This window comes from Macaca mulatta, chromosome 12, assembly GCF_049350105.2.
Source record: "Macaca mulatta isolate MMU2019108-1 chromosome 12, T2T-MMU8v2.0, whole genome shotgun sequence".
NCBI lineage: Eukaryota > Metazoa > Chordata > Mammalia > Primates > Cercopithecidae > Macaca > Macaca mulatta.
In genome coordinates, this window is record NC_133417.1 from 17,766,877 (window position 1) to 17,837,937 (window position 71,061).

At 47.0% G+C, this 71,061-nt stretch overlaps 2 protein-coding genes and 1 pseudogene across 5 annotated transcripts; all 3 read right to left on the reverse strand.

Annotated features, from left to right (window-relative positions):
• Positions 1 to 243: 243 nt before the first annotated feature.
• Positions 244 to 27,406, reverse strand: LOC100428376 (uncharacterized). The gene is made up of 4 exons (XM_077956860.1): positions 27,150 to 27,406; positions 25,594 to 26,019; positions 25,384 to 25,509; positions 244 to 671 (listed from the first exon to the last, which is right to left on the reverse strand). Exons 1-2 carry the CDS (start codon positions 27,273 to 27,275, stop codon positions 25,795 to 25,797), a joined length of 351 nt encoding a protein of 116 aa, XP_077812986.1. The 5' UTR covers positions 27,276 to 27,406; the 3' UTR covers positions 244 to 671; positions 25,384 to 25,509; positions 25,594 to 25,794.
• Positions 27,407 to 29,405: 1,999 nt separating this feature from the next.
• Positions 29,406 to 30,614, reverse strand: LOC144333364 (large ribosomal subunit protein uL22-like; annotated as a pseudogene).
• A 17,976-nt stretch (positions 30,615 to 48,590) lies between these two features.
• TMEM177 (transmembrane protein 177) lies at positions 48,591 to 51,559 on the reverse strand. 4 transcript variants are annotated; one of them, XM_077956129.1, is made up of 3 exons: positions 51,493 to 51,559; positions 50,496 to 50,667; positions 48,591 to 49,878 (listed from the first exon to the last, which is right to left on the reverse strand). In XM_077956129.1, exons 2-3 carry the CDS (start codon positions 50,558 to 50,560, stop codon positions 48,921 to 48,923), a joined length of 1,023 nt encoding a protein of 340 aa, XP_077812255.1. In that variant the 5' UTR covers positions 50,561 to 50,667; positions 51,493 to 51,559; the 3' UTR covers positions 48,591 to 48,920.
• Between the last annotated feature and the right edge of the window lie 19,502 nt (positions 51,560 to 71,061).

Genomic DNA, 71,061 nt, shown 5'->3' on the forward strand with positions numbered 1-71,061 from the left:
TAGCATTCGTTTGTGTCCCCAGCTCATGGCATGTGTAGTAGATGCTCAGTAAATGTCTGACTGTGTGTGTGTTGTTTTTGTTTTTGTTTTTGTTTTTGAGACAGGGTCTCAGTTGCCCAGGCTGGAGTGCAGTGGTGTGATCATAGCCCACTGCAGCCTCAAACTCTTGGAGTCATGTGATCCCTCCTGCCTCACCCTCCCGAGTAGCTGGGACTACAGGTGCATACCACCATGCCTGGCTAATTTTTATTTTTTTCTTTGTACAGACAAAAAGGAAGAAAACTGGGTCTTGTTACGTTGCCCAGGCTGGTCTCCAACTCCTGGTCTCAAGTGATCCTCCCAGCTTGTTCTTCCAAAGTGTTGGGATTATAGGTGTGAGCCACTGTGCCTGGCCATGTCTGAATGTTGAATGTTGACGTCTTCAGTGAATTGACCCCTCTTTCATCTATGGGACTTATGAAGAGAGAATCTTTCTGGCATTGCATAATCCTTCCCCAGGGTACTTTAGCTGTGGTCACCCTTCTTGTTATAAAACATGGCAGGTATGATGAAGGAGATCAGCTGAGCTGGACTTAGACTCTTCTCTAAGAACATCGTCAGGCACTCAGCGTTCACAGCAGGGCAGATGTAGGTTTCTAGGTACCTGAGGCTTATAGGAACTGGGGTTCATTCTAAGAAAAAGAGTATCAAATTATGAAGACAAAATTAGGCATCAATGTGAATATTAATTTAGGAGAAATCACAACAAATCGCACATCCTAACAAGCTAACAAATACTGCATACATCACAACATCTAGAAGCATAACGATATTTGTATTAGTTAACTTGGACATATGACTATAGTATGCTTTTTTCCTACATTTTTGGGCTATATTTTTTTCATATTCTTTTTGGTTGATGTCCTTGTAGGTAGTGGCTACATGTTAGTAGCCACTAACCCTAGGAGTAGGTAGGGTTCATGTTGTTGTTGTCGATGTCTGTATTTTGTGATCAAATCACCAAGACTGCAAATCCTTTTTTCAACATATTCATATGATTCACTCCCCTTCATTAAATTGGGTTATTCAAACAATTATGCTCCAAATTTATTTCTTCCTCGTAATGAAGTACTACTTTGGCATGATCTGATTTTTATAATTATTCTCTCTTCTCATCTTCATTATTTATATTTTCTTAGCTATTATGATTCTTCTCAATTTCAGGCTTTTGTCTATCAGACTTTTTAGCTTCTGTTGTGATAGAACAAGAGAGTTTTTGACATTTTGTAACTTCTTCCAGTCTTTTGTCTTTCAGTTTTTGTCTGAGACTTCTACTAGGATGTTTTCTTCTCAACACACTTGATTTTTGTAGAGTTAATAATTTTGAAATAAAGGCATTCTCAAGAGCAGTTCAAATGCATTTGAAAATTGCTGAAATGTATTGAGTTACATATTGCATAATCAAATTACTTTTTCGCCACATAGACTGATCTATTGGTGAGTATGTGTAGGGGTTTCATTACTCTGGAGTCTTTTTTCTTTGCTTTCTTTGCCCCTTTCTTTCCATTTCTGTGACAATTTGGTGCACAGTTTCATCAGGAAGTCTGAGACTTCAGAAGGGCAGGAGGATCAGATACTGTAAGGGTGATCCGCTCAGTTGGCACAAGAAATCTGGGGAAGACATTACATGAACAGTGGAATCTTCTTTCTTTGCAGAGAAAAGTGGACAAGCATCCAATTTCCAAATCAATTCTTGGGATAAACTGGTATAACTTGTTGGAAGGCAGTTTGTCAATATGTATTGCAAGCCCTAAAAATATTTATGTCCCCCTCAAATACATGCACATTCCTATAGTTTGACTGAATAATTTAATTTAGGTATATTAATTTTAAGAAAATGTTCCTGAAAATGAAAAAAGTATTAGACACCAAGGTGGTGTTAACAAAATATTCCTTAAAACAGTTTTTTTTGTTTTTTTTTTTTTTGTTTTTTTGAGACAGAGTCTTGCTCTGTTGCCCAGGCTAGAGTGCAGTGGCGTGATCTCAGCTCACTGCAACCTCCACCTTCAAGGTTCAAGCGATTCTTCTGGCTCAGCCTCCCGAGTAGCTGGGATTACAGGCGCCACCATGCCCAGCTAATTTTTTTGTATTTTTAGTAGAGACAGGGTTTCACCATGTTGGCCATGCTGGTTTCGAACTCCTGACCTCAAGTGATCCTCTCACCTTGGCCTCCCAAAGTGCTAGAATCATGGGTGAGACACCGCACCCTGCCTCTTAAAACACTTTTGGAGCCAGGTGCGGTGGCTCATGCCTGTAATCCCAGCACTTTGGGAGGCTGAGGCGGGCAGATCACGAGGTCAGGACATCGAGACCATCCTGGCTAACATGGTGAAACCCCATCTCTACTGAAAATACAAAAAATTAGCCGGGCGTGGTGGTGGACACCTGTAGTCCCAGCTACTCGGGAGACTGAGGCAGGAGAATGGCGTGAACCTGGGAGGTGGAGCTTGCAGTGAGCCGAGATGGCGCCACTGCACTCCAGTCTGGGTGACGGAGTGAGACTCTGTCTCAAAAAGAAAAACAAAACAAAACACATTTTTGGAATAAGTTGCTCCAACAATAAATGATTGGTTATTTAAATTGGGAAACATCAACTTGATGGATATTATTACTATTGAAGTTTATAGAAGGTTTGTTATATGGCACAAAATGACTCTTACATAACATTAAGCAAAACAAAAGCAAAATACAGTATTGTATATATGTTTTGATCTCAGCCAAACTAATACTAAATCCCATGCTCAGAAAAAATCCTGGAATATACATGATTTTAAAATGTACACTGTCTATATAAGTATACTATATATTTCATAAACACCCTCCCATGTCAACAAATATAGATTGTGACATAATTTTTAATAGTTGCATAGTATTTCACTGGATGCATGAACAAAAATGTTTCTGCTCTTTTAAGACATTCAGACAGCTTCAGATATTTTTCTGTTTTAAGTACACTGCAAGGAACCATCTTGCGCATTCATCTTTAGCCAGTTTTCCAATTATTTCCTCAGGATAAATTCCTAGAAGTGGAATTGCTGGGTCAAAAGCATTTTTAGGGCTTTCGAAACCGATCGCCAAATGACCTTCCAGAGCGACTATAAATTTAAGCTCCCACCAGCAGCACATGAGTGTATGGCCTTTCTCTGGTGCCTTGGCCAACAATGACTCTTCAATTTGTTTTAAAATGAAGAAAATAACTGAAGAAAATATGCCTGCAGTAGATTTGAAACTTATTAAATGTATTCAAGTTTTTATTATACAATCCTGGCTTGCTATAAAAATGTTGCTAGGAGTTAACATCTATTCCACAGTTACCATGTCCCAGGCAATGTGTGACATGAGTTAATTCTCTTAGTGCTGCAGATAACTCTATGAGGTAGGGGCCATTACCCATCAATTTCATATGTGAGGAAATGAGACACAGGGGTGCTAAAGGTAACACAGTCCAAGGTAATGAGGGGCTGAACTAAGATTTCAACCCAGGCCACAGCCTACACCATACTGTACAGCGTCTCAGTCCCTGCTGAGATGTCCCTAAGCAAGCAGTGAACCTTGTAGTTCAGGATTCACCGTGGCACCGGAAATCCCTCTAGTCCATATTCGAGGATGAGTCTCAGTTTAGGCAGAGGCCCCAGAGACCACCATTTAGAAGATTCTGAGAATCTACTACTAGCATGAGGTAGGCTGCCTGTGCAGGACCTGCCAGGACGGAGTTAAACCTAGCCTGCCAGCTCTAGCCCACCGGTCACTTGGGCTGAAGAGTCATGAGAAAAGGGTTATTTGGGACAGAGCTGAGTGTCATGATGTGCCCGCCGCTCTTGTGTTGGGTGACTGTTTCCTCCTGGTCTGCCTGGGACTGTCCTGGCCTTAGCAATGGAAGTCTTGCCTCCTGGGAAACCCCTTAGTCCTGGGCAAACTGGGTCAGCTGAGCACCATATTTCTGGGGGAAGGTTCTGGCACTTCCTTCCCACCTCAAGACAGGTGTGGGGGGCTTTGAGGGGCTCTGGAGCCGTGGCCCTGGGGACAGAGCTAACACCCATGCATCAGACACCCAGAGGACTCATGCCAGATCACACTGCTGTGCTCAACTCCGTCCCTTCTCCCTCTGGGCCTGGCCTCAGATGGTCTGAAACCCAGCTAGTGAGGATGGGGGCTGGGAGTAGAGCCAGGAGAGAGAAGAGACTAGCAACACAGACCCCTGCTCCTCCTCAGGCTGCTTTTAAGCCCGGAGCAAGCCTCAGATTGTGGGAGGAGACTGAACTTAACAGAATTTAAAGTTTGATGTTACACTGGCTTGGACATTTTAAGTCACTGAAATGAGACTTGAAAGGGCGAGGAGCACGGTGGGAGCTGCCAGGGACGTCCCCGGGGGATGGGGAGGAATGATGGCAGAGGGCAGGGGAAGGCTGAAGCTGCTTATGAGCCAGCACTGCCAAAGGCGACCCTCTCAACACTGGGCTGCTTGGAGTGGCCACTGTGGGCCGCACCCGGGCCTTGCCGCCTCCTCCCAGCAGGGGTGGAACCACAGCTGCTGCCACTTCTACTGCCTAAGGGGCAGCGGTTCGGAGTAAGAACCCAGGGTCCCCTCACTGCCCTCTGCCCATCAGGCTATGGCAAGAGCCTTTCCTCACCCCAGACGCTGCCTCCTCAAATGGAGCATCCCAGCTCTCCAAACCGCCAGAGCCCGTCCTTCTCCTCCCAAGCAACCACGATGGCTTGTTGATACATGCGAGACACCGAAATAGGTTCTGAATAGACATTGTCTTCTTTTGTCCTTATAATTTACCAGTGAGGTGTTGTTACCATCCTCATTTTTCAGAGGATCAGAGAGGTTAAGGAACTTACCCAGCTATTAAGTAGTGGAGTGGACTGGAAACCTGTTCTGCCTCCATCCAAAGCGCATGTCCAGTTCACAATTCTGCACGGCTTCCTAGCTCTTACCTCGCCTAACCTCCCAGCTCCCCACCAGGCACCTGGGAGGGGCAGCTTTGCACTGGGACCTTGGTGGGGTAGCTGCGTTTCCACTATTCCTACTTGAAACCTGGAATGTGTTTTTTCATGGGAACAATATGATGAATGGTTCCTTCCACTCCACGGTGGTTACTTATTGGTTCAGTCGCCGTGTGTGACCTGGCCTGGGGTTCTGACCACACTCGGTCATGTGATTTCCCAGGAAGAAAACACATCCTGGGTTCTAAATAGCAAATTCCAAACACACTGTTAGGACACAGCTTATTTGTGAGTTAGGGAACGTCTGCCTGTAAATGATTTTAATTTATGTGACAAGAAAAATAAACTGGGCTCTTTCATTATGCTATTTGGGTTGTTGGTTTACACAGAAGGGAGGCCACCCCGCAGTTTGTCCTTCTACAAGGGCGTCATCTGTTTGAATTATTCAATCTCTTCAAAGAGTTTGTGGCTAAGTCTATGGTACTGGAGAAGCATGTGGTTTAGTGAGTGAATTAAAAGTCAGGAGATGTGGGTCTAGCCCTCTCCTTGCCCTTAACCAGCTGTGTGACTTTGGGTGAGTCACTGTACCTCTCAGGGCATCTGCTTCTCAATCTGTACAATAAGGAGGTGACTCTTGAGAATCCCCAAGTTCCCTTCCAGTCCTCAGATCCCACGAAGAACAAGGAGCCTCAGGTGCAGAACTGCCAATGACAGGTCTGCTCAGAAATCATGTTTCCTTCTTTTGCTTCCCTTTGTAATTTTTCAAGAAAAATTCTTTAGTAATGGTGTTCTTGAGCTCTGGCAGATGAAAAAAAGAGAAAGTCAGGTTCTTTGGGGTTAAATGGAGCATTTAATAAGGGCTAAGCAAAAAGATGTGTGCTGGCCCTTTTTCTCACGTTGGATGTTTGGTTAATCGATCAGCAGATCCTGGCACCCAAGTGACAACCTGCATTGAAAAGGCGGAACTTGGCTCTCCTGCCCTTCCAGCTGTAAGAGCCTGAAACCGAAGCTATGGGGGGAATGTCTTTCATTTCCCCCTGGAAGCTGGGAGGACGTTCAGCTTAGCATTGCCAACTGTGTAATGTGGGCTTGCCTCTAAAAGAAGCCTTTTTCCTTGGACGTCTTTCAGGCCACAGTATTCCCTTTGGCACCTCTACCCACTTGGGACAAAGCCTGATGTAAAGTCTGGGTGCAACTCAGACCGGCCTGGGAAAGAATTTATTTAATAAATGGTGGAAAGTGGCTTCCTTAATGTGTCTTCAGTGGCTTTTTTATAAAGCATTTGGTTTGTCTACTTGTGTGTTTTTGCTCCATCTCTTTCCACAAAGATGGCTTATAGCAGGGATACTTACAACAAAATGATGCTGGGAAAATAAAAACAAAGAAGTAGAGAATTAGGCCTGAGAGAACTAGGAGTAGAGGGTCAAGATTAGATGCAGAGGAGCATAGATGTGTAGTCTAGGAAGGCCAAGTAGTTGTTACAGCTGAAACTCAAATTCAATGAGCTAAAATGTTCCTAGTGTCAAAGGAAGAATGGGCTACACAGTTGCATAATCCTTAGTATTAGGGAGAAGGAAAAGGTTCCAGTTATTCAGAGGAATGTTCTCTTGCCCTATTCCTTTAATAAGTATCGATTAAAGGCCCACCATGTGCCAAGCACCATGCCAGGCAAGCACTGCACTCACCCCCCAGGAACTCGGTGTCTAAAGGAGACTGGGTGAAAGAACTATATTTGTGTGCCTCCCATGTGCCAAATACTATGCATTTAGTTATGCAGTTACTGTATGTTTGACACTATGCATTTAATTATGCACCTGCTGTATATCAGACACCATGCATTTTCATTTAACCCTCATAAGTACTTATGTCAAGTAGACACTGTTACCTCTGTTTTACAGATGAGAAAACAGAGTGTCTCCTTGCAATTAAGTATCGAAGTTAGGATTCACATCAAGGCCATTCTGTCTTCTTTATGGTGCTATTGGTGGTCTAACTTCCACTATTTATTTTCCCTTCCCTTTCTTTTCTTCTTTTCCTTTTCCTTTTTTTTTTTTTTTTGAAACAGGATCTTGCTCTGTTGCCCAGGCTGGAGTGCAGTGGCATGATCATAGCTCACTACAGCCTTTACCTCCTGTTTTCAAGCGATACGTCCACCTATCCCCTCCTAAGTAACTGGGACTACTGGTGTGTGCCACTGTACTGGCTTATTTTTAAAAAATTTTTGTAGAAATGGGGTCTTGCTATGTTGCCCAGGCTGGTCTCAACTCCCAGCCTGAAATGATTCTCCCAATATGGCCTCTCGAAGTGTTGGGATTACAGGCTTGAGCCACCACAGCTGGCCCCCTGTTCCCTTTCTAACAGAACTTCAGCTTTGTTTAATTATTTACCACTTCTCAAAATAGCTACCATGGGCCAAGGGTCAATGACCCCATTTCTAATTCTTGTGGGCAGGATGGGAAGATTGATTAGCCAATCACAATAATCCCCTGTGCCTGGTTTAAGAATCTGGGCTTAAGCCAATCATTATGTGACATTCTCCTGGTGATTGTCTTAGGTCTAGGATGACAGAAGCAGGCACAGTAAGACTGAAGGAATGGCCATCAATTCCATATTTTGGGGAAAGGCTCTTCTATCTGTCTTGCTGGAAATAAACTAGTAGGTATGTTGCTGCTGGCAGCCCTTCTGTGACTCTGGAGGAAGCTGACTCTTCTGATACCAACTGTTCTGACACCAACTGGTGTACTGTAATATGATTCCCCAGATGCAAATACAAATACCCAGAGTTAGTGGAGACTCCACACTATAGGGCACAGTCCCCTACAAGACTGTTTCACTTCAAATGCCAGCCACAAGGTGGGGTCTCAGACCACCAGCATTTCTGACCAGCTGGCTACAAATCTGAGTGTTCCCACAATCCCTCTCAGGTTCAATAATTTGCTAGAATGACTCACAGAACTCAGGAAAGCCTACATTATGATTATAGTTTTATAATAAAGAATATCAATCAAGAGCATAGGGTAAGGCCTAAGAGCTTCTAGAATGCAGAGCTTCTGGGCCCTGTCCCCATGGAATTGGCCCATATCACTCTCCCAGTGCATCAGTGTGTTCATTAACCAGGAGCTCCACTGAGCTTCAACATCCAGAGTTTTTATTAGAGTGCCATTCCATTGGCATGACTGAACATTGGCCACGTGGTTGAACTCAATCTCCAGCTCTTCCTCCCTCCTTGGAGGTAGCGCTGGTTCAAAACCCCAACCCTCTAATTACGTGGTTGGTCTTTCTAGTGACCAGTCTTAATCCTGAACCATCTCAGCATAAACTCAGGTGTAATCCATGGAGCTCATGAATAACAAAGACACTCCTATCCCTTGGGAAATTCCACAGAGTTTAAGAAGCTCTGTGCCAGGAACCTGAGACAGGACCAGACAAATTCTTCATTATACAAACCTGACCTTCAGACAAACCTGAAGGTTATGGAGAAAATACCGATAGAACAGAAGAGAGACAAAGCCAGAGCCCACACTACTCTGCATTCTCTGAAATATGAGCTAGTACTTTCCTCATCATTTAAGCCAGTTTGAATTGGGTTTCTGTCACTTATAGCTAATTGATCTTACACTGACTATTATACTTTGAAGTGCAAGAAACAGAAACCCCAACAAAAAATAACTTAAACAATAAGAACTTCTGTTATTCCACAAAATGAAAATCTGGAGGTAAAACAGTTCTAGAGTTTTTGTTTTTTAACTCAGGGCTGGGACAAGGCTGGCACAAAATTTCAGGAGTCCAAAAAAATTCAATCAGCAAGATAAATAGTATTTATGACAATATTTTAAAAATGAAAATTAATGCAAAAAATTGAGAATAAAATATCACAATTTTAAGTAAAGATAATCAGCATTACTGATTTTTTTTTTTTTTTTGCTCTGGGCTTCAACATCACTCAGCACAGCACTGTTACCAACCCTGTGTTTATCTAAAATTTTGGTATTTTTTCAAAATTTTGGATATTTGCATTATTTTTATTTTTAAAACTGTTAATTCTAGGCTGGGCACGGTGATTCACACCTATAATCCCAGCACTTTGGTGGGAGGATTGCTTGAGGTCAGGAGTATGACACTGGCCTGGGCATCATAGGGAGACCCCTGTCTCTACAAAAAAGATAAAAATTAGCCAGGTGTGGTAGTGCATGCCTGTAGTCCCAGCTACTCAGAAGGCCAAGGTGGGAAGATTTCTGGAGCCCTGGAGTTCGAATCTGCTACGATTGCACCACTGTACACCAGCCTGGGAGACACAGTGAGACACTGTCTCATATATATATATATATATATATATATATAATCTTTATTACTGAGATTGAGATTTTGGGCACCCCTTAAACTTTGTGCCCTAGGTGAGTGCCTTCCTGACCTGGGCCCATTCCCACTCCATTACACCTTCCCATCCTCAGATGTTGACTGGAGACCTCAGCTGGTTTCCCTCCATGGTTGTAAGCGGACTGCCACTATTCTGGGAACAACAACATCAAACAAAAACCAGAGTGTTTTGTTCTGTGCATCTTTTTCATCAACAAGGAAAACTTTCCCAAAAGCTCCAGCAGACTTTCCTCACTGGCCAGAATTGCACCACATGCCATGTCTAAACCAGTCACTGACAAGGCCGAGGGAGCACCCACGCTTGGCTGACAGCAATCACACTGAGCCTGGGGAGGACGTTGCTTTCCTTGAGCACCTGGCCTTGTGGAGGCTGGACACCTGATCAAGTTCAAGACTTTACCCCAAAGAACACATACTATGTGAAGTTTAGAAAGAAGCCACACAACTCACTTCTCGGCCTTTTGGCTAAGATTAAGTGCAAAAAGAAGCCACACTAGTCTGTGGCATAGAACTCAAGAGTGTTGTCACCTTTGGGGAGGTGGATGAAGGTACTGATTGGAAGGCAGCATGAGGGCAGCTTGTGGGATACAAGTAATGTTCTCTATTTCTTCATCTGAGTCATGGGTACTTGGGTGTGTTGACCATTAAGCTGTAGGCATGATTTGTGTACTCTTCTGTATGTATATTTGAGGCTCAAAGTGTGGTCCATGGCCCAGCAGCATTAACATCACCCAGGAGCTTGTTTATAAATGCAGAATCGAGGTCCCAGCACCTACTGAATCAGAAGCTGCACTTTAACTACATTGCCAGGCAATACACTCACACGTTCAAGTTCGAGAAACACAGTATTATACTTCAATTTTTAAAAACTGCTTTCATAGGAAATATTGGGGCTTTCCCAGCAACGAAGGTGGGGAGATTGGGTTTGGGTAGAGCAGGAACAGTGCTGACTCGAAAGCCTGTTACAGGGTTTACAAAGTAGCTACTCACCAGTCCCTACTCAGTGGCAGCTGCTTCTGCCGCTCTTCCTCTCTTCAACTGTTCTTCACTTTCTCTGCTTTCAACAATTTGTTTTTCATCAAACAGGGGCTCAGGCAGCACCTGGGGGCTCAAAACACACTGGATGCGGACATGGTCACATGGTAAGGACAGCCACATGAAGTAAGCGTGAGATGGCGATCTCCTCTGAAATATGAGCCTCATTCCTTTGAAAGTAGCAAAGAATTATCCAGAGGCGTTGGGAAAATGGTAAGAAAATCTTACCTCTATTGAGAAAGAGTGAATGCCAAAGGCCTCCCTTCACCTGCTCCATTGCCTGTAACCAAGCACTCACCCACCTCAGCTGGAGACATTAGATTGAAAACAAACTCCCAGTCCCCATTTAAAGAGGTCAGCCGTGGGCAGTGAGGATGGGATGCTCATGGAGGTGAGGTGTGTGGTGCCCCACAGTGGGGGAAATGACTTAAAATATACATCAGCGTAATGGTGATCTCAGCCTAACACAGCTTGGTAAGGAACAGTGGTTCTGCAAGAATCCTTTGTATATGGTTTGCCAGAAGGAACATAAACTGAGATTCTAAACTCCAGAAACACAGGCATTTTAGGAACTGTCCGCTTTATTCCTTTTGCTCTTATTTAAGATACAAATTCTGCCTCTGATTCCTGCCTGCAATTTCAGGTCACCCAGACCCCTATTTGTGCCCCCATCCCTTGGTGCTGAAGACCCCCTAGGGACAGCAGAACGAACTAGCTCAGAGAGGGGACCGGGAGATAGGACCGGGAAGAGGTATCTTCTAATACGTATCAGGTACATTCTCCTTTTAAAGACTCAAGTTGGCCAGGTGTGGTGGCTCACGCCTATAATCCCAGCACTTTGGGAGGCTAAGGTGGGTGGATCACCTGAGGTCAGGAATTCGAGACCAGGCTGGCCAACATAGCAAAACTCCGTCTCGAATAAAAATACAAAAAAAAAAAAAAAAAAAAAATTAGCTGAGTATGGTGGTGCATGCCTGTAATCCCAGCTACTTGTGAGGCTGAGGCAGGAGAATTGCTTGAACCCGGGAGGTGGAGGTTACAGTGAGCCAAGATCGCGCCACTGCACTCCAGCCTGGGCGACAGAGCAAGACTCTGTCTGGAAAAAAAAAAAAAAAAAAAAAAAAAAGACTCAAGTCCATGGCAAAGTCAGCCATGGGGGAACTGAGAAAGGTTCCAGGAAGCTGTGGCCTAGTAATCAGACAAAAGCTGTATCCACCACCCAGGGGCCCACATAAAAGCTCCTGGGTAACCCACATGTACACTCATAACTATGGGCAGGGCCAGCTTCCTGGGGGTGCAACCAGTGCAGGCTTATGGGGCCCCACACTCACAACAGCCCTGTCATTGTCTGAGACTTTCTTTTTCTTTTCTTTCTCTCTTTTTTTTTTTTTTTTTTTTTGAGACGGAGTCATACTCTGTTGCCCAGGCTGCAGTGCAGTGGTGCAATCTTGGCTCACTGTAACCTCCGCCTCCCAGGTTCAAGCGATCCTCCCATTTAATAACTTTACACAAGGGGCCCTGCATTTTCATTTTGTACTGGGCTCCCCAAATTATGTAGCTGGTCCTGAATGCTAGAATGGCCAGCAAGGGGAGATGTCTTTTGCCTCTACCCCACCCCGAGGCCCAGGGTGCCCCATGAAGAATCAGATCCAACTTGTCCTGAGTCTTTCTGCCTCCAGAATGGCCTTTTGCTCCAGCTCACTGCTTTAGGCCTTCTCTGTCTTGTTTTCAATCCTTTCCTCTCTATCAGTACATATTAGTTTTCTACTGCAGACATAACAAACTACCATAACCTTGGTGACTTAAACAAGATGAATGTATCATCTGACAGTTCTGTGGTTAGGAGTCCCACCTGGGTCTCGCTGGGCTAAAATCAAAGTATTTCCTCGAGGCTCTGAGGTGAGAATTTGTCTCCCTGTGTATTCCAGCTTCTGGAGGCACCTGCCTCATAGCATTCCCTGGCCTCCTCTTCTGCCTCCCTCTCCAGCTTGCAAGGACCCTGCGTGATCTCCTTATTTGAAGGTCTGCTGATTAATCCCATCTTCAACCTTAATTCCCCTTTGCAATGTAAACTAACATACTCACAGATTCTGGGCATTAAAGTGGGGACATCTTTTGAGAGGGCCACTTTTTTGCCTACAGCACCTTATCTTTTTCCATCTTTCCCGAATCTGGAGTCCCAGCTTATCTTCTCCCTTGGCATGTTTTATTTAAAGCTCTTTCATGTTAACCATAAAGAGAAACTGATGGAAAAAAGAAGAGAAAACGGTGGGGGGAGAGAGGTGAAGGAAGAACTAAACATGTTCATCACCTTGCGATTTATGTTTTTATGTTCAAAACTCCCTTCACTACTTCCACCTCTGTTTAGCACTACTACGCCTTACATACTTGAAGATCTACAAAAATTTTAAACTTTGAAGGAAACTATACTTATGAAAAAGTGGTAGGAATCATACCCATTGAGGAGGTATAGGAATTGAGGTCTTAGAAAAGCGCTTTTCAGAAGGAGACTAGAAGAGAGAGATCCCCAAAAAACTGCATTTCCCTCTTCTGCTTCTGAATATGGAATCTATACTCTGGATCTGACTAATTGCCTGAGACTCTTAAATTTCCCTGGAAAGTCTTCAGTCCCTTCCTCCCTCCAAGGTTCTCCCCTCCTTTGAAGGGGCATGCGGAGCTCCGAGTCAACACAAATGTTCCCCTGTGGGTCCCTTACACCTGTGTCTCCCCTGGCTGGGACTCGAGCATTGCAAACACGAGCTCTTGGGCATATTGCTGAGAGAGGATCCTGGCGTGGCAAGTGCAGCCAGCTGGTCTCGTACCCACATCTTTTCAGTAAATTTCTCTCAAGCATATGTACACACACAAATACGCCTTCTGTTGAAGGCAATGAAATAATCTTTCACCACAGAGGCTGGAGAAAATGTGCAGAACCATGAAATGAAAGCAGTGCTTTCGGGTCTGTGGATGGTTTTTCATGGAGTAGAGACCCTGTTGTCACCATTGCTGAGCACTCGCAGGCCGCGTGAAAGTCTGGTGGGACACACTAGTCTCCAGTGCAGGCTCCTGGGAGAGCATCCCTGTCCAGCCCGGCTAAGGAGGCTTCACAGTCAGCCCTGTCGCAGGACCCTGTCTTCCTTTTTTGGCGGCACAGATCACTCTCAGAGATCACTTTATGGATCTGCTCGTGTGTTGTCCAACTCCCCACCGGAATGTAAGCCCAACCATCTGTTCTGTTTCCTGCTGTTTCCCCCGGTGGACTTAGATGCCCAGTCCACTCTGTCACATGCCTGGGTGTGGGTAAAGTGTGTCTTTGTTCTGGGCCCATGGGTCACTGCACTTGTGGGTTGGGCCACCCTCCCCTCTGCCACAGGGTTGCCTACCTGACCCAGCTTCTGGCCCGTCTGCTTCTCCCTCTGGAGAATCTGACCTACAACACAGGGACAGGCTTTGCCAGCTAGCGGTCACCCTGCAGGAGACATGGGGTGCACCAGGTCCTGGGGAGCTGAAACGACAAGAAAGCAGAGGAAGCTGGTTCCTGCCAGGACTGGGGCAACAGCAAGGGAAGCCAAGGTTCCACCGGTCCTTCTCAGGGCACTGTGCAGTGGGAGTGAAGCAATGAGCCCTTACAGCTCAGCACCATGGTTCTCTCACAGGGCCAACTCTGCGCTGCTGGGCACAGAAAAGCAAACTGCTCTTTCCCTCTGAGGGCAGCCTGGGAAGGTTTCCAGGGGAGGGGATCTTGAGTCAAAACTTGAAGAATGAGTGGGGGCATGCCAGGGGTGAGGAGATGAATGCAAATCCCATTACTCCTGCTGTGCGAGATGCTCTCCTTAAAAGAACTCGTTCGTCTGTCTCTGTCTCTCTCTCTCTCTCTCTCTCTCTCTTTTTCTCTCTCTCTTTGAGACAGGGTCTTGCTCTGCTGCTCAGGCTGGAGTGCAGTGGTGAGATCATAGCTTAATGCAGCCTTGACCTCTTGGGCAAGCAATTCTCCTACCTCACCCTCCAGAGGCGCTAAGACGACATGTGCAAGCCCCACGCCGGTCCACCCCTCCAGAGGCACTAAGATGACATGTGGAAGCCCCCACGCTGGTCTAACCCTCCAGAGGTGCTAAGATGACATGTGCGTGGCCCCACGCCGGTCTAACCCTCCAGAGGTGCTAAGATGACACGTGCAAGCCCCCATGCCGGTCTAACCCTCCAGAGGCGCTAAGACGACATGTGCATGCCCCCACGCCGGTCTAACCCTCCAGAGGCGCTAAGATGACATATGCGAGCCCCCACGCGGGCCTAATTTTTATTTTTTATTTTTTGTAGATGTAGGGTCTCACTTTGTTGCCCAGACTGGTCTTAAACACTTGGCCTCAAGTGATCCTCCTGCCTTGGCCTCCCAAAGTGTTGGGATTACAGGTGTGAGTCACCACACCTGGCCTTCCCAGTTTCTTTCTCTGTGAAAGAGTGATAAGAGCCCCTCCATGCTTTGGGCTTTTGGGGGTCACAACAATGGGAGCTCAAGCGCCTGGCACTTGTAGCAGGTAGCTCTTATTCCAGGTGACAAGGTGGCACACACTTCCTGTCTGCTCTCTGCCCTTCATTCCCTCCCTATTGCCTTGTCTGGGTTCAAACCCTCTTCCTTGCCCAAGCTTGCATTGCAGCTGTTGTCTGTACCAATTTCACCATTAAGTCCCATGTGCCTCAGTCAGGGATGTGGGGTCAGTGTGACCCCTGACCAGTAGCCCAGGCTGCCCCCTGGCCATTTTCTTGCCTTCATCACTAGGATCTAAGCAGCCCCCTGGGGCTGGCAGTGACCCCCAGCACAGTTGCTGTCATGGCCTGCCAACTCCGCCTGCCTCACCCTTTGCTGTTTCATAGCCAAGCCCCTAACCAGGCTGAGTCTGAGGAACAGAGTAGGGGCAGATCGAAGGAGTGGTCATTTGAGGGGCATCCCATGATAACATCTCCAGCAGCCAGATTCTGCTGCTTTGGGGAAGTCACCCATGCTTTGTCCCACCCCTGCCACCTTCTTTTTCTGTATTTTTCTCAGGGCCATGGAGAAAGGATTCATGAGCTCATGTCTCGGAAATGCTTTGAAGATGAGAAACACTGAGCATTTTCCCAACAGCCCTCAATTTACTTTTTCAGCATTCTCTCTGGGCTGTCAAGCCTTTGTAGTTATTTTTATAAATAGCAATTGCTGGCTGCTTCCATTTTTACCCAGGAAAACTCCACCTCCAGCTGGAACTGGCTGCCATCCTACAGCAGACCAGCCATGGGGCTAGATCTGTCCCCATTTCTCTTGACCAACTCCCTTTGCACATCCCTCCCTTTGTTGCAGACCCCACCTCACTGTCTCTTGTACGCCTCCAGTGCCACCCTGTCTCCCTGTCACCAAGACACTGATCTGTCCCAATGACTCTTCATACACAGCCCAAGTTCTCCAACATGGCACACAAGACCGTCTGTGCCTTGGCCACCACTCACCTGTTCAGCCACATCCCTGGTCTTGTCCCCTACCACTTCTGGGCTCAGTCATCCTGAACTACCTCTTGTTCCCTGAAGCAGGCCAGGTCATGGCTCTAGGCCAGGAGGGAAGACAGTCCATAGAAAATGGAGATGGAGCCTGGTGGTAGGTCTGCCCTGGTATGGAGGGTAGAGCAGGCTCCTTGACTGATGCACAGTTATGTTTTGTTTTACTTTTTGGAGTCATGGCCTCACTCTGTCACCCAGGCTGGAGTGCAGGGGCTCAAACACGGCTCACTGCAGATTCAAGCTCCTGGGCTCAAGTGATCCTCTTACCTCTGCCTTTCAAGTAGCTGGGACTACAAGTGCCAGCCATCCCACTTGGCTAATTTTGTTTTAAGAGATGGGGTCTCTCTATGCTGCCCAGGCTAGTCTGGAACTCCCGGCCTTGAGTGATCCTCCTGCCTTGGGCTTCCAAAGTTTGAGCCATCATTTAAATATTTAAATGAAATATTTAAATAATATAAAAACTCATGGGGAATAATGTAATGAATATTTATGATACAATGAATACAATGAACAACACAATGGCCTAATAAATGACAAATCACCTTTATTATCTATGGACCTCTTTTTACCCTCCAGCTCTCCCCACCAATGAAAACCATTATCAGGCTGGGCGCAGTGGCTCACACCTATAATCCCAGCACTTTGAGAGGCTGAGGCAGGCAGATCACCTGAGGTCGGGAGTTCAAGGCCAGCCTGACCAACATGGAGAAACCCTGTCTCTACTAAAAATATGAAATTAGTCGGGCATGGTGGTGCATGCCTGTAATCCCAGCTACTCAGGATGCTGAGGCAGGAGAATCACTTGAACCCAGGAGCCGGAGGTTGCGGTGAGCCGAGATCGTGCCATCGCACTCCAGCCTGGCAACAAGAGTGAAACTCGGTCTCAAGAAAAGGAAAACCATTATCATAAGTTTGGTGTCTAATATTTCTAGGCAAGTCTTCATGCTTTATGTGTATACGTACCTAAATAATATATAGCAGTGTTTTGTGTGTTCTTAGACTATGTAAATGCTGACTTGCTGTACATATCCTTATGAGATTTACCCTCTGCTCAATAAGCTAACCCTTGCTTTCTTGCTGATACCAATAATAATCTTTTTATTACAGTCTTAACAAGAGTCATGCCAATCAGTGAGGTTCTAAGGGTGGGAGTGGTAGGAGCAGTCTAGGCTGCAGGAAGGAACATTTTGTCACAGGCATTGTTTAGAATTGCTGGTGCATGCATGCTGGTAATAAAAAGCAGACCAACTTTCAGTGTCAGGCTGTCCTAACAAATACCACGTACTGGGTGGCTTAAGCAATAGACATTTCTTTCTCACAGTTGTGGAGGTTGGAAGTGGAAGGTCAAGGTGTTGGCAGGGTTGGTTTCTCCTGAGGCCCTTCTTCTTGGCTTGTGGATGCCGCCTTCTTGCCGTGTCTTCATGTGGCCTTTTCTCTGAGCCCATGCATCCCTGGTGTCTCCGTGTACCCAAATTTCCTCTTATAAGGACACCAGTCACATTGGATTAGGGTCCAGCCAAATGGCCTCATTTTTACTTAATCATCCTTAAAGTTCTTACCTGCAAATACAGCCCCATTTTGAGCTACTGGGGGTTCAGGCTTCAACATATGAATTAGAGAGGACACAAGTCAACCCATCACAATCACCAAGCCCCAGTGTCCAGGGGGTGAAATATACTCTGCTGCTGTGGGGCACCATAGAACCAAGTGGTAGGAGAGAGTAAAGAATTGAGAGCAACAATCTACCTATCAAACTGAGGTGCTATCTCCATTTTACAGATAAAGAAACAGGCCCAAAGACCAGCCCCGAGCCACATCACATATCTAGGAAGTGGCATCAAGGGGTGCCTCAATGGCAACGCCTCAGACAAATCCAGGTCTCTTTGCCGCCCTGCAGCACGGCTGCTCCACCTTCTTCTTGTTCTCAACCCCCAGGCTCTGGACCTGTCTCCGTCCTCAGGACCACGTACATGGAAATTCTGCTGCCGGGGATGCCAGCCCATAACTTTTGGGAGAAACTCTCCCATCAGGTATCCAGTGACAGCTGCCAGTGGGTGCCAGGGTAACAGGGTATTTGTGTTCCAGGTCATCTGGCATACCTTGCTCCTTCCCCACCCCAGGACCCTCATCTCAGGGAGCCTCTTCTGCTGACTTCTGGAAAGGCCTGGACTCCTTTGTTCCATGGAGTTATCAGGTAACTGCCAAGAGTCCTCAGTTTGCTATTCCCCAGCGCCTTGTCGAGCTTCCTTGGGTGTCCCAGGTCTTGCTGTGTTCAGCGCGGCTTGAGTCATACTTGGTCTTCTTGAGCAATGATAAAGGTGGCTGTTAGTTAGGGAACGAAGACAGCCTCAGAGGGGAGAAGGCTATCAGTATTTCAAGCCCCAGATGATGTGAAAAACTGAGCCTTTGTTTGGGAGTGTCACCCCCCAGGACTTGTGTGTTTCTGCCCGGAAGCATTTTCCGCTTTCTGAAGGCGGAAGCTCTATTTTTCGTTTTATTGACTGCCTATGTGCCAGGGGCTTTGTGAATATCACTGCACTGAAATTCCCAATACCCAGCAAGAAGGCATTATTATCCTCATTTTACAGATGACAAAATAGAGATTAAACAACTTACTTAACTCTTTGAACTCCATGGGGCACAAACATGAAACGATTCTATTTTTTCTCCAGATCTTTTTAGAGATTTATACCAAATCTTCTTTTCATAATTCCATAGCTTTTTGGTTGTTTTTAGGTATTAAAAAACCTCTACGATCCAGTCCACTTCCTTTTCAAAGCCTCAAATCTTGAATCTGATGTCATATCCACTGCCTGCGCTTCCTCCAGACCAGCCTGCCTCAAGTCAGGCACCCGTCGTGAGGGTGGGATGGTCGGTCTTCATCCCTCTCCTCCCTCTTTTGGTCCCTGTCTCTTCCCCTTCTTGGGGACTTGGGGAAGAGGAGGGAGTGAGATGGGTAAGATAATCTTTTTGCTTCATGGGGCATTTGATTGTAGCCTCTTCTTTGCGGGTTTTGTGGGTTCTCTACTGCTGTTCTCAAGATGGCAGGTGTCCAAGTGCCATTTCCCAAGGGGAATTACTTTGGGTCCCTCCCTCAGCCTCTCCCTCTGACAGCTGGAGTCCCTCTGTCTGCGGTGGGCTCTTGGGGGCAGTGCTGGTAGACACGCCAGGAAACCTGCTGCCCCACAAAACTCGTGAGTAGGGCTTGGGCATGTGAGCTGCTCCACTGCAGACTCCTCCATCCTGCCCTGTGGATGCCTGAATGTGCTTCTTACAGGCATCCACGATCTGGAAGCGCAATTCTCTTGCAGTGCCTCCCTTGACTGAGGAGGGGAGAGCCAAAATACTGCCCAATACACTGCTCCTATAAACTCCAGGGAATTTCCCCCTGGAATCTCATCTTCTGCTTACACAGTCTGAGGAGATGGCAAGGCTGCGGTGTGGTTGGGTCTAACAGAGTTGAGTTGGGACATTCTAACCAGTTAAGTGTAATGTATTTATTTTTATTGGGGTGAAATCCACATCACATAAAATTAATCATCTTAAAGTGAAAATCCAGTGGCATTTAGCGTCTTCACAATGTTTCGCAATCACCACTTCTATCTAGTTCCAAAACATTTTAATCACCCGCAAAGAAAACTCTGCACCGATTAATCAGTTACTCCCCGTTTCCCCTTTCCTCAGCCCCTGGCGACCACCAATGTGCTCTCCATCTCTATGGGTTTACAAGTGCGTGCATTTTGACATCTTTCTTTTGGGTCTGCTTTCCCCAAGATTAGCTGGATGACTCTATCACTCTATCAACCATCACCAAATACTCCTTTTTAATTTTTTTTTTTTTTTTTTGAGAGGGAGTCTCGCTCAGTCATCTAGGCTGGAGTGCAGTGGTGTGATCTCAGCTCACTGCCAGCTCTGCCTCCTGGGTTCACGCCATTCTCCTGCCTCAGCTTCCTGAGTAGCTGGGACTACAGGCGCCCGCCACCACGCCCGGCTAAGTTTTTTGTATTTTAGTAGAGATGGGGTTTCACCGTGTTAGCTAGGATGGTCTCGATCTCCTGACTTTGTGATCCGTCTGTCTCGGCCTCCCAAAGTGCTGGGATTACAGGCATGAGCCACTGTGCCTGGCCTGATATTTTTATTTCATTTTATTTTTTGTAGATATAGGGTCTCACTATGTTTCCCAGGCTGGTCTTGGACTCCTGGGCTCCTTCCATCTTGGCCTCCCAAAGTGTTGGGATTACAGGAATGAGCCACCATATCTGGCTCACCAAAGGCTTCTGATATCCTTAATGGATCAAATATTTCTTGAAAATTCAAAGGGATTGTAGTATGTGGTGGGATTTTTAGGCAGGAATCACCAATTATTAACTTTCAGTAACCATCTCTAAATGGCCACAACTGCACTGACCTCAGAGCCATAATCTGTCAGGCAACAGGCACTTAGTGAGGACCCTTGTCTGCATTTCATAACACAGTGGTGGGTGCCACAGAAAAATGGAAAGAGACGTGCATAGTACAGTGGAAAATCCACCCAAAGTGGATGCCTGTTCTGATGCCAACTTGCTATGCATTCTTAGACAGATTACTTAGCTTCCCTGGGCCTCAGTTTTTTTATCCATGAGTAGTGATGTGTTATTTATGCAAATTGTAAAACAATAAAAAGAAAAATCAAGTCTCAGAATAGGTAACCTTTAAGTTTTCTTTGCTGTTAAGGTCATTATGAGACTTAGTTCTTGCCTCTGTGTGACTTTACCTACTATGAGGCAAACAAAACAAAGAAATGTAGGAAAAAATAAAAGAGTCAGTACCAAGCTGGGGCTCAGTGACTTGGAGTCTCTAGGGGTACAGAGAAGAGAGGACAGGGTGAAGGGCTGTGGACCAAAATTGACAGGATAGTTTTTACAAAGGGTGCTGTGAGAAGTGGGCATGAGCAGGGTGTGCCAGTGCGACTCTGTGTATGTGTGTGTGTGTGTGTGTGTCTGCGTGTGATTGTCTAGTGGGGAGGACTGCTTAAGATTAAAAGACGCTCAGGAAACATATCTACCAAATGCAATGTGTGAACCTTGTTTAAATCTTGATTTGAACAAACCAACTGTAAAATAGACATCTCTGGAACAATTGGGGGAATTTGAATATGGATTGCGTATTCGATGGCCATAAGGAAGTTTTGCTCATGTTGTTAGGTGTGTTAATTTGTGAACACGGGTGTGAACAACTAAATATGCCTGTTATGTAAGAAAATGTCCTTATTTTTCAGAGATACATGCTGAAATCATTTAGCAACATTATGATGCCTGAGATTTTTTTTTCCACAAAAATAAAAATAGATGAAACAAATGTGGCAGAATGGTAATCATTGTTAAAGCTAAGAGATGGGTGTTTGGGTGTTTCTTGTATGGTTTGTATGAGTCAGGATCTAACCAGGAGACAAAGACCACTGGAGTCGTGAAAACAGAAGGACTTTGAGGCAGAGTACTGGTTACACAGTGGGTGGGAGACTGAGCAGCCAAACACACAACCCTGAGATTAGTATCAGATGTGACAACCCTGAGCTGGGGGCAAGGCCAGGAAAGTGCTGTCGATGGAGAGCAGGGGGCTGTAGCACAGGGGCAAAGCAGAAAGCACAGCAGGCCTTTTGGGAGAGGTGCTAGAGCCACGGCGGAACCACAGCTGCAGCAGGGACACTACCCGAGGTAGAAAGAGAGGGAAAACCTTGGCGTGTCCCATCCTCCCACCTCCCTGTCTCTTGCTAGTGCTCCCTGTTGGCCAAGCCCCATCTCCAACCAAAATGGAGTCATCAGGGGCGGCTCCATGCAACACGGAGCGGAAGAGGGGAGGGGTGAGTGGCACAGATGTGAAGCCTGACAGGTCCAGGACCTGCGCACTGTTCTCTCTGTGCATTTTTGTTTGTTTGTCTGATCTCTACCCGGAAGCATAGTTTGCACATTAGCATCTCATCCTATCAGGCTTGCGGTGGAGGCTTCTTGCCACCTTCCAGAGAGCTCTGGACAGCAGGGCCCTCGGGGCAGAAGAGCCATTATTTCCATTTTACAGCAGCTGCTGGAAGCTCAGTTAACACCTTTCTGGCAAAGAAACCAAGAATGTTTCTGTGTCAGCTTCGCCTGCTGACAAGGACCCAGAAAGAATCCACTGCTGTCACTGCAGAACCTTCGGCTTTGAGGAACCACGGAGATTTGGCCTAATTCTCCACAGTGGTCCCAGTGGTGACCTAACCCAAATCCATTTCCTTGTCTTCCTGCCACCAGAACCTTGATTTTGTTCAGGCTGATAATGTGCCCAGCTAAACAAATTTGCTTTCCCAGTGCTCTTGGAGTTACTGATGACCATGTGATCAAGTTCTGACCAATGAGATGTAGATGGAAGACCTTGGGATGGGTGAGCCTTCCAGAATAAAAACGCAAGTCTCAGGCCGGGCGCAGTGGCTCACACCTGTAATCCCAACACTTTGGGAGGCCGAGGCGGGCAAATCACGAGGTCAAGAGTTCGAAAGCATCCTGGCTCACACGGTGAAACCCTGTCTCTACTAAAAATACAAACAATTAGCTGGGCATTGTGGTGTGTGCCTATAGTCCCAGCTACTCGGGAGGCTGAGGCAGGAGAATCGCTTGAACCCGGGACGCAGAGGTTGCAGTGAGCCGAGATCACGCCACTGTACTCCAGCCTGGGCGACAGTGCGAGACTCCTTCTCAAAAATAAAATAAAATAAATAAATAAATAAATGAAATAGAAAGGCAAGTCTCTTTCCTCTCCCACGTCTTCCTGTGTGAAACATGGGTGCGATGCCTGGTGATGCAGCAGCAGCCTTGTGACTATGAGGGCTAATGTTAGATGCTGGGAGAAGAAGGCTGGGACGATGATGACATTTTTGAGCAGCTTCACCAGTCCTGGAGTGCCTAACCCTGGACCTCTGGTAAGGTAATTAAAATAAATCTCTTACTTATTTAACCCACTGTTTCTTGGGTTTTGTATTATTTGCAGGTGAACACATACTTGACTTAAACCAAAAAATATGTTTTTTACTCAACAAAAGAAAAAAAAGGAAGCTGGTTTTTCAAGGAAGTAACACAAAAGAAGTAAAGTTGGTTACCAAGGAAGAGACTAGCAGCATTACCTCTATGGCACAGTGCTAGCCACTCAGCCAAGGAAATATATGCTGACAAATGGGTGAACAGACATGAACAAGTGAGTGGCCATCTGAGCAGTGAATCTGAAAAGCATGAAGACTCCTAGTGGTGAGGCCACCTCTTCCATTTCCCCACAGGAAGCCAGCAACAAATATTGCCAGAATTCAGCCGGGTGCTGGGGCTCACGCCTGTAATCCCAGCACTTTGGGAGGCTGAGGTGGGTGGATCACCTGAGGCCAGGAGTTCAAGACCAGCCTGGCCAACATGGCAAAACCCCGTCTCTACTAAAAAAACACAAAAAGTAGCTGGGCATGGTGGTGAGCGACTGTAATTCCAGCTACTTGGGAGGCTGAGGCAGGAGAATTGCTTGAACCTGGGAGGTGGAGGTTGCAGTGAGCGAGATCGCACCACTGCACTCCAGCCTGGGTGACAGAGTGAGACTCTGCCTTAAAAATTAAAAAAAGTATATATATATATATATATATATATATACTCCCAAAGTGTATGTGTATATATATACACACACACACATACACACACACACATATAGCCAGAATTCCTGGCATTGTCACAATTACCAGGGGTTAAGGAATTATTTCCTGAATGTCATGGTAAAAATGCAAGTAGATTACATGGAAGGAAAATACATAAGTTTGTTCATCACCCAACAGGACTCTAAGGGGATAGGTGTAGTGGACACAACCTAAAATGGCCCCCAATGAGCCACACCCTGTATAACCCCCACCATCTCTTCTTGAGTATGGGAGGAAACTGGGACTTGCTTCTCATCGACAGAATATAGCCTGGCCAATGTGATGGACTGTCACTCCTTTTATTAAGTTACATTATATGGCAAAGGGGGTTTTATACACACACACACACACACACACACACACACAAACACACACGGATCTGAATGGGCTGAAGGGAGAGAGAAACTTGTATGTGCTGACTTTGTGGATGTAAGCTGCCATGTTGTGAGAATGCCACATAACAAGGAACTATGGACAACCTTTAGAAGCTGAGGGGGGCTCCTGCTGACAGCTAGCAAGAAAATAGGGACTTCAGTCCTACAACCATATGGTGATAAATTCTGCCAACAACCTGAATGAGTCTGTGAGACTTGGGAGACTTTGAGGCTAGTCAACAGTGTGTGCCCAGGCTCTGAGACCAGCCCCAGTCCAGCCTCCAGATGAGAATGCAGCCTAGCTGATCCTTTGATTGCTGCCTTATGAGTCCCTGAGCAGAGGACCCAGCGAGGCTGTGCCCAGGAACTGTAAGATAATAAAGGTGTGCTGGAATAAGCCACTAGGTTCGTGGAAACCTCATACACAGCAATGGAATAGAGAATAAAGATGCTTTGGTGCAAGAAGGCTTTGAAAAGTCAGCCTGGGACCTGGCCAGGGGAGGGGAGATCTGGGCAGAACATTCATTTGTTCATTCATTGATTTGTCAGCTGCTTAAAAAGGGCCCCTAATACGTGTCAGGCACTAGGTCACCAAATGAGGCTTTTGTCTCACACTCCTATTTCAGTTTTAGCCAGAGCCGCAACTTTCCTTTCCAGATGTGGCTGAAGGGATAGGAAGGGGAATTCAAATTTTACTGAGTTCCCACAGGACCTGGGCATGGAACCAGATGCTTTCCATATGTTGACTCTATCAGTCATCACAATGACCCATAAGGCATCGATTAATATAACCATTTTACAGATTTAAAACACTGAGGTCACATAGTGGTAGAGTTGAGATTCTGAGAAATTAAGTCAGCTCTTCCCATTCTAAGCTGGGTTTTTGGCTTAGGGAAAAACCAGGTCATCTGAGCTCATGTGGCCTACTTTATTTTCTTATGTTTGCACAATGATGAAAATGTGTCCTACTTTATCAAGCCACCTTCCTCCTCCTCCTTTCCTTCCCTTCTCCTTTATCAGAAGCACATTCTTTTTTTTTTTGAGACGGAGTCTGGAGTGCAATAGCACAATCTTGGCTCACAGCAACCTCCGCCTCCCAGGTTCAAGCGATTCTCCTGCCTCAGCCTCCCGAGTAGCTGGGATTACAGCCATGCGCCACCATGCCCAGCTAATTTTTGTATTTTTAGTAGAGATGGGGTTTCACCATGTTGGCCAGGATGGTCTCAATCTCCTGACTTCGTGGTCCACCCACTTCAGCCTCCCAAAGTGCTGGGATGACAGGCATGAGACACCACACCCAGCCCAGAAGCACATTCTTAAGAGTTAAAATATTATGCATTAAAAAATACCATCTGGTAGTAACTTATGGAAGCTTCTAAACGGAATAAATGTCTAGAGTACCTTCGTCACTTCCTTTGTCAGCACGTTCTTCCTCTTCCATGGAGACATTATTAGACCATGCTTTCAAATGCTTTCTAAATTTGAATCTGGTGTCAACACTCCTTTCAGTTGCATTCCACTGCATTGCTGTGAGGGTTTAGTGAAAGAACACAGATAAAGTATCTGCCTTTTATAAAATACAAAGTTCTGTATTTTTCTCTTTTCACTTACCATGTGCACTGGTCAAAGTCCTGGCAGGAACGGCATTCATACTGACGCTTCAGATGAAGGGCTATTTAGTAAAGGATGATTTACAGAGATGCGGACAAGTTTAAGGAAACCAACAAAGGATGTTGAGGCACCCAGCAGTTGGCAATAGCAGGAAGCTGTTACCACCCTTAGGATCAAGGGGGTAGTGGCAAAAAATGGTGGTCACAGAGTCCAAGGGGAGGCTGCCCAGTGGAAGCTGCAGTCCTGGAGGCCCCGAGACAGGCAGGGAGTGGAGGAGACAGATCCCAGCCTCTCCTCCCAGCCTTCCATCTTCTGCTGGTGTCTCCCGTTGGCTGAATCCAGCTTGAAGCCAGAGGGGAAGGGAGTCGGGGTAATGCAGAGCATGGGGCCAACCTCCTGGGGTGCGGGGCAGGGCAGAGCAAGATTCTGCAAGAACGAATGGAGAAAAACATCCACATTATATGTGAGCAGTATCCCATGTCATTAAATATCCCTGGACGCCAGGGTTTTTAACTGCTAAATAACATGTCATCATACGGTGGGACTACAGGTTATTATCAGTAGTAGCATGAAGGGACATTTGGCATGGCCCCTGTTCAATGAGTGTGATGGGCAGCTTTGCCCATAATTATTTGTCACCATCTGCCATTTTACATGACTCAGTGGATGGGGCCTCTCCACAGGCCACAGGCTTGGAGAGTTCAGGTGAGAAACCCCAGAGGCCCAGCCCCGTTCCCAGCTGTCCCAAGACGTCCCTAGAAACCATGATGTGCCATCAACTCCTACTTTCTTTGCCCAGTTACTAGTCAGGAGTAGTACCCAAAAGAATTGTTCTAGAGGAAAATGCAGGGCTGGGCCCAGGGCTGAGGGCTAAAAGTCCAATGGTGACAAAGGTGCCACTCCCTAGCAGGCTAGTAAAGCGACGAGGTGTTCCTAGCTCTCTGGGCTTCCACCGGCCCTTCCCCCGGGGGCTCCTGCTAAGCCGGCCACGCCCTGGGCCACGGTGAGCTTGCTCCCCCTGCTGGCCAGACAGGGCATCTGCGGGAAACAGTGCCCAGAGGGCTTCTGCGGGTCACAGGAATTGGCCACTCTGAGGATAGTCAATAGTATGCACCCACGCTCTGGAACCAGCCCCCTGAGAAGTTCCCACAGGGCTTTGAGCATGCAAGGGATGACATCCCTGGGATAGAGGGCTGTTTTGGTTAGAGCAGGAGCTCTGACACTATTGGAAATTTAAATTGGCATACATATCAACAACCTTAAATATGTTCAATTCAGCCTCACCTCCTCCAGGAAGCCTTCTGCAATCACACTCCCCACCCACCCAGTGCAATCTTTATGCCCTTTTCCCCTGCTCCCATGGCATTTTTGCTTGTGTCTGACTCAGGTGAATAAGAAAAGTAACTTTATTTTGCATTAATTTTTACATTTTTATTTTGATCTCCAATTCCAGCAAAAAGTGGTAGTAACTTAATTGTAGTCATTTCAGGGTTCTCTCCTGCCCTTTCCCTGGGATTATGTCCTAGAGCAAGGTGGGTGAACAAAGGAACTCTTACGTAGTGCCAAGACAGGAGCCACCAATCCTCTTTGTCATCTGTCTTCACAAGCACCATCTCACTCACTGCTGAGATGTTCCTGGGCAGCAGCCAGTAGCCAAGGAGTTCCCATGAGAGGCCCCACATTCCTGATGGTAGGACCCCTTCACTTGTTACATTGCTGAAACCGTCTTTGCAATATTATGACTGAGGAAATGATGACAGTGAAAGAAATCAGACCTAACTGACTCCACCTTGCTTCTAACGTTTAAGCTGTCCTTGTTCATTCCCGGGCACAGGCTGAACTAACTTTGGGAGGGAATTCAGTTCATGGTTTGACTGTGAAACAAAATTGATAATAACCCTTTCCCGAAAAGACCCGCTTCTTGCCTGGGAACCAGCGTGGCTTTGCAGGACTAACAAATTAGCTCCAAGATGAGAAATTACATTTTGGGGGTCATGCAGCCTCCGGCTCCAAGAGTCTGAACCTCCCCAAATTGCTCCCGGGGATAACATCACTAGTGTAAAACCTAAGACCAGTGCTTGGGATATTTTGCAGACCCTGCATTCAGTGGATCAGCTGAGAAACTAGACCAGTAACCTGACTCAACCAGTTCTGCCATCCCATCCAGGAACAGAAGACAGCAAGAAAAACTCACTTCGATCCTCTCTGATTCCATCTCCAACCTGACCAGTCAGCACTCTCCACTTCCCAAGCCTCCCTATCCGCCAAATTATCTTTAAAAACTCTGATTTTGGTAATAATAGAGACTGATTTGAGTAATAATAAAACTCCCGGTCTCCTGCCCAGCTGGCTCTGCATGAATTACTCTTTCTCCATTGCATTTCCCCCGTCTTGATAAATCGGCTCTGTCTAGGCAGCCAGCAAGGAGAATCCCTTGGGCAGTTACATTGGGATTGACAGGAACCCCTCTATGGCCTTGTCACTTCACTGGGACACTGGACTTTCTGAAAGAACAGGTAAGGAGAGCTCTATTCAGCTCTCCCCACCCCACCCCCAACCTGGCTCCCCCGACCCCCTAGGGAAATGAAGGCCAAGCTCCTCTGCTCTCAATCCCCTCAACTCACCCACAGTCTTGCTACTTCCCAGGGCCTCAGTTAGGAGGCAGTACCTAGAACCCACTTTTCACCGTTTTCCCTTCATTCAGCCCGAGGAACCTTAGTCTGGGCGGGCTCAACTTCCTCTCTTATGCTCCTGTTGTTTTCTTCTAGATCTTTTGTCCAAGCCCAAGTAACTTTCTGTTCCCCTATGGCTCTAGGAAGGCTTAGAAAACAAAAGTCAGGAAGCAACTGCTTTTTTTCTGCTCTCTGCTCTCATACCTCTTCCCTGGGGCAAAAGACACAGCAGCTTAAATAGGGGGGAAAAAAGGAATAAAGGGAAAAGGAGGTTGAAGGGATGGGGGAGGAATCACCTGCTGTTTCAGAACTACGAGGTCATCACACACTCCTGCCCTCCTGCCTCCACCTCTGTCCTTGGCTCTCCTGTCCCTGGGATCAGTCAGGCCTGTGGCGAGTCAGAGAAGGGAAGGCTGTGAGCCTTGCAGAGACAGTGTCCTCCCTGGGCTCCCTGTATCCAGCACAGGCCTGGCCTGAGGGAATTGCAAATGCAAGCATGTAAAGATCTCAAAACAGTCAGAAAAAGCAAGGTTACCTATTCATGAGAGAGGCCGAGATAGCTGCAGAGAAAAACAAAGCCACGTGGATCTCCTAGGACAGAAGTCTGCAGGAAAAACTGCCTTCAGTGAAGTGAGCACTTGCTTAGGAACCAGGAGACCTACAAAATCATGTTTCCATTTTACCATAGGCCAAGTCTTGTCATTGAATCTAGGAGGCAGAAGGAAAGAGAAAAGATCATGGTCTTTGCAGTTGATGCTGCCCTTTGGAACATGGCCTGATGGTGGGTGCCACTGTGGGTAAGTTCTTAACACTTACCCTTTCCGTAAGTCTCATTTCTTCTCATCTGCAAAGCAGAGAATCTCCCCATTGCAGTGTTGTGAGGATGAAAGGAGAATAGATATGAGAAGGCCTAACATAGTACCTGCCTGGCGTATGGAGATGGAGCATTCTCTCCATGTGGACAAGCTCGAGTTGACCATTGCTTTAAATGTCCCAGAAAGCCAAGGACAACGCCACGGGAACTCTCAGGCTCCCAACAAGAGTAAACCAAAAGAAACAATGATACTGGCCTCACCTTGGCTGAGGTGGCCTCACTGGCCTGCAGATTCCCATGGCACCCAGCTTCCTGCTTGTCCCCTCCCACGATCCGTGCCCCACGTACACCCACCTCTTGTTCACACTCCTGTTTCTTCTTTCTTTTTTCCTTTCAATTGCATTTATTTTATGCTGAATTTATTCCAGAGCCATACGTTTTTCTTTCTTCAGTGTCTTCTGCGATAACTTTTTCTTCCGGGCAACCTCCTCTTCTGGTTTAGGAACAATTTGTTCCATTCCAGTAAGGATGATCTCAATGTGGCAGGGAGAGCTCATGTGTGGGTTAATCAACCATGAGCTTTGTAAATCTGGAGGGGCATTTTAGGTGCTTTATTCACCTGGATGTGCCCAATGACCAAAGAATCTACATCTAAACCCTTAAGTTCAGCATTGCTCTCTGCATTTTTAAGCGAGTGCAGCAAAAACTCAGCACTCTTTTTGGACCACTGACTTTGTGTCCAGCCTCACTTCTTGGCCTCGGCACTACCAACTCCCCCATTGTAACGTCAGAATGGCACTGATATGGTCTGGCACCGTGTCACCATCCAAATCTCATCTTGAATTGCAATCTGAATTGTAATCCCCGCGTGTTGGGCCAGTGACCTCGTGGTGAGACGCCAGGTGGGAGGGGGTCCCTGGGAAAACTCCAACTGGCTTGCACCCTGGGGTGGAGCCTTGGGAGGTTCATTCCGTGTGCAGTGGGGAGGAGCCTGGCCCCTCCTCTTACTGTGTGGAACCTGGGATTCTAGCTGCTGGTGGGAAGCACTAACCCTGTCTTCCTCACCATTCCAACTGTCTGCGAGCCTGAAGTTTTGTAGCTGTGGGACAAAGAGCCCTGTCTTGAACTGAACTAAGGAAAAGTCCTGCAACAGTGGGAGGTGACTGGGTCATGGGGGCGGTTCCCCCATGCTGTTCTTGTGATCGTGAGGGAATTCTCACGAGATCTGATGGTTTTATAAGGGGCTCTTCCTCCTTCGCTTGGCACTTCTCCTTCCTGCCATCTTGTGAATAAGTCCTTGCTTCCCCTTCACCTTCTGCCATGAACGTGTTTCCTGAGGCCTCCCCAGCCGTGCTGAACTGTGTGAATCAATTAAACCTCTTTCCTTTATAAATCACCGAGTCTGGGGCAGTTTTTATGGCAGTGTGAGAATGAACGAATACAGGTACACACTGTCTCTGTAAAGTAACATCGTTCAGATACTTCTTGGCGTTTTGTATATGCATACCCTTGAGGACCTGGGCAGTTTCACAAGTGTCCTTTTTTTTTTTTTGTTTTGAGACACAGTCTCACTCTGTCGCCAAGGCTGGAGTGCAGTGGCACCGTGTTGGCTCACTGCAACCTCCATCTCCTGGGTTCAAGCAATTCTCCTGCCTCAGGTGCCCACCACCACACCCGGCTAGTTTTTATATTTTTAGTAGAGACGGGGTTTCACCATGTTGGCCAGGCTGGTATCGAACTCCTGACCTCAGATGATCCACCCACCTCGGCCTCCCAAAGTGCTGGGATTACAGGCATAAGCCACCGCACCCGGCCTCACGAGTGTTCTTAAAGTGAACGCAAAGATGGAAACATCTTGATTTGCAAGATTTAGTAGGGTTTTCTGGGTCAAATGAATAGCGAACCATTTTCACAGATCATCTCAAGCCACTTAGGAGAAGACCCCCATCTGCTGTTTCACTTCCATCCTAGGTTCCTCTTCACCCTGAAGTTTGGTCATTAGAACCAGTGAGCCAATAACTTGCTTCCTTACCTCCTGTTGTTCAGCCGGAATATCTTGGCACCTGTGTGCAAGCTGCTGGGGTTCAGAAAATTATACCTCAAAGTATGGTGCTTTGGGGTGCTGAGCACTTTTAAATGAAAGGAAGTTGGAAGGCCTTAGAAGCTGTCTCAGAACCAAAGACTTTGCAGCCTTCTCTTGTTTCTTCCCCCACCTGTGCAGGGAGGGGATCTCTCTGAAGTTCCCTCCAGAAGGAACACTTTGACCCCCTTCCTAGGAATCTCATCAAATAACCGGAAAGATTAACCACAGGAGAAGAGAAAAGAATAAAAGTTGCTACCACACCCAGGCAGACTATTCATCTGTCCTTCTGAGGGCTGCTCCAAGAGGTTACCGGGCAGACTTTGCCTTCATCATAAGGCAACCTTTGTTGGCAGTGAAGTTCCGCCCCTCACCTTCCTGCTAGTTGGCATTGCCTCCCCTGGAGCTCAGAGGAACTTCATCCCAGGCTATTGTCTGTTTTTTAGGCTCATTCATTTCCCCTAAAAATAATTTATTATGCTTCAAAATTGCCTATGTTCCCCCACCTCCCTCTCCCCTATGAAGAGGGTGTTATTTAAGCTCCAGCCATCTGGCCCTTCTCTGAGCCTCATATTTTGTATGGCTCCTGTGCATACTTGCACATTCATACATTTGCATGCCTTTAATCTGTCTAGTACCAGTTCATTTCAGTGAACCTTCGGAGGGTGGAGGGGAAGCCCTCAGGGAGGCTGCTGTGAAGAGGAAGGAGACAGAAAGCAACGAATCCAGAGTGAGAGAGAGAGAGGAAGCAGAGGGAGCCACAGCAGCGCAGACAGAGGGGAGGGGTGAGGAATCAAGCAGTTTTCTGGGAAGGGGGCCTGCAGTGCTTTAGGCAGAGGGAACAGCATGTGCAAATGTCTGGAGGTAAGAAAGAATAGCCTGGACTTATTTTATTTTTTTGAGATAGAGTCTCTGTCTGTTGCCCAGGCTGGAGTGCCGTGGCTCCATCTCAGTTCACTGTGACCTCTGCCTCCTAGGTTCACGCTATTCTCCTGCCTCAGCCTCCTGAGTAGCTGGGACTACAGGCGCCCGCCACCATGCCCGGGGTAATTTTTATATTTTTAGTAGAGACGAGGTTTCACCATGTTGCCTGGGCTGGTCTCAAATTCCTAGGCTCAAGTGACCACAAGCCTTGGCCTCCCAAAGTGTTGGGATTACAGGCGTGAGCCACAGCACCTGACCAAATAGCCTGTACTTCTAGAGTTGGATCACTAAAGCAGGCCCATGTGGAGACCGGAAGCGGAGGCAGACCCTGACCCTGCAGTCCTGTTGAGGAGTTTGGTTCCGTGTTTTGTTGTGGTTCAATTCAAGGCAAGCTGAGTGTGACCAGCACTTCTAGGGACTGTACCTTTGGACCTCCTGAGGAAGCCAAGGTGTGCCGGAACTGTCAGCACCCGCCTGCAGCTGGTCAGCCAGGCCTGTGTCTGGCCATGTGAGAACTTCCCCAGGGCAGGGTGCTTCTGTCAGAGACGGGGGTAGCTGGAGAGACAATGGATTTCAACAGCTGAATGAAGCTAGAAAAACAGCTTCCAGATAAAGGCAGGGGGGAAACCCCTGTCCATCCTTCACAAGACTCTATACAATCTGCCCCTTCCCCCACCTCCTTAACATCATTTCCCCTTCTCCCCCCACCTCCCTGCTCCAACTTCAAATGTGCCAGGCCCGCTCCTGCCTCAGGGCCTCTGGCCTTGTCTCCCCTCTGCCTGGAAAGCTCTTTCCCCAGATTTCCATTTGCTTCACTTCCTCTTTGCTCCATCATCACCTTCTCAGTGTAGGCTGTCCTCGGCCGGTCTGCTGAGAAATGCATCTGTCCCCCATACCCAGCCCTTCCCATCCCTTGTCCCACTGCTGCCCGGTCCATCTTCCTGGACACTCTATAATGACTTATTCCTTGTTTATCGGCTGCGCCTCTCACTAGAATAGAAGAGCAGGGATTTTTATCCATGGCGATTTCTCCAGGGCCTAGAACAGAGCCTGGCACATAGTAGATGTTCAACAAACGTGTGCTAATAAATGAAGGGTTGGTGGTAGAGATGTGGCAGGTCTGCGTGAAGCACTGCCCCCACACTGTGGTCACCATGAGGTCAGTGGCAAATGATAATACCAGCAATAGACCTTCTCCCCACGTCCAGTCTTACAGCACCCTCAATAATGACCCCAACAGCTGCCACCCAGCTACCCTCTTCCCTTGATTCTGGTTTAATCCCTGAGGACTGAACTCTGCCTTCATGCTTTTGAACAGCTGGGATTCCTGAACACCGTCTCCATTCAGGCTGCCTATACCTCACTCATGCATTTATTCACTGCATGCCCCGTGGGCCAGGCCCTGTAGGATGGTCTGCAGACACAGAGAGGAGGTGGTCACAGCCCCTGGCCCCTCTCCCTGGTCTGGCTCGCCCCTGAGGTCTGAGCTTGCCCACAGACTCAGGGCAGCTGCACACCTTTCGTTGGGTAAATCAAACAGTCCTAGGTTCTAGGCCAGGCCGGGCCATGCTTGCAGTGGGCCCCTGGAGAGCCAGTCCCCTTCTTAAGCTGCTGAGGCTTCCCAAGGCCACACAGCTGGATGGGGTCAATGCCAGGACTCAAAACAACATGCATGGTCAAGGCCACCGCCATTTTTGTTACACACCACATCAACTCTGTAAATCCACTCTCAAAAGAGGATCAACTGTGTATAACTTACTACCCCAGGGTGCTGTGAAGTTCACAAAAATAACATACATGAGAGTGGTTTATCAACTGATACATATGTCTTACAAATCTGGACTCTTACCCAGAGCTAGAGCCCTGTGCTGTGACTTGTACACAGCGGGTGCTCAGGAAATGCTTTTGGATTGGATTCTCAGCCTGCAGGCCTCCCCGCATGTTGGATTCTCAGCCCGCAGGCCTCCCCGCATGGTGCTTCCTCCCCACCTCTCTGCCCTTGTTCCATCTCCCATACCCCCCACCCACTCATCAATCACTGAGCACTCCGGTGGACCAGGTGCCCAGGATGCAAGAAGGAAGGCCAGGCCCTGCCTGCAAAACATTCACAGCCCAGTTGGGAGAGACAGACAAGGAACCAGACAAAATGCAGTGTGAAAAGTGCATGGCAGAGTGTGCCAGGCTGCCATGGGAACAGAGGGGAGGGCTTGTAACCACAAGAATGAAAACAGCTCCTTACATCTGTGCATTGCTTTCTGCTTTTCAAAGGGCTGGGTGTGAAAGGTGGGGGGAGGGATAGAGAATGAAGACATGGCGTTTTCCCAGTCTCATTTGTCCACATTCCGGGGCTGTCACCTTCGTTGAGCTTATGCTCTTTCAATGGAAAAAAATGAAGGACACAAAGAGACTCTTTCCTACTCATAAATGAAGCATTTTTAGCAGCTCTGTGTTGCACAATCATTGTCTGATGTTTGTTTTTCAGAAGGGCTTTGCTGTATCAACTGCCACTGAGCTGTGATGTGTGATGTGATGTGTATGTGGTATGTGGAGCATTACAGCATTACAGATTTGCAGCACTGCCTCCTAGGAGCAGAATTCTCACCTCTGCTTAATGAGCCACTCCACATGTCCTTCTAGCTTAGTGCCCAAATGACATGAACTGTCCAAACAGAGTGAGTGAGCCCTTGGTGGTTTGGCTCCTAAGTGTGGTATAGGAGCAGGCTGGGGTAGGTCATGCTGTGGTAACAACCCCCAAATCTGGGCCTTCAAAGTACAGAGGCTTATTTATTGCCCTGCCACAGGCCCATAGTGCAGTGGGTTCTGCTCCCCGCCATCCTCACCGGGGGCCCAAGGTCTGGGGCCCCATCAGGGGCACGTAAGACAGAGAAGGCCACCTTGGCTCTCAAATGCTTTTGCGGGGAAGTGGCCCTGAGCATACCAAATCCACTGGCCAGAGCAGCCATGTGGCCACACCTGCCTTCAAAGGGGACAGGAGGAGGACGGGGACAGTGCCCGGCCAACAGCACTGCTGCACGCACAGGGTCCAGGGCAGACCCCACTCCTGCACTAAACTCCAGCCCTGCTGTCTCTGAGGGGCCCTAAGGCCTTGCTAAGAGCTGACCCGCTCTCCCTGACCTCTGCTTCAGATATGCCGAGAATCTGGTGGGGGCGCGAGTTAACATCACCCTTAACTTACGTAGACTGGACTTCTAAATGCTGCCTGGGGGGTGTGTGTGTGTGTGTGTGTGTGAGGTGAGGTGTGAGGTGAGTGGTATGCGTGTGGAGGTATGGTGTGTGTGTATGGCAAACTGCACAGGTGTAGTATGTTGCACATGTGTGCTATGTGTGATGTGTATGTGGTATGTGTTTGTGTTATGTGTGCATGGTATGTTGTGCACGGTGTGTGTTGTGTGTGACGTGTGTGTGGTATGTGTGATGTGTGTGGCATGTGGTGTATGTGGTATGTGTTTGTGTGTGGCATGTGTGTGGTGTGTACGTTGTGTGTGTGGTATGTGTGGTATGTGTGATGTGTGTGCTATGTGGTTTGTGTATGTGGTATGTGCGTGCTGTATGTGTGTGTGGTATGTTGCATGTGTCGTGTGTGTGGTGTGTGTGATATGTGTGATGTGTATGTGGTACGTGGTGTGTGATGTGTATGTGGTGTGTGGTGTATGTGGTATATGTTTGTGTGTGGTATGTTGCATGTGTATGGTGTATTTGTGTGTTGTATCTGGTATGTGATGTGTGTGGTGTGTTTGTGTGTTGTGTGTGAGGCATGTTGTGTGGTGTTTGTGTTGTGTGTACAGTATGTTGCATGTGTGGCATGTGTTTTATGTGTGTATGGCATGTTGCATATATATGGTATGTTTGTGTTATATGGTATGTGTGGTATGTGTGATGCATATGTGATATATGATGTGCATATGTGGCTATGTGGTGTGTGTATGCAGTACGTGTTTGTGTGCTGGTTTGTGTGCTGTGTGTGGTATGTTGTGTGTCGTGTATTTGTGTGTCGTGGTATGTGTGATGTTTGTGGTATGTGTGATGTGTGTGGCATGTGTGATGTGTATGTGGTATGTGGTGTACGCAGTATGTGTTTGCGTGTGGTATGTGTGATGTGTGTGGTATGTGTTGTACGCAGTATGTGTTTGCGTGTGGTATGTGTGATGTGTGTGGTATGTGTGATGTGTGTGGTATGTGGTGTATGTGGTATGTGTTTGTGTGTGTGTGGTGTGTGTGGTATGTGTGATGTGTGTGGTATGTGTGATGTGTGTGGTATGTGGTGTATGTGGTATGTGTTTGTGAGTGTGGTGTGTGTGTGTGGTATGTGTGGTGTGTGTGGTATGTGTGAAGTGTATGTGATGTGTTTGTGTGCGGTATGTGTGATGTGTGTGGTATGTGTGATGTGTGTGGTATGTGGTGTATGTGGTATGTGTTTGTGAGTGTGGTGTGTGTGTGTGGTGTGTGTGGTGTGTGTGGTATGTGTGATGTGTATGTGATGTGTTTGTGTGTGGTATGTGTGATGTGTGTGGTATGTGTGATGTGTGTGGTATGTGGTGTATGTGGTATGTGTTTGTGTGTGTGGTGTGTGTGTGTGGTGTGTGTGGTATGTGTGATGTGTGTGCTATGTGGTGTATGTGGTATGTGTTTGTGTGTGTGGTGTGTGTGGTATGTGTGGTGTGTGTGGTATGTGTGGTATGTGTGGTATGTGTGATGTGTGTGCTATGTGGTGTATATGGTATGTGTTTGTGTGTGTGGTGTGTGTGTGTGGTGTGTGTGGTATGTGTGATGTGTATGTGATGTGTGGTGTATGTGGTATGTTTGTGTGTTGTATTTTTTGTGGCATGTGATGTGTGTGGCATGTGTGATGTGTATGTGGTATGTGGTATGTTTGTGTGTGATATGTGTGATGTGTATGTGGTATGTGGTATGTTTGCGTGTGATATGTGTGATGTGTATGTGGTATGTGGTATGTTTGCGTGTGATATGTGTGATGTGTATGTGGTATGTGGTATGTTTGCGTGTGATATGTGTGATGTGTATGTGGTATGTGGTATGTTTGCGTGTGATATGTGTGATGTGTCTGTGTGTCTTCTGTGACTCCAACTGGTGGGCAGCGGTCATGTGGGCGGGTCATGTGGCACCCGCAGGAGCCCTTTGCTTCAGGTGTGGCTGAGGACTTTTCTCTCGGAAGGGGCTGCACGGGCTTGAGAGGCTCTGCCCGCGGGTACATAGAGAACGTTAGCCTCAGTGTTGGCTTCCCTAGAAGTAGTGAATCTTGACCTCTAGGGCACACACGGGCCAGCTCAGAGAGAAGCTTGTGCAGACAGCAGCCTCTGGGTCTTGCCTGTGGACGGTCTGACTGAGTGGCTCCCAGGCCAGTCTGAGATTGCATTTCACAAGGGCCAGCTGGCACAGACGCTCCTTCTCCAAAAGCTGACCCAACTTCACTCTGCATTTTCCTCTCCTCGGAGGAAGGTTTAGGAGAGACCGATCTTTAGCAGTGAGGCCTCTGGCCAGCTCTGTCATATGAGGACAGAGCAGTGACCACATGACTGAGATGCCCATTCAGGGCTCCTGGGTGCCCTGTGTGCTACTGCGTCAAACCCACTCCCCAAAAGCACCCTACTAAAGGGTGGGGTGCCCCAGGGTCTCCAGGGGGCTTTGCTGCTCCACAAAAGGGTGCTGCTGTGGCTCCTGTCTCCCTGCTGTGGCCACGGCCTTGACCTGTGGCCCCCTGCCTCCTCGCTGCAGACACAACCATGACAGGTAAATAGCACAGGCTTCAGGGGCAGATGCCACAGGTCCCCATGCCGGCCCCACCACCTGCAGCTTTGTGTAGTGGACCTAACCTCTCTGAGCCACTGCTTTCCATATGAACCTGGGAACAAATCCCTGACTTTCTTTCTTTTCTTTTCTTTTTTTTTTTTTGAGACAGTCTCGCTTTGTCACCCAGACTGGAGTGCAGTGTCGCAATCTCAGCTCACTGCAACCTCTGCCTCCCTGGTTCAAGCGATTCTCCCATCTCAGCCTTCTGAGTAGCTGGGATTACAGGTGCCACCATCACACCCGGCTCATTTTTGTATGTTTAGTAGAAACGGGGTTTCACCATGTTGGCCAGGCTGGTCTCAAACTCTTGACCTCAAGTGATGCACCTGCCTTGGCCTCCCAAAATACTGGGATTACAGGTGCGAGCCACCACGCCTGCCTACCTGCTTTTCTCTAAAGGATTCCTGGTGGCTGAATGAGAAGGCAAGGAAACAGCCTGAGGCACTGGGCGGCAGCTGGGGTGTTGTTCCCTGAAAGTTCCAGCATGGAGCTGGGCAGAACAGGCCAAAGGGAAGCTTCACCTCAGTGAGGCACCAAAAGCCAACTTTGCCACCTCTGCTGAGGGCCACCCTAGCGCCGACCTCGTCAGGGGTTGGTGGGAGCTGCTGCTCGCCTGGGGACATGGCCTGGGCTACACCTCACGGCTCCCTCCTCGGGCCACAGGCCTTCACGCCGGCTGGACCTCTCTAGCTGTGTCCAGGCTTTATTCCTCCTGCCCTTCTCCGGGCCGTCAGTTCAGCCTTCCCCAGGTTAATGAAACCTCTGAATAATTCAGCAAATCTCCCCTTGCTCAACTGAAGATCTTAGGAGGCAAAACAAAATCGATTCATATGGATGCAAGCATTTTCCCAGCAGCTGCCACCAGCTCAGGCACAGATGGCTTCTGACACCCATTTGGCTGACAGGGAGAGCCTTAGGGCTGCATTCAAAATGGCTCCAACAGGAGTTGTTAGGAGGTAGAGGAAGCGAAGGGCCTCCAGGCTTAGCAGAGGGAGGCACCGACGGGCCAGGATGGGCAGCTGTGGCCCAGCTTCCGAGTGGTCTCTGCACCTGTGATGTCGGCGTGTGCTTCCTCTGCAGGGGTGGAGTCCAGACTGCGAGGCTGGGGGACCAGCACAGGACAATCAGGTGGTAGGACATGGGCACGTGGCTCTGGACCTGGGGATCGGTGGCTGAGGGCAGCCTCCAGCTGCTGCCACAGCAATGTCACCAGGTGACGGGGACCTTTCAGAGGAGCCTAATCCTGAGGGGACAAGACTGGGGTCTACAGGCTTTGCCACAGCAGCCTCTCCCGTGTGGCCCCCAGAGAAGTGTGTGTTGAGCTGACCTTGACAGGGCAGGACCTCTGGGGCCTGCCCACATGCCACGCTCCCTTCCCTTCTCTCACACGGGCCAAGTGTCCAGCAAACGCTTCCTGAACAGCGACACGGTCCAGTACTGGGAAGAAAAGATGGGTGTGGCTCACTGCTGCCCTTACAGAGGTCCCAGCTGGCAGGGGCGTCAGTAACATCAATAAAACCATGCTGGGGGTTTGAGAATGTTGTGTGGGGCAGTGCTGCCAACCCTGACTCACCTCACAGCCACCTGAGACATCTCCAAAAGTGTCACACTGGGCCAGCTCTAATTCAGTCACTGCTTGACAACTGCACCTTGGGCAATGACTGGTGAATGGAAACTATGCTCCACTTCCTCAGGCTTTAACTCTGTGCCAGGCACTGTCCAAGGTGCTTTACAAATATTCACTCAAACCAACCCCAGGGGCTGGGCACTGTCATTATTCCCATTTACATATGAGGGAAGCTGGGGCATGGAGAAGCTCAGGAACGTGCCCAAAGCCGTGCCCAGAGCCGGGATCTTAGCTCAGGTAGTCTGGCTCTGAGGCCAGAAGCTGCCTGGAGAGGCACCCACAGATTTGCCCCCCGGCAAGGGTACCTTAGTGGACTCCAGGCTTCCAGGACTGATTCCAGATCCTTCCTGCCTCAGCAAATCAACAAAGACATGCATGCTTCAGGCCTGCAGGGCTGCTCACAGCTGTGGAACCAGGAGGGCCTTCCCAATCTGCTGTACTTAACTCTGAAGTGGACGAGCTCAGGGACCTGGGAAAGTGAGGGTGTCCCTACTGCGAGGGAAAAGGGCTAGGACTTTGGTCTTTCACATGTGGTTGAAATAGGGAAAAATTCAACACTGAAGTTGATTTCGGGTCTTGGAAAACGGAGCCACTCAGCTGAAAGTGTCTACCTGATGGGGCTAGGTAAACGCAAGCATAATTCCAGCCAGGCTGTGAGCTGTCCAGGCTTAACTAGCCAGCCAGTGTCAAGGTGTTAGACTCTGGCAGGTCTCATTTGATGACAATGAAGTCTATAAACACGCAGGGTGTGATGACAGAGCAATGACACTGCTGTCTGTGTGGCATGTGGACACTGGCTCCCTCCCTCTCTCCACGTGGGCTCTGCTCCTTAGTTTACTCCTCAGACCCAGGCCCCAGCTTAGGCCCTGCAGCCTTCGTAATGCCTTCAGGGTTTGGCATGAGCACCCTGTCCTCACAGCCTGCTGGGGAGAGGGTAGGAGAGGTATACGGTAGGGGGGCTCTGCTCCTTAGTTTGCTCCTCAGACCCAGGCCCCAGCTTAGGCCTTGCAGCCTTCGTAATGCCTTCAGCGTTTGGCATGAGCACCCTGTCCTCACAGCCTGCTGGGGAGAGGGTAGGAGAGGTATACGGTAGGGGTGGGTTGTATTAGTTCATTCTCACATTGTTATAAAGAACTACCTGAGACTGGGTAGTTTATAAAGAAAAGAGGTTTAATTGGCTCATGGTTCCACAGGCTGTACAGGAAGCATGACGGGTTCTGGGGAGGCCTCAGGAAACTTACAAACATGGCGGAAGGCGGAAGGCGGAAGGCGGAAGGCACGTCCTACATGACTGGAGCAGGAAGGAGGGAGCGAAGGGGAAGGTGCCACATACTTTTAAATAACCAGATTTCATGAGAACTTAGGAGACAACACCAGGGGGACGGTGCTAAACCATTAGAAACCACCCCCATGAGCCAATCACCTCCCATCAGGCCCCACCTCCAACATTGGGGATTACAATTCAACATGAGATTTGGGTGGGGGCACAGATTCAAACCATGTCATGGGTAATAACAAGAGTCTGGGTCCATTGCTATGACTTACCCTTGACCTCTAGTGGGGAACAAGTCCCTTTGGGGAGCAAGGGCTCCAGGGGGCTGAGACTGGAAGAAATCCAAAGCTAGGGTGGCTCTGAGTCCAGGTGGCTCTGGACTTCTTACAATCCAGTCCTCATCACTCCAATCCTGTTGTTATAACAGTAACAATAATTCCTTATAGAATAAAAATTCTTATTTTTAAAAAATTTTTTTGAGACAGAGTCTCGCTCTGTCGCCCAGGCTGGAATGCAGTGGCGAGATCTCAGCTCACTGCAAGCTCCGCCTCCCAGGTTCATGCCATTCTCCTGCCTCAGCCTCCTGAATAGCTGGGACTACAGGCACCCGCCAGCACGTGTTAGTGGAGGTCCTCTGAGAACCAGACACAAAGACAGGATTGCATGAGTAAGAGCCATATTGAGGGAACTGCCTGTGAAGGACAAAGAAGGAGGCGATAGAAGGCAGGGAGATCCTTCAGACCAAAGTACAGGTCTGACACCTGTGGAGGAGTGAGGAGGACAGGCCTCAGACTTCACAGCAGTTCTGAGAAAGGCTTGCCCAGGCCACTGGGGAGTTCTTGAGCCACAGTCACCCACTGGAGGAGTCCCACGATCTACCTGCAGCAGTACTGTCCCCACGCTCCATCACTGGTGGAAAGCAGCCTGTGGAGGCAAAGCACGGGTGGACGGAGAGAAACAGCAGCTGGGGCTGTCAGTCAAGTCCGCGCCGCAGCAGGTCTGAGCAGCACATTTTCATAGCCACCACGGTAACCGACAGACAGAAGGCTGGCCATGCCCCAAGAATGCAGGGCCAGAAGCAGGGACGCCAGAAGCTGTCACTTCGTTGCAGGGAGAGGGTGGAGGTCCAGGGTACCTCTGAGTAGGCCTTCATGCTTACACACAGTCACACGCTGCATAATGATATTCAGTCAGCGAGGAAGCACGTATATGACAGTGTCCCATGAGATGAACACTACCGTATTTTTACCTTTCTATGTTTTGATACATAAATCCTTACCATTGCGTTACAACTACCCACAGTATTCAGCACAACAATGTGCTTTACAGGTTTGGAGTCTGGTATCAATAGGCAACACCATCTAGCCTAGGTGTGTAGGAGGCTGTGCCATCTAGGTTTGTGTAAGTACACTATGATGTTCACACAAAGATGAAATTGCCTTCCAAGGCATTTCTCAGAATCATTTCCCTGTCGTTAAGTGATGCGTGACTGTAAATATATATAGTGCTAAGTCTTTATTACTTGAATTAATAAAGTCACTCAAAATTCTCCTATAACACAACTACTTCAAATTTTGTGAATTTCCTCCTAGGTCTTACCATGTTTACATTATTGCAATCACCATGCAGATTGTACCTCATTTTTTAAAAAAGACTTGATATTTATAAATAATATTTCCCCTTGCTTCTACTTTAGTCTTCATAATTATACTTTTTAATGGCTGAACAATGTTCAACAAGTGGATACTTCCAAAGTCACTGCTATTTAACATTTCCATTATTGTTATTTTGTTGTAATTTATACCTAATGCTTTTATGTACCTCTTTGGGCATGTAGTATTCAATTTCTATGGGGTTACAGCCCTAGGAAATACACAGATGTGAAATTACTGAGTCAAAAGATAAACTTTCATGATTGTATCAAGTTTTGCCAAATTGCTTTCCAAAAACATTATGCCAATTAATAAAGAGTATGAGTTATCTATTTCTGCATACCAAGTTACCACACCAAATGGCGTACTGCAATATGGATGTATTGTCTTATTGTTTCTATGGGTCAGGAATCCAGGCACAAGTTAGCTGCTTCTCTGCTTTAGGGGCTCTCAAGGCTGCAATGAAGGTGCTGGCTGAGGCTGGGGTGCTATGATTTGGCTTTGTGTCCCCACCCAAATCTCATCTTGAATTGTAATCCCATAATCCCTATATATCACAGGAGGGACCCGGTCGGAGGTAACTGAATCATGGGGATGGTTTCCCCATGCTATTCTCAGGATAGCGAGTGAGTTCTCAAGAGATCTGATGATTTTACATTTCCATTTTTCCCTGCTGACACTCATTCTCTCTCCTGTCGCCAGGTGAAAAGGTGCTTTCTGCCATGATTGTAAGTTTCCTGAGGCCTCCCTAGCCATGTGGAACTGTGAGTTAATTAAACCTCTTTTCTTTATAAGTTACACCGTCTTGGGTATTTCTTCATGGCAGCATGAGAATGAATTAATACACAGGGTCTCATCTGAAAGATTGAGTAGGGAAGGATTCTATTCTGGGCTCACATGGTTCTTGGTAGGATTCAGTGCCTTGTGAGGGCCCCAGCTGTTAGCTGGCTGTTTGCTCAGAGGCTGCCTTTAGTTCCTTGCCATGTGGGTCTCTCCAACATGGCAACTTGCTTCAAGACAAAACATGTGAAGCCAAGAAGACAAGGGTCTGTTAGCAAGACAGAAGTCACAATCTTTTGTAATATAACCACTGAGGTGATATTCCCTCAATGTTGCTGTATTCTATTGTTTAGAACCAAGAGGATCAAGGGGAGTGGATTATGACCAGGGCCAAAAATATTAGGACCAGGGATCACTAGGGTCATCTTAGAAGATGCCTAACACAAATGTCACCAAGGGCATATGCTTGTATCAATTTTACCACAATCTTACTAACACTTAATGCTTTAGTATTTTAAAAGTACTAGTATGGGCCAGGTGAAGTGACTCATGCCTGTAATTCCAGCACTTTGAGAGGCTGAGGCAGGTGGATCTCTTGAGAACAGAAGTTCAAGACCGGCCTGGGCAACATAGTAAAACCCCATCTCTCCAAAAAAAAAAAAAAAAAAAAAAAAAAAAAAAAAAAAATTAGCTGGGCATGGTGGTATACACCTGTAGTCCAAGTACTAGGGTGGCTGAGGTGGGAGGGTTGATTGAGCCCAGGAGGCCAAGGCTGAGTAAGACTCTTCTCAAAAGAAAAAGAAAAGAAAGAAGAGAAAGAAAGAAGGAAAGAGAGAGAAAGAAAAAGAAAAACATTCCCCGTAGAGTAGGTGTAAAGGACCACCTTCCATGCTAATGCCCTCTTCTCCAGCCTGGTGTTTCCTCCTAAGACCATATGGCTCCTCTGCTTTCAGTTGCTGCCAAGTAACTTCCAAAAGATGTCAACTGATAGCAACTTGAAAAATTGCCCTAACTGAACTGGGGCTTTGAAAAGCTTTAAAATAAAGTGGTATTAGGCAGCAGCGAGTTCTCTGGAAATTGCTGGTATTTGGGCAGCAACTCTAAGACCTGAACACCTTATGCCATTTAGAAGCACTAACATTTAGAACATCAATCTTCTTTTAAAGCCTACTATGTAATCTCACCAGGCTCCACATTTTGCAAACTTTCTTTCACTTTCATCATCAAAACAATCCTGAAAGATACAGAGGAATGTGACCATTTTACAGATAGGAAACTTAGGACCAGAAGTCACTTGTTCCAGATCGCCCTGTTAAAGTGGTAGGCCAGGATTTGAACCCATAGCTGGCTGCCCACTCCGCTCTCTCCCTGCCTCCTGAGATCCCCTTTCCTCAGCTGGTGCCTCTTAGAGCTCCATGACACTCTGCCCGTCCGTCCTGTTCCCCCTGCTGCACTAAATATGGTAGGCTGGTTGCCCCTTTCTCTTCAGTTAGCTGGAGAGGTATCCTCAGAAGTTCTGCTCAGTGACTATTTTTTCCTAATAAAAATAGTGAGCCTGAAAAAGTTACTTCTAACCCAGTATGAGGAAAAAGGGCTATGGAGTCCACAGTATAAGTTTGCACCATGAAACTTTCAGGCTAAATAGGACAGTATAAATTTAGTGTTTTAAGAATGATACCTGGAACCTGACTGCCAGCTTCAAATCCTTGTTCTGCCACTTACAAAGTTTTATGATTTAGGGCAAATTTCTTCACCTTTCTGTGATGTTCCCTTTCCTGTAAAATTGAAATAATAATATTACCAACCACATGCCCCAATTGGGAATAAATGAGAAAATGTCTCTAAGAACCTAGCACAGTGTCTGGAGGATAATGAAGGCCCCATTATGTTACTATAGGGACATGGTGGGCAGGAGACAAGCAGGACGCCTGGCCGGGTGAGGACCCACGCATTGATCTGGAACTCAGCCTGTGATCTACACACATGGGGATCAGGTTTGTGTGTGTGCCCAGCTGCAGGCAAGGCTGAGTGGAGCCCTGCATTGTGGACACTGGTGGGGGACTGAGGCAGCAGGGCTACGAGGGTCAGCGAAGGGCAGAGCCAGCATCAGCACCACGACTCTGAGACTCCCCTCCCTGTATTCTGGCTGTGTCCAGATGTGCGTGTGCGTGTGCGTGTGCGTGTGCGTGTGCCTGCATGTGGCGGGGGGGGCTGAGGAGGGGGAGTCTTTGTGTGTTGATGTCGTTTTCTGTAAGTCGGCCGAGACCTGGGTCTGTTTATGATTGCTCTGGGATGTCAGGCATCTTTGCAAGTTCGTACCCAGAGAACCATGAACCTGGGATGGGGAGAAGTGAGGCCTAAGACAGGAGAACAATGCTCACAAGGGATCTAAGACACAGTGCTAATGATTCTGGCACACAGCAGGCACGGGAGAAGGAGAAGTGCAGGGTGACAGTTACAAGGCAGCTGCCCACCACCCGACTTGGCGACAAAGCCCTAGAGCATGTTTCTTAACCTTTCTGAGATCAAGCTCTGACCTGTGTGTAGGGACGCAATATTATTAAAAAAAATCCTCCTAAAGCCAGGGTCCCTGGTGCCCTAGGTAGCAATCGGTGCCCTATAGGAAGTGACCCAGAAGTGTCCTGGTTTCCCCACTGATGTCAGCAATCATGGATGACTAGGGCCAGGCCCTGTCCTTGGCAAGTCTCAAGGTGGGAAGACAGGACAGGGTCAGATAGGATTCAGAACGGCCGTATAAAGGGAATGGAGCCAGCCTTGCTGTAATTGGTCAGAGGCTTTTAGGAAGCCACGGCTGTGTCTGTTATAGCTTAGGGCCCTGTTCATTTATGAAAAAATATTGCTTCTAGTTACTGAAACTGCAAAAAATAAACATTATGGAGAGCCTCAGTTCAGAGCTGTAAACAAGATACACAATCCCGCCATTGCAGATTTTACATGTCAGTGGAGGAGATGCTAAGCCGCTAGCTCCATGGTAACTTAATTAGTTAGCAGTAGGGCGAGGAAGAGGTATTGGGGGTATGACAGTGCACAAACAGGCATCTGACATGAGACAGGGAGGCTTCCGTGGGAGAAGCAACGTGTCAGTGAACAGGTCCCCCTGGGCATTCCAGTAGGAGGAACACTAAATAACTGAGCGCCAGGCAGGCTGGGAGATAGCAGCCCAGACCAAGGACACAGCGAACATGAAGGTTGTGTGGGGAGGAGGGGAGAGGAGTTCAGGAACCAAACTGCAGTGAGGCAAGGATCCAGAGCAAGGGGAAGTGGGACACGGGATGGGCAGGAGATGTGGTTTCTGCCAGAAAGCATGGGGATGTTCCTAAAGGGCTTTAGGCAGGAGAGTCACCCAGTCACACCTGCACTTCAGGAGCTGGGAGAACTGGGACAAGAGTCATGAGGCCCCGTGGAGATGAAGAAAAGGGGACGGAGCCGAGAGCCACTGGGAGGGAAAGCACCAAGGCTGGCGCTGGGTGAGTCATGCAGTGGGAGGCTGGGAGGGGGAAGAAGGGACACGGAGCTCAGCCAATCTGCCAGGGGTGCTCTCAGTGGGAAAGCCTGAGGGGGCCTGAGCCAGGCTGTGGAGGATTTGAGGATGCGCAGAGGGCAGCAAGGCGGAGCAATGTGCGCGCACACATACACGCACAGGCACATACACACACACACACACACACACACACGGCTAGAGGACGTATGCACCAAGGTTGGAGGGCGGCATGTAAGCGTTGTGTGAGGACTGGGAACAGCCCATGAGTGGAGACAAGGTCTGTGACTCGGAACAGAGGGAGCTGAGCAAGCAGCCATTTCTCCCCACCGTGGGGCTGCCTTCGCTGACTGTTCAGGCAGATCAGCAGGAATGCCTGAAGCCACCATGGCTCTTGCAGTACTGAGAGCAGACGGGCTGGGGGTGGGAGTAGTGAGAAGGTGGAGGCCCATCAAAGCCAGGTCCCAAACCGTACTGCTCAGGAATGAGGTGGCCCCACATGGCCTTGTGGCCCTTTAAGTACAGCAGCAGCAGGTGGGTGACACCCCAAGGGACCCCGTGAAATGGCGTGTCCCTGAGTGAAGATTGGTTCAGCAAGCCACTGCCTCATCCATCCATGTATGTACTCCAAGCCCATGCCCAATGCCGCCCTAGGTACCAGGGCCTGGGGAATGAGCAAGGATGTGCTGCCCTCAGGAACTCAGCCTGTTCAGGTCCAGTGTGGGGACCCAGGAGCTGACACAGCACACTGAGCTTCAGCCCAGTGAGGGCCCCAGCAGGGAGGTGTGCCATTCCCACTGCATTCTGCGGCCCCCTGACTCACTCTCCTCTTGAGGTCTCCTGCCGGGAACTGCCACCACTGTGTTCAAATACTTTCCCATGGAAAACATAATCTCCAACTAAAAGATGTCATGAAGCCAAATTGGGTCTGGCTCCCTGATCACAACTCTCCTCACCTTGCCCTGCTCTGGTCCCCTGTCCAAGGATCTAACCCAGGGGGCCAGCTCCATCCACCACCAAAGGGCTCAAGGGAAATAAGCAGGGCGGGGCTGCAGTCTTCCCTGGGTCCCAAGTGCGACCAGGCCTGACCCACTGCCCACCTCCACCCCTCTGCTTTCCTCGCTGACCCCTATGAGCCAAGCTCACCCCCACCTTGCTGCCTCTTCTCTCCAAGCCCTGGCCACGCAGTGCCTGGGGAGGCTGACAGCTCTGGATCGCACCAGTGGGCTCCCTCCCCGCAGGGCCTCAGTTTTACAATGGTTTGTTCCTTCCTCTACCTTGGAGTGAAGCTCTTGCCAAGTCTCCCATGCCACAGGTCTCGGAGTTCCGGACACCTCCCCTCCCCTCAGGTCTGGGGCTCTCCTGGCGCCCTGCATCCCTTGCTGGTCTCCCTCTCCCTGAGTGTGCCATCTGCATCCACGGGACCTTGATTGACAACACTCTTAAGGCACCCTCGACTTAAAACAGTCTCTCGGACCCACACTAACTTCTCCTCTTGGCCTCTCTAGTCTTTTAACCTCTACCAGAGTGGAGGAAAATTGGGATTTGACCACCACTTAAATTGAGCGGTGGTTCTTCACTGTAGGAAAGTCTTCACATAACTGTAAGTACCCCTGGTGGTGAGGTGTGGCCTGACTCCCACAACCGGGTGGCATTTAAGACCAAGAAGGAGGCTGGGTGAGTAGGCTCATGCCTGTAAATCCAGCACTTTGAGAGCCTGAGGAGGGTGGATCACTTGAGCCCAGGAGTTTGAGGCTGCAGTGCAGTGAGCTATGATCATCACTGCAGTCCATCCTGGGCAACAGAGTGTGATGCTCTCTCAAAAAAAAAAAAAAAAGGAGACCAAGAAGGAGGGATGTCTGTTTATTTACAGCGCACCCTTTGCGCCAGGCCCTTATGTTCATGACCTCACCCAACTCCACAATCTTGCAAGGTAGTTTACATCATCTCCGCTTTTCAGTTCAAGAAACAAAGGCTCAGATTCATAGTCCCTGAATAGTCCCTCATAGTCCCTGAGTGCATTAAGTAGTGATTACAGTAGAATCTAAGCTATTTAATTCCAAAGCCTGTGATTTTTCTGGCCTTGAGCTATAGATCCAAAGGCTCCAACAGGGCCCTGCAGACTCAGTGGCAGGGTGGTGTCTGCACAAGCTGGAAGTGTCCTTGTGATGAGCTCATCAGGAGCGGCCCGGGTTGAGCATCATCCTCCACATGTGCAGCAGAGAGTCCCGGCGGGTGGTGTAGGGTAAATGTTTGATGCGGAACCAGTGTCTGGGGATGATGTTCCCGCTGGGTGTATACAGCTTCTCCCCCTCCTTGCCCAAGAGACTGCGCAGGGCCAGATTGCCCGACAGAAGCTTCTCATAGAACTCCACTCCACCGCAGACATAGGCTGCAGAGAGGGAGGCCGTGCGGCGGTCCAGCCAGGACTCCACGGCGTGAGTGAGAGAATCCTTGGAGAAGGCGTAGACCACAAAGCCTGCCACTGCTGCCACCAAGTTGAAGGCAGCCCGTAAATTCATGGGGCCTCCATAGAGCCCCAGGGTGTACTTGGTACCCACGCCCAGTGCCCAGGTCCCTGCCAGGCAAGCTGGGGCCAGCAGGGCCTGCAGGGCAGTGGTATTGCTTTCCAGGTACACCACTTCCCTGGCCAAGGCGAACTTCTGGGCTTCATGGGACAGGGTCAGGGCAGCTCTCAGCCGGGCTCCTGCTGGGCTCCGCCAGTCCACTCTTTGCCCATGTATGACCCTGGGATGGTCAGGGCTGATCACCAGGTCCCCCAAGAAACTGGCAGGGATGCCCACCACAGCCCCAGCAGGGAGCCTGGGGAAGCCTGCACTCACAGGCTGGAAGGTGAAGGTGGTGAAGGGCTTGTAGCAATGGCCTGAAGGAACACCTATGTCCTGTAGCACCTCTTGGAAGAGGCTCTGCAGCTGTGGAGGGAGCGGGGCTGGCTGGCCCTGAGCCCAGTACTGGTAGAGCCATTGGACCACGGGATCCGGGAAGAGGTGGTATGACATTTGAACTCCAAACAGGCCTGCACAGGAACCCACCAAAAGGCCTGTCCTGTGTCTCTGCACAAATGCTGCAGTCCGCCACAGGGGACCTGCCATGAGTGTGGTCACCGTGGACAATCTGGGTCAAGAAAAAGAGAAGTCAGCCAGTTTCCCCGGGTCAGCCTGCAGACTGAACATCCTCCAGGGGTCACACCACCTTTTAAAACAGAAGTAACACAGTATAGTGGTGAAGAGCGTGGGCTCTAGAGCCAGAGCGCCTGCGTTCAAATCCCAGCCCCATCTCTGTGCATCATTTCCCCATCTGCCAAACAGGTGTGTCGTAATAGCCCACCTCTAGGGTGGCTGTGATGAGCACATGAATAAACATATATAAGATATTTAGCGTCTGGCTCAGAAACAGGTATTCCTTATAATGGCTGTAATGACTTTTATTCCCATCGCTGGGCACAGCATTCAAATCGCCTCATCCCACTCATCCCATGGGAAAGCCCTATGATTACTAATTTATAAGAAAAACGTGTTCAATTTATTGAGCGCTTACTATATGCTAGACTCAGTTCTGAGCACTCTAACAATTGAACCCTCACAACCCCATGACCAATTACTACAGCTACCCCTATTTCAAAGCTGCGAAAACAACTGGCCAAAATCCTAAGCTAGTAAAGTGACAGTGTTATGGGCTGAACTGTGTCTCCTCCTCCCCAATTCATATATTCAAGTCCTAATCCCCAGTACCTCAGACTGTGGCTGTATTTGGAGACAGGGTCTTTAAGGAGGTAATTAAGATAAAATGAGGCCATCAATATGGATCCTAATCCAATTTGACTGGCGTACTTATAAGAAGAGATTAGGATGCAAACAGGCACAGCAGGAAGACGACGTGAGGATCCAGGGAAAAGGCTACCACCTACAAGCCAAGAAGGGAGGTCTCAGAAGACACCAATCCAGTTAACATCTTGGTCTTGAACTTCCAGCCTCCACAATTCCCAGAGGATAAATTTCTGCTGGTTGGGCCACCCAGTCTGTGGTACTTTGGCATGGCAGCTCTAGCAGACTAACACTGGCATAGTATTTGAGCACACGCTGTCACGTGTTCACAGCAAACTTTTTGTTTTAGAAAACTCGTTATGCTAAATTACAAACATATACCAAAGTAGACAAAATAGCACATCCATCAACTTCAATCCCATCAACTCATGGCCAATCTTGTTTCATTTCTCTTTCCACTCACGCCTCCGTCCAACTGGTTTATTTTGAAACATCCCCGGGCATCTTATCCTTTCATCCTTGAATATGTCAGCAAAAATTCACAATTATTTAACTTTGATTGAAACTTACTGTATTCCATGTCCGTGAAAAGTGCTTAATAAGCAACGAATGAGTTGCCGCAAACAAAAACGCAGAGTACAGCTTGGCCTATCTTAATCAAGAACTCCTATAAGAATCATTATCATTCGGGCTTTTTTTTTTTTCCCATGTGGAAAATGAGGCTAAGAAAGGAAGGGTCCGGGTCAAAGTCCAACGTCCCTAGGACCACTGCGTTGCGGGGTCGGCCTAGGAGACTGTACCAAGCAGCCCGCCCGTGACTGGGCGAGGAGGGGCTGCAGGAGCCCCGCAGAGAGGTCCTCGCTACGCTTCCACCCTGGGCCCCCTAGGCTACTCCGTAGTCTAAACGCGCTTCCGGGTCGCATCAGGCCGGAAAATGGTCCCTCCCGCTTGCCCGTGCGCTCACCTTCTCTGCTGCAGCCCGGAACGCCTAAATGTGCGCGCGGCAAGGCGGCCGCAAAGCATGCCGGCCCGGGATCTGGGGGCGGGGACTTCGGGAGGCGGAGCTCGCCGGCCCGGGGCCTTGCGGCGGGGACTTCAGGGGGCGGAGCTCGCTCGACGGGTCTGGGGGCGGGGACCAAGAGAGGTCTGGGGGCGGGACTCTTGGGGGCGGGCCTGCGGGGGGCTCAAGGGGATCCCCGTGAGTGGCTCCGGCCGCAGCAGAGGCTCCTCCCCTAACTGTGCACCTTGGGGTGGGTCCGCAAGCCCTTTCTCCTCTGCGTTGAAACGCGTCTTTGATTAATACAAAAATTAGCTGGGCGTGGTGGCTCACGCATGTAGTTCCTTCCAGCTGCTGGGGAGGCTGAGGCAGGAGAATCGCTTGAACCTGGGAGGCAGAGGTTGCAGTGAGCCGAGAATACGCCACTGCACTCCATTCTGGGCGACAGAGCGAGACTCCGTCACACACACACACACACACACACACACACACAAAAGGTGTCTTTGATCATGCCTTGAACCCCCGAAGGAACGGCAGCCCCGCGTGGGTCACCAGGCGGCCTATGGCAGAGCCCCCATCAGAGCCCATGCCCATCTGACTGGCCGGCCCGTGTACTTTCCCGTCTGGAAGCGCTCACCCTCGGCGGGGAGCTCTGAGCTTTATGTTTATTACCATGTTCGCTGCCCCCAAGCTCCTCCCGGGTGCTTCACACTGTACAGTCCACAGAGCAGAGTCCCATCTGTCATTTCTCCTTTCCAGCCTCTCTGTGAGGTAGATGAGGGATCAGCTGGTCTGTGCACCAAATCCAGCTCTGCATCTGCTTTTGTAAATAAAGTTTTATTGGAACACAGCCATGCCCAATCCTTTACAGAAGGAAACCAGACTGCCCAGGTTTAAAACCTGGCTCCAACCATTACTAGCTGTGTGATAATGAGTTGGTGTATATGTATCCTGTGCCTCACGGTTTGTGCCGCCTAGCCATTAGCTATTATTATTAAAGTCTGTTCTGAGACCCCCCAACTTTGGCTGCTCAGTTGTTTGTATGTAAATAGTGCAATGTGATCTCAGCCAAAGCCAGAATGTGGGACATTCTACAGGGCAAATGACGTGGTTTATCCAACAAATCAATGGCATTTGTTTGTCTCAAACAAACAAATGAACAAACAAACAAACAAAGACACCCTGGAGAAATTTGAATATGGATTTGAATATCAGATTATATTAATAAATTATTGCTTATTTCATCAGATGGGATGATGACATGGAGTTTACATAAACCAAAAAATTCTTACTAGAGATGCATACTGAAGTATTTACAGGTGAAATGACACAATGTCTACTATTTGATTCAAAATATTCCAACGAAACCAAACCCAAACAAAAACAAAAACAAAAACAAAACAGGAGCACAGATGAAACAACGTTGACAAAGAGTTATCGTGAGCTGCATGACAGGTTCAGGGATCTTCATTATACCATGCTCTCTACTTTTGTGTATGTTTGGACATTTCCATAATAAAAAGTTTAAAAACATTTTTTAAAGTAGGCTGGCCAGTTGGACTCCATCAAAATGAAAAATTTTTGTGCAGGAAAAATACTATCAAGAAAAGTAGAAAGACAATTCACAATAGGAGAACATATTTACAAATCATAGATCTGATAAGGGTATAGTATCCAGAATATATAAAGAACTCTTAGCAACTCAACAACAACAAGCCATTTAATAAATGGGCAAATGACTTGAGTAGACATTTCTCAGAAAATATATACAAATATATGCCAAAAAGCACGTAAAAATGTGCTCAATAGTATCAGTCGCTAGGGAAATGCAAATCACCACAATGAGATACTATTCACAACCACTGGATTTTTATAACAAAAAAAAAACCTAGAAAATAATCAGTGTTGGAGAGGATGTGGAGAAACTGAAACCCTCGTACATTGCTGGTGGGAATGTAAAATGGTGCAGCCACTGTAGAAAAACAGTTTAGAAGTTCCTCAAAAAGTTAAACTTAAGCTTAGCTAGGCTCAGTGGCCTGTGCCTGTAGTCCCAGCTACTTAGAAGGCTGAGGCGGATTGCTTGAGGCCAAGAGTTCAAGGCCAGCCTGGGCAACATAGTGAGACCCTATTTTCTAAGAAATAATAATAATAATAATTATTTTAAAAAGTTAAACTTAGAATTGCCATGTAAATCAGCTAACCACTCCTAGAATATACCCAAAATAACCGAAAACAGGCACTCAAACAAATACTTGTACCTAAATGTTCATAGCAACGCTATTCACACTAGTGAAAATGTAGAAACCAAAATGTCCATCGACTGATGAATGGATAAACAAATTATGGCATAGTTCATGCAATGGAATAATAGTCATAAAAAAGAATAAATACTGAGCCATACTACAACATGGATGACCTTATAAACATTATGCTAAGTGAAAGACACCAGACACAAAAGGACAAAGCCTGTATCATTCCATTTATATAAAATGTCCGGAATAGGCAAATCCACTGAGACAGAGACCAGGTTAGTGGTTGCTAAGAGATGAGGGAGGGGTAATGGGGAGTGACTGCTAACAGGTACAGGGTTTCTTTTTGCAGTGATGAAATGTTTGGGTATTAGATAGTAGTGATGGTTGCATAACATTGTGAATATACTAAAATCCATGAATTTTTACCCTTTAAAATGGTTAAAATGGTAAATTTTATGTAACATGAATTTTATCTCAATTTAAAAAGTGCACATATATGTAGGTTGGCCAATCCTACTGCAGAGCTGATAGAACATTTACCAATTGTTCAACTAAAGCACCTGCGAGAGTTATTTTTCAGGAGTCAGGAGTGAGAACCTGTGGGGTAGGCAGGTGTTTCGCCTGAGGCTGGGCTTCCCAATCAGAGTGTGTGATTGTCTGCATCATGTGCTTGTGGGTACAACCATCTCCAACAGCTCCTCCTTCATCACCTTCTGGATAGCTGAAACGCTCCCACTTACGAGTTCTTCCGCTTATTCATTCAGCTCCTACCCTGTGCCAAGTGATGGGGGCAAAACACCAATAAGAAAAAGCCACGGCCCTCAGTAGCTCCCTGATCAATAGACACACAAACCCCTGGGAGCAAACAGTCCTCCCCTCTTCCCTCTGGTAAGGGCCACAAAGCAGGTAACAGCCACTTCTCCACAGGGAGGTTCCCTGGTATCTGAACTCTAGAAGACTCTTTGGAATTTATGGCTGGTCAAAGGGGCAGGTTGGGGCGCTTTTCCTGTAGAGATTGGTGAGGTGAGAGCTGGTCCACTCCCAGCTCTCAGCGAGATCCTCTCCTGAGTGCCAGAGTGGATGGCATTGAGAAAGAAGCAGCCACAACAAAACGGGCAAGGCCCCAGAGGGAAGCACCTTAGGTGACTTTAGGTTTAGGAGGCAGGCTGTCAGAGCTGAGGCTTATATGGTTCCCAAACCTCCTTACAACTCCCTAGGTGAGGCCAGACTGTTGTGAATGTCCATCCCCGTCGGCACAGGCTTCCCGGCTGCTGTCTGTCTGCGAGGCTGCCAGCTGGGTGGGAGGCAGCACTTCGCTGCTGCTGTTTGTCGGGATTCAGGAATGGCTGTGACAGATCTCTTGTCCCTTCTCCTCTGCTGGGATTCAGGAATGACTGTGACAGATCTCTTGTCCCTTCTCCTCTGCTGGGATTCTTCTTTTCAGGAATGTCCTACTCTAGGTCTGGGGCTGGCTGGGGCCTGCTCCTGCTGTAGAGCCCCTGTCTTCCCCCTGCCAGGTGGCCCTGGCTGGGGACAGCACCCAGGAGTGCACTGCGGGGGTTGTGAGCCAGGCCCACAAATGTGCCCATAAATGGTGCTCCTGGGCTGCCAGCCAGCCAGGCATCTTAGCGGCAGAACCCACACACAGGCCCTGGCTCTGCTAGCTGGAGTCTGACTTCTTGCCCCCTCCTCTCTGATACTTGTGGGTTTGGCCAAACTTTCAACAAGGGTTTGCTCATTTGTTTATTTTGTATTTTGTATTTATTCAGTGCTTGCAAATATAAGGAAATAAGATATTTTCCATTAGGGATAAAGTCTTATCTTTTTTTTTTTTTTGAGGCAGGGTCTCACCCTGTTACCCAGGCTGGAGTGCAGTGGTGCGATCTCGGCTCACTGAAGTTTCCACCTCCCCAGTTCAAGCGATTCTCCTGCCTCAGCCTCCCAAGTAGCTGGGATTATAGGTGAGCATCACCACACCTGGCTAATTTTTGTATTGTTAGTAGAGACAGGGTTTCACCATGTTGGCCAGGTTGGTCTCAAACTCCTGACCTTAGGAGACCCACCCACCTCAGTCTCCCAAAGTGCTGGAATTACAGGTGTGAGGCAGGGTGTGCCTGGCAGGGATAAAGCCTTATCTTAACAGAGTTTAAAAAAAAAAAAAAAAAAAAAGGTAGCGTAGGGGGTTCTTAGCTAAGGTGGTAAGGGAAGGCCTCTCTGAAGAGGGGATGTCTATGCTGAGACCTGAGTGAGGGGAAGCATGAGAGGGCTGTATGTGTGGAAAATGTCCTCAGCAGAGGAAATGGCCAGGTCCAAGGCCCAAGGGCAGGCATGGGATTGTGGGCCCAGGGGGCAGTAAGTCCAGTGTGGCTGGACTAGAGGGAAGCCTGAGGGGAAGGTGGGAGGGGACTTTGGGGAGTTGGGCAGGGGCTGGACTGCCACTGTCTTGTAAGCAATTATTCTAATGGCAATGGCAGGTCATTGGTGACCCCGACGAGAGCTGATCTGTGGAGAGGTGAGCAGGAATGTTCGAATGGTTGAAGAGAGAATGGACAGTGAGGAATACAGACAACTCTTCTGGCTGTGAAGAGGCATAAAGATGGGCTGATGGCTCAAGGTGCACACGGGGTGCAAAGAGGGCTTTGTTTGTCTTGTTTGTTGCCAGAGAGAGGGACCAGGAAGGTTCTCCGTGGGTAAGTGAGAGGCGAGAGGGGATGAGTCCGGGGTAGGGAGGAGGAGGTGGGTCAGGAGCACCTCCTCACTGGAACGGGAGGGAAGCTATGGCCAATGGGCCCAGGCTGGTGAAGTCGTGCTGGGAAGAGAGGTTGTCCTTATTGGATGCTGCCTCTTTTTCCCAGTGATCTATGGAGTGAGGTCATCAGCTGAAAGTGCAGTGGGGCTGGAGTCGGGAGGGAGTGGTGAAGGTTGAAGAGATGTAAATTTCTAGGTGAGGAGAAAGAAAGACCTTTCTACCAGGAAAATGAAATGATTGTTGTGTACTGTTGAGTGCCCATGTGAGATCTGGGACAAAACCACAACGTGAGACAAGTTAGTATGGTTATGTGATTCTTTCCAACAATGTTGGGGTGCTCAGGTACAGGAATAAGTAGATGGATAGTTGGGTTTAATTAGAGCTGGGTTTGCCAGTCAAGTACAAAGTGGAGAGAAAGGGGCAAAGTTGGTGAGGATGTTTGCAAAAAAGTGATGACATAGTGATTGACCATGAACTCAGCCAGGGGGGAGGAAAGTGAGGGCCTCTGGGGTGTCTATTTTGTTTAACACCTAAACGTTACACACCATGTGCCCTGTGCTGCTCCTAAGTGCTTTGTTCCTAGACACTTTGCAGAAGGAAGAGATAGCGAGATCATTGGCCTGGTGGAACGTAAGGAATGTTCTAATGGGGTCACCATAGTAAGCCAGGTAGAAGTATAAGGAGATGAGTACAGGGTGGGTGTGAATCTTGAAATGGATCTTTCAGAAGTGGTATCGATATTGGTGATAACAAGGTCAAGGGCATGTCTGTAGGAGCTGAGGTGGGACGGAAGAGAAGATGATGAAGAGTTGAGGGGGTATATGAATCATTTTTACTTTCTGTATTTTATGAAGCTTTGACATCTGGGAGGCCTTGCTAATCCTGGAAAGACTGCCCCTCCCAGAGTTAGCTAGTTCCTAGTGATGGCACATGACTCTCCCATGAGCACGCCTTTCATATGCAAACCAACCAATCCGCAGCCATACCCCAACCACCTCTTTTATTTACTTTTCACACTCCAAGTCAGTATTTCTGCTGTCTCTAAATATCCCCAGGATTAGGTACTGGACAACTGGAGAATACCCCTATACTCCAGAGCCCACTGAAAGTATCTTAACTATCCAATCCTACACTTGCTTCAGTGTGACTACCTTGCCTTGCCTGTTCCTTCCAAAAACCACAATGAAGCCTCTGGGCCATGCCTTCCCCCAGCTCCTTCTGCTTCTCTCCTGACTGACCTGGTGTTTCCCCATGTGGCTCTGTGTGCCACGGCATGCCTCCCTCCTCTCAGGACCTGCAGGTAATAAACTATTCTTTTGCCTGATTGCCCCGGCCAGAACTTCCAACACTATGTTGAATAGGAGTGGTGAGAAAGGGCATCCCTGTCCTGTGCCAGTTTTCAAGGGGAATGCTTCCAGCTTTTGCCCATTCAATATGATATTGGCTGTGGGTTTGTCATAAATAGCTCTTATTATTTTGAGATACGTTCCATCAATACCGAATTTATTGAGAGTTTTTAGCATGAAGGGCTGTTGAATTTTCTCAAAGGCCTTTTCTGCATCTATTGAGATAATCATGTGGTTTTTGTCTTTGGTTCGTTTATATGCTGGATTACGTTTATTGATTTGTGTATGTTGAACCAGCCTTGCATCCCAGGGATGAAGCCCACTTGATCATGGTGGATAAGCTTTTTGATGTGCTGCTGGATTCGGTTTGCCAGTATTTTGGCATTGGCCACTGGGGAAAGGGGGAGTGGTAAAGAATCAGGGATCACATCACAGCACTGAAACAATACAAGAATGAGAGGAAGCGACCAGGGAGCTGGTAGATAGCAGCAAGGATGGAGGGTACTGGAATGGTCTGGTGGCATGCGTTTCAAAGGAGCAGGGGTATGTATAGGAGGAACAGGTCTGTGGGGAGAAAAGGGGACACCCATTCTGCCCTGATCTCAGGGGAACATGGGGAAGAAAGTGACTTCAGTGGACAGGGCTATGGTGTCCTCAGCAAAGACAGCCAAGCTTTGGAGAGAGCAAGCGAACGAGGGGAGGTGGGGCGGGGGTTTACACATGATGGACCAAGCCTTCCAAAGTCACAGTGAAGCGACCCTGGGAGGCCCGCAAGGGCGAGTGACTGGGGCTAGATTAGGGGATAAACAGGAAATGAATACATGGATAAGCCCCCAGGAAATCATGGTTGACAGGGCATAAGATGAGTTTAAAAAATTTCTCAGGGGCTTTTGGACATAAAAGGAATACTTAAGAGTTACTAACATTTTCACTACTGTATTGAAGCAGTCAGTTTGAATACCCTATGTCTCTTAAACCTAAAATGTCAATTTACAAATATTGTCATCTTATTCACAAGCCCAGTAATTTTTGTATAAAAATAAGAATTTTTTTCTACTTGTTCCTTGATTCACATTCAGTTAATTCCTAGGGTTTACAGATTAAATCTTTCTTAATTATACTGTACCACTTCTCTACTTAATTGATCAAATTTCCTTAGACATTTCAAACCACACTTTCAAATTTAATTTAGCTGATTATCTTAAATATGCTAACCTGCTGTATTAGTCAGGGTTCTCCAGAGAAACAGAACCAATAGAATATGTGTGCATGCACATGTGCGTGTGTGTGTGCGCACGCGTGTGAATGTTTATTTAAAGAGACATTATAAGGAATTGGCTCATGCAATTATGGACACTGAGAAGACCCAAGATTTGCAGCTGGCAAGCTGGAGACCCAAGAGGGCTGAGAATATAGTTCCAGTCTGAATCCAAAGTGCTAAAAAGGCAGAAGAGCGAAGGCTGAGGCTGAGTCAGAAGGCAGGAGAAGAGTGATGTCCCAGTTCTAAGACAGGCAGAGCAGGAGAATTCCTTCTCACTCTGCCTTTGGTTCTATTCTGGCCTTCAATGGACTGGAGGAGGTGCACCCACACTGGGGAAGGCAACCTGCTTTGCACAGTCTACCAATTCAAAACACCCTCACAGTCACACTCAGAACGTTTAACCAAATACTTGGGTGTCTCCTGGCCCAGTCAAGTTGACATATAAAATCAGCCATCAAGTCTCCCACAGATAGTAGCGTTTCAAATTTAAAAAGTAAAATCTTCCTAAACCTTTAAGCAACTCTCAAAAATCCAAAAAAATAGACACAGAAATGTAACAGTTAAGATTCTCTCTCTCTCTTTTTTTTTTTTTTTTTTTTTTGTCACCCAGGCTAGATAGAGGGCAGTGGCACTAAGACAGTTCACCACAGCCTTGACCTCCTTGGCTCCAGGGATCCTCCACTACAGCCTCCTGACTACAGACACCTGCCACCATACCCAGCTAAATCATTCTGTTTTGTTTTGTTTTTTGGTAGAGATGGGGTTTCACCATGTTGCTCAGGCTGGTCTTGGACTTCTGGGCTCAAGTGATCCGCCTGCCTCAGCCTCCCAAAGTGCTGGGATTACAAGTGTGAGCCACCACACTAGGCAAGATTCTCTTAACTGTTTCAAAGATCTTAGAACTGAAGTACATGTGGTAACAGTGGTAACTGAAGTAACAGTGGAATGATTACAGAACTCCTTATTACAGATAACCTAACCAGCATAAATGTATCGATGGAAAATTTGAATAGTTTCTTTTATTCTTGCTGGGGTTACAGACATACTGTCCTAACCCAAGGTCACAGAGCCATCATCTCAGGCCACTTCATGCTGAGGTGCAGTAAGCTGAGCTGCTGGGGCGTCCTTACGCTCAGGACAGGGGGCCAGAAAGGCTTCCAGGGGATTCATCATAAGCTGGTGTCTATTAGGCTGTGTATCTGTAGGGAGAATTAGACTACCCAAGACTATTTATCTTTTCTGTTATAGTAGGATCCTCCACAAGTTTTCTTTGCCTGGGTAGAGCTGTTAAGATTCTGGACCCCATTCTAGGATTGCAATGAATCTTTCAACTGCTTGATTTGCAATAACGAAATTGTGAAGCTGACCAAAACTTGAATACTTGGATATAGTATGCATGTAGTTCAGCTTAGTCAATCAACTGTAAACATCATTAAAATCTTGCACATGCCCTTCTTCTTCTTCCTTTGCTTTTTTTTTTTTTTTTTTTCCTTTAACATGCCTTATATGGCTCCGCAGAGAACTATTGTTTTCTTTTGAATGTGAAAAACCATCATGCTTTGCTGACTGAGAGTCCCTTTAAGCTGACTTCTTTAGCCTTTAAAACTGCCCTGGATAGTTTTGGAAGCATACTTTCTTTCCGGCAACAAATTGATGCTTCAGACCAATCTGAATTATCCTTGCTCTAAGATGTAAATTATCCTTGCTCAGATACTTTTCAAGGAACCCTGGTTCCTTTTACTGGGGAACTGCATTTGAGACCAAAATCTGGGTGCTTTGGGCACATGTGAGGTCACTTTACTTGATGTAGGGAGTGAGTGACACAGCACAGTAGGCCACATGAGAGGCAGACCCAGAAAATATATATATATATAATTTTTTTTTTTTTGAGACAGAGTCTCGCTGTGTCACCCAGGCTGGAGTGCAGTGGCACAATCTCAGCTCACTGCAACCTCTGCCTCCTGGGTTCAAGCAATTCTCCTCCCTCAGCCTCCTGAGTAGCTGAGACTACAAGCATGTGCTACCATGCCCAGCTAATTTTTTATATTTTTAGTAGAGATGGGGGTTTCACTATATTGGCCAGGCTGGTCTCAAACTCCTGACCTCATGATCCGCCCACTTCGGCCTCCCAAAGGGCTGGGATTACAGGCATGAGCCACTGCGCCCAACCCAAGATATATTTTTTAAATGTCAAGGGATCATATCATTGTTTTCAGTTTAACTCAACTGATAACTCAAACCTTTTCAAATATATAAAGATTTTCATTTTTTTTTTGTCTTCTCTGAGATACCAGTTTCTCTTATTGCCAAGTACACAACATCTTTTTACTAACTGCAACCTGCCATGCTCTATATTGTGACCCTCAGAGACTGAATCCAGTCCTGGATTCCTTGCTGGCCTGAGCTGTACCTCCATTTCACCCTCTTGGTCCTTATTTTTCCACCAGTTATCGTTCCTCAGTATCTTTTTGACACTAGAAGCTGAGAATTCTGGTGATGACTGTAGTGTGAATTGTTTGAGTAAAATCGACTCATCGAGGGATAGATAAAATGACGTTTTTCCCGTGAACTTCATCTGACTGGAGAAATGACTTTATTTTTCCAGCGATTGCTGTAAACTGCCAGATGTCCAGCTTACTAGCAGCTTTCCTCAGTGATGCAGTCTGTAATTTGTTAGTCAGTATCAGTTACCAAGACAGTCTCATTTTGGTTAAAACTCAGTCTCATTGTCTGCTTTAACACTTCACCTTCATATTTCACCCAGGGCTGCCCCTACCACATCAGCACCTCACTCCCAGGGTAGACTAAACTTGCTGTTCCAATGGCTTGGAGTTAGGGGTGGGGTTAGGGGTGCTGTCTCACCCATAGCTCTTTTCCTAGGGCTTTATTATTATTATTATTTCTTCTTAAAAAACCCCAAAAAACGGGATACATGTGCAGAACATGCAGATTTGTTACATAGGTATATGTGTCATGGTGGTTTGCTGCACCTATTAACCCGTCCTCTAAGTTCCCTCCCCTCACCCCCCACCCCCCAACAGGCCTGGTATGTGTTGTTCCCCTCTCTGTGCCCATGTGTTCTCATTGTTCACCTCCCACTTATGAGTGAGAACATGGAGTATTTGGTTTTCTGTTCCTGTGTTAGTTTGCTGAGGATGATGGCTTCCAGATTCATCCATGTCCCTGCACAGGACATGATCTCATTCCTTTTTATGGCTGCGCAGTATTCCATGGTGTATACATACCACATTTTCTTAATTCAGTCGATCATTGATGGGCATTTAAGTTGGTTCCACGTCTTTGCTGTTGTAAATGGTGCTGTAATAAACATACTTGTGCATGTGTCTTTATAGCAGAATGATTTACATTCCTTTGGGTATATACCCAGTAATGGGATTGCTGGGTCAAATGGTATTTTTGGTTCTATATCCCTGCAGAATCGCCACACTGTCTTCCACAATGGTTGAACTAATTTACATTCCCACTAACAGTGTAAAAGCATTCCTATTTCTCCACAGTCTTGTCAGCATCTATTGTTTCCTGACTTTTAATAATCTCCACTCCGATTGGTGTGAGATGGTATCTCATTGTGATTTTGATTTGCATTTCTCTGATGATAAGTGATATTAAGCTTTTTTTCATATGTTTGTTGGCTGCATAAATATCTTCTTTTGAGAAGTGTCTGTTCATATCCTTTGCCCACTTTTTGATGGCGCTGTTTATTTCCTGTACATTTAAGTTCCTTGTAAATTCTAGATATTAGACCTTTGTCAGATGGGTAGATTGTAAACATTTTCTTCCATTCTGTAAGCTGTTCACTGTGATGATAGTTTCTTTTGCTGTGTAGAAGCTCTTTAGTTTAATTAGATCCCATTTGTCAATTTCGGCTTTTGTTGCAATTGCTTTTGGTGTTTTTATCATGAAGTCTTTGTCCATGCCTATGTCCTGAATGGTATTGCCTAGATTTTCTTCCAGGGTTTTTGGGTTTTACATTTAAGTCTTCAATCCATCTTGAATTAATTTTTGTATAAGGTGTAAGGAAGGGGTCCAGTTTCAGTCTTCTGCATATGGCTAGCCAGTTTTTCCTACATCATTTACTGAATAGGCGATCCTTTCCCCGTTGCTTGTTTTTATCAGGTTCATCAAAGATCTGATGGTAGTAGATGTGTGGTGTTATTTCTGAGGTTTCTGTTATGCTCCACTGGTTTTTAGATATCTGTTTTGGTACTAGTACCATGCTGTTTTGGTTACTGTACCCTTGTAGTATAGTTTGAAGTCAGGTAGTGTGATGCTTCCAGCTTTGTTCTTTTTGCTTAGAATTGTCTTGGCTATACAGGGTCTTCTTTGATTCCATATAAAATTTAAAATAGTTTTTTTCTAATTCTGTGAAGAATGTCAGTGGTAGTTGGATGGGGAATAACATTAAATCTATAAATTACTTTGGGTGGTATGATCATTTTTATCATATTGATTCTTCCTACCCATGAGGATGGAATGTTTTTCCATTTGTTTGTGTCCTCTCATTTCCTTGAGCAGTGGTTTGTAGTTCTCCTTGAAGAAGTCCTTCACATCCCTTGTTAGCTGTATTCCTAGGTATTTTCTTCTCTTTGTAGCAACTGTGAATGGGAGTTCATTCACAATTTGGCTCTCTGCTTGTCTATTGTTGGTGTAAAGGAATGCTTGTGATATTTACACATTGATTTTGTACCCTGAGACTTTGCTGAAGTTGCTTATCAGTTTAAGGAGTTTGGGGGCTGAGATGATGTTTTCTAAACATAACATCATGTCATCTGCAAACAGAGGCAATTTGACTTCCTCTCTTCCTATTTGAATATACTTTATTTCTTTCTCTTGCTTGATTGCCCTGGCCAGAACTTCCAATACTATGTTGAATAGGAGTGGTGAGAGGGGGCATCCTTGTCATGTTCTGGTTTTCTTTCTTTCTTTTTGAGACAGAGTTTCACTCTTGTTGCCCAGGCTGGAGTGCAATGGCACAATCTCGGCTCACTGCAACCTCTGCCTCCCAAGTTCAAGTGATTCTCCTGTCTCAGCCTCATGAGTAGCTGGGATTACAGGCATGTGCCACCACGCCTGGCTAATTTTGTATTTTTAGTAGAGACAGGGTTTCTCCATGTTGGTCAGGTTGGTCTTGAACTCCCGACCTCAGGTGATCCACCCACCTCGGCCTCCCAAAGTGTTGGGATTGCAGGCGTGAACCACTGCAACTGGCCTTGTGCCGGTTTTCAAAGGGAATGCTTCCAGCTTTTGCCCATTCAATATGATGTTGGCTGTGGGTTTGTCATAAATAGCTCTTATTATCTTGAGATATGTTCCATTAATATCCAGTTTACTGAGAGTTTTTAGCATGAAGGGATGTTGAATTTTATCGAAGGCCTTTTCTGCATCTATTGAGATAATCATGGAGTTTTTGTCTTTGGTTCTGTTTATGTGATGTATTATGTTTATTGATTTGTGTATGTTGAACCAGTCTTGCATCCCAGGGATGAAACTGATTTGATTGTGCAGATAAGTTTTTTGATGTGTTGCTGGATTTGGTTTGCCAGTATTTCACTGAGGATTTTCACATCAATGTTCATCAGGGATGAAGTTTTCTTTTTTCGTTGTGTCTTTCCCTGGTTTTGGTATCAGGATGATGCGGGCGTCATAAAATGAGTTATGGAGGAGTCCCTCCTTTTCAATTGTTTGGAATAGTTTCAGAAGGAATGACGGTACCAGCTCCTCTTTGTATTTCTGGTAGAATTCAGCTGTGAATCCATTTGGTCCTGGGCTTTTTTTGATTGGTAGGCTACTAAGAACTTGTTATTGTTCTATTCAGGGATTCGACTTCTTCCTGGTGTTGGGAGGGGGAATGTGTTCAGGAATTTATCCATTTCTTCTAGATTTTCTAGTTTATTTGCATAGAGGTGTTTATAGTATTCTCTGATGGTAGTTTGTATTTCTGTGGGGTCAGTGGTGATATGCCGAGACCAGCTCAGTTGGGGAGACCCTAACCCAGCAGCATTGGAGGAATTAAAGACACACACACAGAAATATAAAGATGCGAAGTGGCAAATTGGGGTCTCACAAACTTCAGAGCCGAAAGCCCCAAACAGAGATTTACCCACGTATTTATTAACAGCAAGCCAGTCATTAGCACAGTTTCTATAGATTTTAGATTAACTAAAAATATCCCTTATGGGAAACAAAGGGATGGGGTGAAATAATGGGATGAGCTGGGCTAGTTATCTGCAGCAGGAGCATGTCCTTAAGGCACAGATCGCTCATGCTATTGTTTGTGGCTTAAGAACACCTTTTTATTTTTTTTATTTTTTTTATTTTTTTTATTATTATACTTTCAGTTCTAGGGTACATGTGCATAACGTGCAGATTTGTTACATATGTATACTTGTGCCATGTAAGAACACCTTTAAGTGGTTTTCCACCCTGGGTGGGCCAGGTGTTCCTTGCCCTCATTCTGGTAAACCCGCAGCCTTCCAGAGTGGGCATTATGGCCATCATGAACATGTCACAGTGCTGCAGAGATTCTGTTTATGGCCAGTTTTGGGGACAGTTTATGGCCAGATTTTGGGGGGCCTGTTCCCAACATGTTCCCCTTCTTTGATTTGCAAAGTGATAAAAGCAAGGGCAGCTTTGTCACCATGAGCTATTTCTTGCAGGAGTCAGGATCTGCATCTGCAGACTATACAAAGACAAACAACACAGATTAAAAGCACAATCATCATTGGAATCACAGAGCTTCCAAGTGTTTTTATCCATTTTAATGGGTTGCTAGCTGCTAATCTCTCTGCAGCTCCTTCAAGCCCTCCAGTTCCTGGCGTTAAGGTCAGGTGTGCCTGGGATGCTTTAAATATTTGTTCTTTTAATTTTGCAATATCCAAAAACAAGTTTGTAGAGTGTCCTTCTAGATGCTTTTTTATTCTTTCCCAAATTTTGATCTTTTTTTTTTCCTTTTTTTAGACCGAGTTTCGCTCATGTTGCCCAGGCTGGAGTGCAGTGGTATAATCTTGGTTCACTGTAACCTCTGCCTCCTGGATTCTCCTGCTTCAGCCTTCCTGAGTAGCTGGGATGACAGGCATGTGCCACCACGCCCAGCCAATTTTTTGTATTTTTAGTAGAGATGGGGTTTCTCCATGTTGGTCGGGCTGGTCTCGAACTCCTGACCTCAGATGATCCACCCACCTCGGCCTCCCAAAGTGCTGGGATTACAGGCATGAGCCACCATGCCCAGCCCAAATTTTGATCTTATTAAGAGCCATTAATAGTTTCCACAAATCCTTATGTTTAACTCCTACAACGGGCCATATCATTTGAGGTTGAGGTGCCACTATACCACCATGGTTCCAGATAATAGGAACTCTTGCCATACTTCTTATCATTTCTACCATCTGACTGTTTTGTTCAGATCAGCTGAAGATATTGTGGCCATGGCATGCAGACTGAGAGGTGCAATTCAAGCTAAACATCCCCTTAGGGGACCAATTAATAATGATGCCATACGAAACGTTGTGCAGCACCTCCACCTGTTCTGCAATGCAATCTTCCTAAACAAGTATGTTCATTTTTTCTGGCCAGGTTCGATTTTGTTTACAAATAGGTTTTTGAGGGCGGTATGCCTCAATTATAGAATTTATTTTGGTAAATACTGAGATCAGAAAGCATGTGTAACTGTGTCATAGAGTGATTGCATCCAGGCATTATTACCAGCCAGGATTGGTAAATATGCCCAATAAGTATAATTGCTCTCTGTGTCAGCCCTTGTTGAAGGAATATTCATGGCAGTGGTGATCACCGTTATCATGCTTCCATTCAATTACTCATTGTGACTGGTTGTCTCGCTTTCCTCAGGTTTTCTTCCGTGATCTGTGACAGCTTCTTGATCTGTCCCCAGGTGGGTGGCTGTGTTCGACAGGTGTTGCTTGTGACAGCTCGGGTCCTCCTCAGTGTCAGTCTTGACATGGCTACCGGGGGGTTCTCAGGATCCTCCTAGAATCTCTTCCTCAGCATCTGGCTCTTGATAAGGTTTTAGGTGTCTTGATGGCATCCAAATCAGCTGTTGATTTTGGCCTGGAGAAACACAAGTTATTATTCTATCTGTTTCCCAACTTTTTGTTATCTGATCTCTCCACCAAACCAGTTGTTCTGCTTCTGTCTTTGTAGCTGGTATCTGTAGATGCTGTTCAGCTGCTGATAACATCTGGCCTTTGGGCAGGCTCAACAAATTTAAAGTTAATAATGCTAGATTCAGTTGCATCTGCGGTGTTCCATATTCTTTATTTCCCCCACTCTGCTTTTGCAACTGCTGTTTTAGGGAGAGATTCATTCTTTCCACTATGGCTTGTCCTGGAGAATTGTATGGGATACCTGTAATGTGTTTAATATTTCACATAGAGAAAAATGTAGCTAGAGCTTGGCTAGTATATCCTGGGGCATTATCTGTTTTAACAGAAGCTGGAATGCCTGTCACTGCAAAATGCTGCAAAAGGTGATGTTTAACACAGGCAGAAGACTCTCCTGATTGGCATGTAGCCCACAGAAAGTGAGAAAAGGTGTCCACACATACATGTACATAAGCTAGTCTCCCAAACCAGGGAACATGTGTGACATCCATTTGCCAAAGAGAATTAGGTTCCAATCCTCGAGGATGAACTCCTCCTGTAAAAGATGAGGAATGTACCATTTGGCAAGTTGGGCATCACTGGATAATAGCTTTAGCTTCTTCCCAGGTAACGCTGTATCTGCTTTTGAGACCAGAGGCATTAACATGGGTTATATTGTGAAAGTGTCTAGCATTAGATATTGCATTAGCAACTAGGCGATCAGCCATTTGATTCCCTTCAGTAAAAGGTCCTGGAAGAGGTGTATGAGCTGATGTAAAAAGGGTGTATTCTACTCCTAACTGCTATTTGCAATTGAGCAAATAAAGTCATCAGTTGTTCATCTGTATGAAATCTTAACTGAGCATTTTCAATTAACTGTGTGGAATGAACCATGTATGAAGAATCAGAAATTACATTAATAGGCATATCAAAAGCAGTCAATACCTCAATTACAGCTACAAGCTCCGCTTTTTGAGCTGAAGTATAGGGCGTCTGGAAAACCTTACTTTTTGAGCCAGAATAAGAAGTTTTACCATTACTAGACCCATCTGTAAAACAATGAAAACACTTAACAGGCTGCAGGTTGTTTACTGTAGGAATTGTAAATGCAAAATGTTCACAGTCTTGCTCAGCTAAGAGGATAGTAAAGAAACAGTCTTTTAAATATATGACTGTTAAAGGCCAATTTTTTGGAATTATAGCAAGAGAAGGCAATCCTGGCTGTAATGCTCCCATAGGTTGTAAAACTGAATTGATGGCTCTTAAGTCAGTTAACATTCTCCATTCACCTGATTTTTTCTTAATTACGAAAACTGGAGAATTCCAAGGGGAAAATGTTGGAGCTATGTGCCCATTTTCTGATTGTTCAGCAACTAATTCCTCTAAAGCCTCCAGTTTCTCTTTACTTAGTGGCCATTGTTCTATCCAAATTGGCTTATCTGTTAACCATTTTAAAGATGTAGGTTCTGGAGGCTTAACAATGGTCGCCATCAAAAATGATATCCTAATCTTTGGCGGGAACTTTGTCTTTCCACTTGAAGCAGTTTTTTTCAAACCTTGCAATTTTTTTTCTAGTCCCATAACAGGGACATACCCCATTTCATGCATCATATGTTGATTTTGAGGGCTAGATAATTGTTCTGGAATTAGAACTTGTACTCCCCACTGTTGTTTAAATCTCTCTCCCATAAATTTATAGGTACAGAAGTTATAATTGGCTGAATAGTCCCAGGTTGTCCATGGGGCCCTTCACAATGTAAAATATAGCTACTTTGATATACTTCAGAGGCTATACCAACTCCAACTATGTTAAATTGAGCGGGTTGAATTGGCCACGCAGACAGCCAGTGCTGTAGAGAAATAATTGAAATGTCCGCTCCTATATCTACCAAACCTTTAAATTTCTTTCCCTGAATAGTTATTTCACAGGTAGGATGTTTATCAGTAATTTGATTTACCCAATAAGCTGCTTTGCCTTATGTATTTGTGCTTCCAAATCCTCCTGTTAGTTTAATTTCACTTTTTCCCGTTCCCACATATGGCACAATCAGGAGCTGTGCTATGCACTCTCCTGGCTCTGCTTTCCAGGGAACAGAAGTAGATATAACAATTTGAATTTCCCCATTATAATCTGAATCAATGACTCCTGTATGTATTTGTACCCCTTTAAAATTTAAACTAGACCTTCCTAAAAGTAATCCTATCATCCCCACTGGCAAGGGTCCAGACTCCTGTTGGGACCTTTTGTGGAGGTTCCCCAGGCGGAAGGCTCGCAGCTTTCATGCAGCATAAATCTACTGCAGCACTACCGGCCGTGGTGGGGGACAGACATTGTACAGGGTTGAGGGAATGGCCTGAGCTGGAAATGCCCTGGTTTAGAATGGAGCCCAGGTTGGGCCCCTCATGGTGTTTCCCGAAATCGGGTTCCCATCTTTATCAAACTTAGAGTGCCACTGATTAGCCCAATGTTTTCCTTTTTTACATTTTGGACATATTTCAGGCTCAGCAGTTTTCTTTTTTCCCCTATCTGGCGGCCTGACTCTCTGATTTTTTTCTACATTCTTTTTTAGTATGACCATGCTTCCCACAGTTAAAACAAGCTCCAGGAAATGGAGTATTTCCTTCATCCACTCTCAGTCCTGCCATTGCCTGTGCCAACAAAGTAGCTTTATGCAGATTACCTCCTATACCATCACAGGTCTTGATATAATCAACTAAATGTTTTTTCCCTCTGATAGGTCACAGAGCAGCCTGGCAATCGGGATTAGCATTGTGGAAAGCTAATAACTGCAATGCTATATCCTGAGCAGCTGAATCTGCATCGCCTTTTTAAGAGACTCCTGTAACTGAGCTATAAAATCCACATATGGTTCTTTTGGTCCCTGTTTTACAGCACTAAAGGAAGGGTATTGTTCTCCACCTGAAGTGATTTTTCCTCAAGCTCTAATGCACACTCCTTTAAGCTGTTCTGTGGCATCATCCTGCATGACCACTTGTGCATTTAAACCAGCTCAGCCGCCAACTCCCAAAAGTTCATCTGCGGTTATATTAATGTGAGGTTGGGCCTGGGCATTGCGAGCAGCCTGAATGGAAGCTTCATCTGCCCACCAAGTTTTAAATTGTAAAAACTGAGCAGGAGTTAGATAAGCTCGAGTAAGAGCATCCCAGTCAGTAGGTATCATTCGACTGGAAACAGCAACATTCTTTAACAGTCCCACTACAAAAGGAGAACCTGGTCCATGTTAAATTCTCTGAGTAATTTAAAAGGAAAAGACTCAAATGTAGCTATAATATTTCCCTGTTGATCTGGGGGGTGTATCGTAACAGGGAACTGCCAAGCCTCTAAATCACCCTCTCGTCTAGCTTGCTGAATTGCTGCCTGAATAGAACTAAGAGCGGTTGCTCAAGGTGCTGCTCGAACAGTCACTGGGGCAACTACTTTTCACCCAGTGTCCTCCAGAAAAGAAAGATCTGGAGAGTCTTTTTCTTCAAAATAATAATGAGGGGGTGCAGAAGGGTAGGGATGAACCTCTTCTTCCTTTGCCGCTTTAGCTTTAGCTGGCAAATAAACCTGCTCTGTAACGTCTTCTGTTACTTTGTTATACTCTCCTTCCTCCTCATCATCAGTGTGAAAAAGTTCCAAGGTGGAATGAACCAGAGCCCATACCTGTCCCATTGTTAGCCTGATGCTTCCGAGCTCCCCTTCTTACTCACCACGGGGATTGCTTTAAGAGTACTCAGGTATCCTCCAGCTAGTTCCACGTTCTCCAACCATTGCTCTGGGGACCCTTCGACCTGGATTCGAGCCCCC

Bases quoted from the DNA above. Each gene is read 5' to 3' on its own strand.
- LOC100428376 (XM_077956860.1), bottom strand. From the start codon at position 27,275: ATGTGGGGCCTCTCATGGGAACTCCTTGGCTACTGGCTGCTGCCCAGG. The intron at 26,020-27,149 runs GTAAGAGTTCCT...TCGTTCTTGCAG, and splicing joins GGCTCCTGTCTTGGCACTAC to AATCTTGCTCTGCCCTGCCC.
- TMEM177 (XM_077956129.1), bottom strand. From the start codon at position 50,560: ATGGCCTCATTTTATCTTAATTACCTCCTTAAAGACCCTGTCTCCAAA. The intron at 49,879-50,495 runs GTACTGGGGATT...TTCTTGACCCAG, and splicing joins AAATACAGCCACAGTCTGAG to ATTGTCCACGGTGACCACAC.